This window comes from Lissotriton helveticus, chromosome 2_1, assembly GCF_964261635.1.
Source record: "Lissotriton helveticus chromosome 2_1, aLisHel1.1, whole genome shotgun sequence".
NCBI classification, from domain to species: Eukaryota; Metazoa; Chordata; class Amphibia; order Caudata; family Salamandridae; genus Lissotriton; species Lissotriton helveticus.
This window is the reverse complement of record NC_136059.1, coordinates 1393780555-1393852643: the sequence shown is the minus strand read 5'-3', so window position 1 is coordinate 1393852643 and position 72089 is coordinate 1393780555.

Genomic DNA, 72089 nt, shown 5'->3' with positions numbered 1-72089 from the left:
TGCTCGTCGCACCCACGGGTCCCAGCTGTGCTGTGGGATGTGGGTAGAGGTCAGAGAGGTCTGGAGGTCCGGGTCTTGTCGAGCTGGGTCGTCGGATTCCGGGATGGAAGGACTCTGCAGCAAACCGCACAGGAGCTTGATGGTGCCTGCGAAGCAGGATGGTCACTCCCTGACCATAGGGGAGATTCTTCAGTCTTCTGATGATCAGGAGGTCGAAGGTCAAGAGTTCTTCGTGGAAGTTGTCAAGAGTAATCTAATCTGGAATGGGACCAGCTCCTACCTTTATTCAGCTAAAGGGGGCTGCACTACGACTAGGTCCCTCCCCTGGGTGGGACCAGGAAGGGGGGTGGTTACACCCCCTATCCTTTGTCCAGTTTCCCACCAGAGCTGGGGCTGGAGTGTCCCAGCAACTGGTTGGAACCGGTGTATGCACAGGGCACCTTGTGTGCCCTAGGCATGTCTCACTCCTTTCAGCCTGAGCCTACCTAATACACAAAATCCTGTCTGGGGTGGTGCTAGCACCTCTCAAGGCAGGAAACCCTTTGTCTGAGCCTCCCTCGCTGGAAGGACTCCCAGCAGCAGGAGGTCAGACTTGTGTCTGCAGTGGCAGCATCCATTTTGTGATGCTGAGGCTGGAGTTAACTTTAACCGGGGTTTACAGTTACATACATGTCGTGTCCCTCTAGAAGGGTGGAATGCTAACCCCGTCGCCAGAATTGGCGAGGGGTTAGTATTCCAATTCGTATGACACCTTACTCGACATGTTTTGATAATGCTATGCCAAAGTTAGCATTTAAACGCGAGGATTATAATGCACTCAAGAGTATATGGTATAGCGTTATCATGGAACAGCTATAAGGACTTGGTTCCGCAAGCTGCAAACGGGCTCAGCTCATGCCAGAGCACCATCTCACATAATTCCAAGCACTCTGCCTTCAGGATTGATAAGGCCTGCCATAGGAGTGACTGATAGGAATATATGTGTCCATTTTAGGGTTAGATATAGGAATACTATATCTAAAGCAAAGGGTGATTACACCACCTTGCCCCAGCTGTCGTGCAGCCAGTTGTGTCAGATTTGGGTGGCCAGCCAGGGGTGGCATAATACATGCTGCAGCCCCTGGTAGGCCCTGTGTGCACCTATGCCCTGGGTACCTAAGGTACACTGTACAGGGGCTGATAAGGTGACTCAGTATCCAATTAGGTATGTACCTAGGGTACATGGAATCCATTTTACAGAGAGAGCAGTGGGCCTGGGGTCCTGAATAGCAGGGCCCCAGGTCAACTAAGTCGAAAAACCAGCAAAACACCAGGCAAAAAGTTGGGGGCAACCATAGTCAGATATCCACCTTCCTACATAACCCCCCCCCCCCCAAACGAAAGGAGATAAGGCTATCCTTGACCAGGTAAGCCTATATTGCCTGAGTGGCCATATGACGTGGTATATGCACTGGCATGGTTACCCCCTATCTCATGGTCCACTAAGCAATCCCTCACCCTAAGGGTATCTGAGGGTCTCCACCATAGGGAATCTCTACCTGTGGTGTGTTTTGGCAAGGTAAAAGGCTGGTGTTGGGATGGAGTACTGAAGTGAGGCTCCACTAATGTTGGGCTCAACTTCCTCCAGTCACTATCCACCATGGATGCCTTCCTTTCCAGGACTGAGTTGTTGTATGCTCTCAGGGTCAACCTCTGACTACCTAAAGGTGGAGGCTGGGTCCCTCTGTTTGGCTTACTGGAGGGACAGGTCAGGTTTGGGGCCCTTAGGTCCCAGGTTTGGCTGTGCCCAACAGTGTCCATCTGTGGGAGGTCCCTAACTAATTTTAAGGGGGATCCCTCAGGAGCTTGTTTTATTTTCACTTGGCTAGGACTACTAGCTTCAGTGCCCTTAATCTGCTGATTGGGGAGTTCTTTTGGACAGGGGGCCCTTTGGGGCCCTCCACTGGCCTCCCTGACCTCTACAGCCCTGGGCTGACTGAGGCAGGGTAGAGAGGGGCAGGTTACCTGCTCCAGACTGGGTCCCACCTTGGAAGGATCCACTGATATCAGGGGTTCTGCCAGGCTAGGCCTGACTACCTCTGGGGCAGCTCCTTCACAAGGGGCAAGATCAGTTCCCTGAGGAGGCTGATCCTTTCCTAAAGTCTGGTGGGAGGGAGATTTCTCTTCCTCCTCAATGCTCTCTGTTTGAGTGGAGTGATCCATAGTTTCAGGCTTCACAACACTATTATCTGTCTAAGTTTGAGCTGTGGCCATCACAACTCCACCAACCTTTTCAGGAAGGGACTCAGTTTGGGTATGGGCTGTTACCATCACAGCCTTCAATCAGTAGGTGGAACTCGCACAGCTTGTTCAAACGATAAAGTTGCAAGGTTGTAATGTTCTGTAGTGTGCTGAAAGGTAATCACTGTCTGGCCGAGCAGTGTAAAATCCAAGAGAACTAATACATAGCTCCCCCTCTTGGGAGAGAGCACCTTCGAGCACTACTGAAGGGGGACCACGAGGTCTTATTCTGTAGGTACACAGATCAAAAGAAGTTTTTTTCAACACACGATGGTGTTAATCCAACATTCACAGTTTATTAAACTCTCAATACATTCTTGGTTTAACATATGTCACTGGATAGTTGGTATTCAAAATGTCTTAATGAGCGATGCATTGTTACACACGATAGCAAATCCCGATGCATTTCGGGCCACGCCCTTCCTCAGGGGATTACTCTACAAGCAAAAAACAGAAATACATGGAATCAGCTAAACTTTCTCAAACTAACAGATACTACAAATGAATTCGGTGAAAGAAAATTAGACAATAAGCGACCAATGGACAAAAGACTCAAAAATATAGGGAAGAACACAAACGCGTGTGTAAACTAGGCAAGCCCGTTGAAATTAAGCTTCTAACTCAGAACTTGAAATCCACAGAATCGACACAGTGTTGCTCAGCTGAAATTCCAAGTGTTGGAACAGGTCAAGGTTACCCCGAACAATAAGAACACGTTACTAAAAAGAGAAAATTTCTGGATCCGATTTATGTCCACCATGGTGCCCCATGGGTTAAATGATCGCATGGAATTTCAATGTTACTTATAACCTTCTCACTGACTTATATTTCCTCATTTCTTTGCCTCTATAGACGAGTTTTTGCTGTTTGAATGTATTTTGTTTATGTTTTTTCATTTGCCACTGGCGAGACTTGCACGTTACATCATGGCCCCCACAGTAGCGCTCCCTATCCTAGTCCTTTTACGATGTTGATTCCCTTTGCTTATCAACTGGGTATGTTTAGCCGCGAGTTGGTTTACTGTCTGCTGCACGGAACTCCGCGGAGTTCTTACGTAGTCACGCTATTGTAAGTACCCTCACGGGACCCTGATCATTTTTACATGTTATCCAGTATGCCGACAGCCGCTGCATGTTTGGTATGCGTTGTTTGTTGCAACTACGCGCTTAACGCATGTGTACCCTACTTTCTTGATCTATGTTGCAACTGCCCTGGGGCTAACAGGGGACACTTAGAAGCTTAATTTCAACGGGCTTGCCTAGTTTACACACGCGTTTGTGTTCTTCCCTATATTTTTGAGTCTTTTGTCCATTGGTCGTTTATTGTCTAATTTTCTTTCACCGAATTCATTTGTAGTATCTGTTAGTTTGAGAAAGTTTAGCTGATTCCATGTATTTCTGTTTTTTGCTTGTAGAGTAATCCCCTGAGGAAGGGCGTGGCCCGAAATGCATCGGGATTTGCTATCGTGTGTAACAATGCATCGCTCATTAAGACATTTTGAATACCAACTATCCAGTGACCTATGTTAAACCAAGAACGTATTGAGAGTTTAATAAACTGTGAATGTTGGATTAACACCATCGTGTGTTGAAAAAAACTTCTTTTGAACTGTGTACACCATCACAGCCTTGCCAACCTTTTCAGGGAGGGAATCTACTTGAGATTGGGCTGAGACTGGCACAGCCCTCCTAACCTGTTCAGGAAGATTTACCATTTTAGAATGGGTTTCTTGTTCTACCTCAGCCCAGGCTGAGATCTCTAAATCATTCCCCAGTAGGCAATCTACAGGCAAGTTTGATGACACTGCCACTCTCTTGGGGCCAGTGACACCTCCCCAGCTGAGATTTACCACTGCTATGGGATGACTCTTCTGCACTCCATCAATGTTTGTCACCTGGTATGTGGCACCAGGTATACGTTGCCTTGAGGGAACTAGGCTGTCAGTCACCATGGTGATGCTAGCCCCTGTAGCTCTATAGGCCTCAACTTTCAGACCATTGATGAGGGGCTCCTGTCTGTACTTGCCCAAAGTGTTGGGACAATCAGTGAAATTGGCAAACCCCATGCCATCCTCACAGACAAGAGTATCTAAGGTAGGGGACCTGGTTAGGCCAGAGTCCCCAGGAACTCCCAAAGTAAAGCCACCCAAATTCTTGGGGGCACTCCCACCACCTGGGGGATTACTACTAGTAGTAACAGGAGGGTTGGGAATGTTACTTGGGGGTATGTTCTCCTTATTGTGGTTCTTTGGGCAACTGCTGTCAGTTTTGACCTACCTGTTTGCAGGCATAGCAATAAGGTTTCTACTGGGTATTGGAAGGATTCTGGGACCCACCCCCCTCAGTGGATTTTTTGGGCCCTGGTGTGGTTTGATCTGTAGATTTATTCCCACCCTTCTCTTGAGGCTTGGTTGATTCCTTCTTCTGGTCACCACCTTGGTTCTTAGGCCTAATCCTGGTTCTGACCCATTTGTCTGCCCTCTTACCCAATTTTTGTGGAGAGGTCAGATCAGAGTCTACCAGGTGCTGGTGTAATAACTGGTTCTGACAATTATTTAAGACTTGCTCTCTCATAATTAGATTATACAATCCTGTGTAATCAGTAACTTTACTACCCAGTAACCAGCCTTCCAAAGCCTTAGTGGCACAATCAACAAAGTCAGCCCAATCCTGAGACTGAATTTTCTGGGTGTCCCTGAACAGCAACCTGTACTGCTCAGTTGTTAAACCAAACCCATCAATCAGTGTATTCTTCAGGACTTGGTAATTGGTAGCATCCTCAGCTCTAGTAGTGAGGAGCTTATCTCTACCTTTACCTTCAAAGGAGAGCCACAATATAGCTGCCCACTGACTCTGGGGGATGCACTGGACAGTGCAGGCCCTCTCCAGAGCAGTCATCCATTTGTGGATGTAATCCCCTTGTTTAAAGGGGGGCACTATCTTACTCAGGTGTCTAGTATCAAAACTCCTGTCTTTATCCTTAGGGATATTGCTGCCACCAGTGGGGATTGCCCCACTCAACTGTTGCTCTCTAGCAAAGGCAAGCTTCTCCTTGGCAAGGGCAAGTTCTTCCCTCTGGATCCTTAGATTAGCTTGTTTCATCCTTGCTTCATGTTCTCTCCTCTGAGGGGAAGTCATTCTCCTCTGGGGAGAAGCCATTCTCTTCTGAGAAGAGGCATGAGAGTGCACAGATCTATTGGAGTCCCTAGAATGAGACCTATCTCTTCTAACTCCAAAGTTAGGCCTGCTTAGGGTCAGTACTGGGGGTCCCCCAGATCCTTCCCTATGTAGGTCTAAGTTGGCCCTAGTAAGTCTGCTGACTAGCTCAGGACCATTGTCTGCCTCATCCCCAGAGATACTCTCTTCATCCTCCTCCTCTGCATCTATTGTGTCATGGAGGTCTGGATCACCAAGGGCACCTTCTAAGGCTGGCATGCTCCCATCGGTCTGAGAAGCTTTTCTAGCATTATATGTCTCTAAGAGACCTTACAGAAAAGGAGTGGTAGGGTTGGAACCCTGTTTCAATTTCCTGGAGGTACACAATTGTCTCATCTCCTGGAAACTGAGAGCTGCATATCTTGAAAGGACCTGTGGAGGGTCACTAGCCACTAGGGGAGTCTCTGCAGACTCTCCATGGGTAGACATGCTTCTAGTGTGGTGTAAGTGATGCACCTACCTACACTATGGGTTTTCCTACTGATCCCTTGCTAAGAGTTGTAGTCAGGGTGTGCTAGGCTCTTTCTACTACAACAGCTGGTTCAGTAGACCTCACAGTATTTCTAAGCTTGTTATATGTACCTATGGTACCTATGTGATCTTTCAAACGATATCTCAAGATTATACGTGGTAAAAACAACAGCAAGCTCAAATCCCAACCGCTGCACACCATTGTGAGAAGTTGGCCTGATATATGATGCTCACTAATTCTAGTGATCACCTTGTATCAGTCCAAACAACCCTTATGGTGATTGGTTGTAAAGTCAACCGTATAGACCAGCTATCCTAGTAGCTTGGACAAAAGCAGTCTTTAGGCTAAAATCTTTTGGCATGTGAAGCCAGCTGTTTTACCACAATATAACCCCTTGAATACCGGATGAAAGGACACCACACAGGTTGTTATGAAAATAAACGATATATTTATTAATAACAACACCTCTGAACTCTTTATGAGGTCAGAGGGCTAAGCACATGACAATACTACAAAAGAAATACGAGTTCGCACAATATCTACAAGTGTGCCTGAGGGGCACGGCAAACCATATACTCAAAACAATGGAATGCGAGGAAGGAAAATACTGTAAGGACCAGAGGCTGGAGGATCGCTGGGACTACGCTACAAACTAGGTAAGTAAGGAGCAGGAGGCCCACGGGACTCACGTGCAGAGTGGGAACTCTCACGCGGGATGCGTACCAATGTCTATGGATCTTACAGTTTGGAAAGTAACGGATTCCGGACGAACCCGGCTGGATGGAGGGAAAACAACAGTGGACCTGGACACTAGGATAGTGGACACAGACTTCAGCACCTAGAAGCTTTAGTTACCTAACCCACAGGCTGGGGGTGCATAGGGCTGAAGTTGCGTCGGGTTTGCTGCGTTGATCCCGGTGCTGCCTGAAACAAGAAGTTGCTGGCAGACAGCCAGATGGAGGAGTCCGGTGGTTCCAAGGATGGAACTGGAAGGAAGAAGTCCTGAAAGGGAAGGGGACAGAGTCTTGGTCACTAGCCAGTGACGGTGCTGGAACCAGGAGGGAACCAGATGCTGTCGCCGCAGTCAGGTGATGGAAGGGTCGCTTCTCTCTGTAGCTGCGCGGACCAGGAGCTGCTCTTCACGACCAGGCTGGAGGCACGAGCTGTCCCACGTAGTCTGCTGCTGTCGGCGGTGTCGGATCGTTGATCTGGACAACAGGCCGGGGTGCTTCTCTTTCACAAGGAAGCAAGGGCCAGTCTGGGGGACCAGACTAGCAGTGTCGATTTCTTCGGGTCGTCGTCTCAGAGGTCACTAGCCAGCCGGCAAGTGACCAGACAACAGGAAGGGCAGCAACCAGGCAAAAGGGTCCCATCAGATCACGGGGATGCTGGGGGGCTGGTCTTTGGTGCAGGAGCTGCGTCGGTGTGGGGCTTCTCAGTCCCCAATGCACTCACTCGAGGAACCCTCAGGCGTCGTGCTGGAAGCGCTGTGCAGGTTTCTTCAAGATGGCCGTCTCCACGTTGCTCGTCGCACCCACGGGTCCCAGCTGTGCTGTGGATGTGGTTAGAGGTCAGAGAGGACTGGAGGTCCAGGTCTTGTCGAGCTGGGTCGTCGGATTCCGGGATGGAAGGACTCTGCAGCAAACCGCACAGGAGCTTGATGGTGCCTGCGAAGCAGGATGGTCACTCCCTGACCATAGGGGAGATTCTTCAGTCTTCTGATGATCAGGAGGTCGAAGGTCAAGAGTTCTTCGTGGAAGTTGTCAAGAGTAATCTAATCTGGAATGGAACCAGCTCCTACCTTTATTCAGCTAAAGGGGGCTGCACTACGACTAGGTCCCTCCCCTGGGTGGGACCAGGAAGGGGGGTGGTTACACCCCCTATCCTTTGTCCAGTTTCCCGCCAGAGCTGGGGCTGGAGTGTCCCAGCAACTGGTTGGAACCGGTGTATGCACAGGGCACCTTGTGTGCCCCAGGCATGTCTCATTCCTTTCAGCCTGAGCCTACCTAATACACAAAATCCTGCCTGGGGTGGTGCTAGCACCTCCCAAGGCAGGAAACCCTTTGTCTGAGCCTCCCTCGCTGGAAGGACTCCCTGCAGCAGGAGGTCAGACTTGTGTCTGTGGTGGCAGCATCCATTTTGTGATGCTGAGGCTGGAGTTAACTTTAACCGGGGTTTACAGTTACATACATGTCGTGTCCCTCTAGAAGGGTGGAATGCTAACCCCGTCGCCAGAATTGGCGAGGGGTTAGTATTCCAATTCGTATGACACCTTACTCGACATGTTTTGATAATGCTATGCCAAAGTTAGCATTTAACCGCGAGGATTATAATGCACTTAAGAGTATATGGTATAGCGTTATCATGGAACAGCTATTTGGACTTGGTTCCGCAAGCTGCAAACGGGCTCAGCTCATGCCAGAGCACCATCTCACAATTCCAAGCACTCTGCCTTCAGGATTGATAAGGCCTGCCATAGGAGTGACTGATAGGAATATATGTGTCCATTTTAGGGTTAGATATAGGAATACTATATCTAAAGCAAAGGGTGATTACACCACCTTGCCCCAGCTGTCGTGCAGCCAGTTGTGTCAGATTTGGGTGGCCAGCCAGGGGTGGCATAATACATGCTGCAGCCCCTGGTAGGCCCTGTGTGCACCTATGCCCTGGGTACCTAAGGTACACTGTACAGGGGCTGATAAGGTGACTCAGTATCCAATTAGGTATGTACCTAGGGTACATGGAATCCATTTTACAGAGAGAGCAGTGGGCCTGGGGTCCTGAATAGCAGGGCCCCAGGTCAACTAAGTCGAAAAACCAGCAAAACACCAGGCAAAAAGTTGGGGGCAACCATAGTCAGATATCCACCTTCCTACACCTTTCCACTGGCCGCAGAATACAGTGACTACATCTATGTATGTGGGACATCAGCTTCCGACTGCGAGCCTTCCTACAACGATAAACCACACTGTTAAAAAATTCACTCCACTAGCATACTCCTATCCTATAGGGAAAACAACATGGTGGACTTCATACATACCCCTCAAACACTCATCCAGATTTCAACTGAAAAAACCAGCTCCCAAAAACAGGGCTTCCTTCCCATCCATATACGAGATAATAATTGAGCCCAAGGATATGCACTCTACTGCTCCAGAGTACGAGTTTTGAAAAGAGGTAACAAAAATAATAAACTCAGGGTCCTTTGAAAGAGTGAGTTTTCTCCTTGAATGAGAAGAGGAACAAAAACAATCTGGCGCTTCCTATAGCGCGGGACATAGAAGCACCAACGCTCCTTCAGTGCAAATATCCAAACAGTCACTCCCAAATGGTATAAGGATTGTTTTAAGAAGAAACAATAAATTGTCAATAGAACCGAAAACAGAACAGCACTTCCTTCAGTGGTTCCGTTTTGCCAGGCTAGTCCGGAGTGTTGATGAGAGCTTACCTCAGCGCGAAGAATTCAACACCCACCAAGATTGTTCACCTCCACGGTGGGAAACAAAAGGAAGGCGAGGACTCCTTCCTTCCCAAGAGAGTGTGTGTGTTGGCGCGATGCTGCCATCAGCGCCCGAAGGTCCAGATCCAGAGGGAGTACAGCGCTTCCCAATGCGTGCGCGAAGGTCAGACGAATTATTGCAGCACAACGGGAATTGCAAGACGAGAGAGAGGGCCTCCACGCAACCCGCGTGAGGCTTGATGCAGAAGACCAGGTACAACGGCAGATTACGCGCACAGCAGCCCACGCATTGCCGGGTCAAATAGACTACGCTCCTCCCCTTCAGGCTTTCTGGGAGTTGTAGTCCATAGCGTACATGTTAGTGTTCAAGTAGGCGCTCTGTATCCTAACTGTTCCAAGTCAGCGCCTGACAGTATACATTATAATATTTCCATAGTAGCAGTGCATGCCTCATTACATAAGCAGGCACAAGTGAATCATGAATGTCCAACCATTATCTAAGAATAAATGTGGAAATATCCTCTTCAGATGAACACAAACATTTTCATGTAAAACTAAGAAAAATGATTAAGGATCTCCTTTCATATGACGTCAGCACCCTAATACAAGTGGTATCTAAAACAGACATTTCTCAACGTTATGTTATTGGATTAGTCATGTTTTACTATGGCTTTTATTATAACTCCAGCAATGTCAATCATTGTGATGTTATAAGGGTTAAGGCCATGTGGCATCACTTCGAAGGAAGATTGAGGGTCAAAGATTTTATGATGTCACTTCTTGTGATGTCATTTAGATCAAGGATGTGTGCTGTCATTTCCGCTACCCCTGGTATTTTGGTGAATCGATGTCCATCTGTAACTCTAGGGCTTGTAGTCTGCCTTCAGAATTGTTATAAATTGGGCCCCCATTGGCCCACCCAATTCAATTTAATTCAATTTATCTTTATTCGGTTATTGAATGAGAATAACAACCATAAAAGTACATTTGTTAAAAACTACAGACGGACATATATACACAATCATCATTACCATTCCACATAATAAAATCAATAAATATTTACGGTGGGGCATGAATTGATTTTCGTAGTCTAAAAACTTTTTTTTAAAAGGCAGAGACGGAAGCAATAGTTAAAATGTTATCTAGAGTCGGGGCGTGGCCAAGATGGCGACGGAGTGAGACGCTTTCTCGTGTCCCTCCGGCGCTGAGCCCAGCTACGCATTGTAATAGCACCTGAGGCGGCCTGCTCTTGCACCCGTTTGGAACTGCAGTGATCCCTAGAACTGAAGGGTCCGGCCCGGAGCTTTGGCTGTGGCCGTGGAAGCCCAGGGGCGGACATTGCCGCGACGGCGGCCTGTGGCCCAGCAATCCCCGGCCTTGCGTAAGGAGGAGCACCGGACTTCCGGTCCGCGGTCCGCGGCTGCGTGAAACTAGCACTGCCGGAGCCGCAACGAAGACGGGCGGTCGGCCCTTGGCCCGCAGCGCTTCTCCCCTACACCCCAACGGAGGCAAAGTTTGGAGAGGAGCGTCGCTAGGGAGGACCGGCTGGCCTGGGTGAGTGCGGCGCCCTCGCTGCTTCCCCTCCCCCCCGGCCACGCTTCGACGGACCTGACGCTGCGGCCTGGCCGCGACCTCCCCCCTCTGCACCCACTCCTAGGGGCGCCCTGCATTAGAGTGGGGACATCGAAGATCGCCATCGATCGGAAAGGGCCTAGAGGAGGGCCCCGGAGCACTTGCTGCTGGTGATTCGTGCTCCCGAGCCCTAGGCACTTGGCGGGCACGGGCTCTGGGCTCTGCTGGTGCCGGACGAGATCGTGGTGGTGCAGCTGCGGCATAGAGGGAGCTCCGGCCTGTTGGACTTGCGCTGCCCCCCGTGGCTTTGGAGAGCGGCTCTGAGCGAGAGGTGGAAGAGCACAGCAGGCGGAGCGGGAAGTCCGTGGTGAGGGACCAGCGGCACTGGGGGCCCCGGCAGCGGCGCTATCTTTCACCTGCCCCGTCCCTGAAGAGTGTGGGAGGCTGGGACGGCCTTCCTGAGAGCGGGCCCCCTGAGATTTGAACGCCTGGAAGGAGCCTCCGGGGGGGAACCGGTGCCCCCCTGCTTGTGCCGCGCCTGTGCCTCTGGGGTGCTGAGAGGTCGTGGAGGTGCCCTCCGTTGGGGGCCCGGCTAGAGAGCTACGCGGCCCGAGTGGTGAGTGGAGCACGTTGTGCGGCGGCGGCTGGCCGTGGTGAGGCCAGACAGAGGCCGGGACCGGGAGGCTGGGGAGCCGTGCCCCTGGAACCCTAGCAGCAACATCGACGACGCTACCCCCTGTGGCGGAGTGCTAGAGGCAGACACCTGGATTACGGACTGAGACCTGCACTTTGCGGAGCCCCGACTGTGAGGAGGCCGGTACGCGTCCTGATTCCCCGGAGCAGGTGCTGAGGCGCCCTTGTGAATACCGGAGGGGTGACGGCTACCCTCCCCGGAGGAGTCGCGATGTCCTCCTCGCTGCGCAAGGGGAAGGCCGGAAAGGATGGCGCAGCAAAGACTTCGCAACAACCACGGTCCCCTGGACCAAGCGCCTCGCCCAAGAACTCGGACGATGAGGCCCCTGCAACCAAGGCCTTCATGACGGAGCTCTTTGCCTCCATCAAGGAAGACATCTCTGAACTTCGCGCCTGTAGGAGAGTATGGTCTGCAATCCTATGATCACCCAGATTTTTGCTTTTTGCTGCACTGGTTTACGACTTTCCCTGGCTGTGGGCCTGCTAATCAGACCCACAGCCTAGCTGTTCTCTCTATCCAAATTGTACTCAGGTACTGAATTGGCACTGGGCCCTCTCCAAGTCCCTGTACCCAGGGCTGAGGTGCACCCAGAAGTCTCCCAGGGGCTGAAGCATGTATTGTGCCACCCCTGGATTGACTAACTAAACTGACACAACTGGCTGCACGACAGCTGGGGCAAGGTGGTGTACTCACCCTTTGCTTTAGATATAGTATACCTATATCTAACCCTAACATGGACACACAGATCTCCTATCAGTCACTCCTATGGCAGGCCTTAACAATCCTGAAGGCAGAGTGCTTGGAATCGTGTGAGATGCTGCTCTGGCATGAGCTAAGCCTGTCTGCCGCTTTCGGGATCTATCCCTTAGCCGTTTCCATGATATCGCATACCATATACTCTTAAGTGCATTATAATCCTCGCGGTTAAATGCCAACTCTGGTATCGCTTTATCAAAACATGTCGAGTAAGGTGTCATACGAATTGGAATACTAACCCCTCGCCAATTCTGGCGACGGGGTTAGCATTCCACCCTTCTAGAGGGACACGACATGTATGTAACCCCTAACCCCGGTTAAAGTCAAACAGAGCCTCAGCTCCACAAAATGGATGCTGCCACCGAGACACAAGTCTGCCCTCCTGCTGCTGGGAGTCCTCCCAGAGCAGGAGATAAGGACAAAGGGTTTCCTGCCAGGGGCGGTGCCAGCACCGTCCCAGACAGGGTTTTGTGTATTGTAGGTAGGCAGGGCTACAGAGGAAGGTGACTGCACGTGGCACCCCGGTGCTCACTGTGCATAGGCTGGCTTGAACCAGTTCCAGGGACACTCCAGACCCTGTGCTGGGGAAAAGCCCGCCAAGGAAGTGGGTGTAACCACCCCCCTCCTGGTCCCACCCATAGGGCAGGACCTAGTCGCGTGCCAGCCCCCTTTTCCCAGATAAAGGTAGAGACTGGCCCCCTTCCAAATCAGATCATCTTTGAATCCTGAAACTACTTTCTACGAAAGGAACTCAAGACTTCTTCCTAAGATTTCTCCCTTGTGACTAAGGAGTAGTCACCCTGCATCCGCAGGCACCATCTTAAGAACACTGCGGTCTGCTGCAAGTCCTTCCTCCGGAATCCGACTGCCCAGCTCGACGAGAACCGGCTTCCCTGGCACCTCTGACCTCTACCCACCTCTGCAGCCCAGCTGAGAACCGTGGGTGCGACGAGACCTCGAGGGACCGGCCATCTGCAAGACTGCACGACTTCTGCACAGCAAGCCCGCCGAGTAATTTCCTGGTGAGTGCTTTGGGGTCCGAGAAGCCCCGACCCTGAGCAGCTCCAGCACCGAAGTGCAGCCTCCCAGCATCTCCACGATCTGCGTGGGGCCCTTCTGCTTTTTGCTGCTCACCGCGTTGTTTGGCTACTAGCCCGCTGGCTTGTGGCCTTCTGAACGACGCCCGACGACATTTCTGCTGCTGGTCTGGTTGCTCCAGACTGGCCCTTGCTCCCTTCCAAAAGAGGAGCACCCCGGACCCTCCTGGTCCACTCAAGACGCCATTTTGAGTCCACCGCGTGGGCTTGAATTAGCCAAGGCTTGTTGCCCAATCCTGGGTAACTTCGACGCCGACAGCTTCATCCATCGTGGGACAGCTCGCCTCTCCATCCTGGTCGCCGACAACGCCTCCTGGTCCGTGAGATCTGCAGAGCCAGCGTCGCCCACTCACCTAGTCGAGGTGACTGCCATCCGGTGCCCTCCTGGTGCCCACTGACTACTGGCTAGTAGTCACGAACTTGGTCCCCTCTGCTTTCAGGTGTCATCCCTCTTCGATCCAGGCTTGGATCACTCGAACAATCTTCACTGGTCGCCTGCCAGCAACTCCTTTCTTCCAGGCTCCTGGTCCGGCAACGAGGATTCCCGACGTCTTTTGAGACCTATGCAGCTGCAGCCCCTGGGCTAGGTAACTTCGGCACTTCGGTGTCCCAGCATAGCCTCACTATCCAAGGGTCAGGATCCACTGTCGTTTTCTCCCTACCAGGTCGGGTTCGCCCGTGAACACTAACTTTACCTTTACTAGCTTCCATAGACTTTGTCCCGCATCCCGCGTGAGAGTGCACACTCTGCACCCGAGTCCCCTAGGCCTCCTAGAAGTAATCTAACGATTCCCTAGTCAAGTCCTAGCGATTCCAAAGCCTATTAGTACTGTACTTACCTGCTAGTAATTTCGCATTCCACTTTTAGAGTATATGGTTTTTCGTGCCCCTCGGGCATTTGTATATACTGTGCTAACTTAAGTATTTTCGTAAGAGTTTTGTTGTGTGCCTAGCACCCTGTCCTCATAAAGAGTACAGGGTTGTTGTGATTCTAATAAATACACTGTTTATTTTCATAACACTTGTGTGGTGTCCTTTCACTGGGTGTTCAAGGGGTAATGTGATGGTAAAACAGCTGGCTTAACACGCCCTCTAGAGTCTTAGCCTTAGACTGCTCGTATCCATGCTACTAGGATAGCTGGTCTATAAGGTTGACTTACAACCAATCATCAATAAGGGTTGTTTGGACTGATATATAGTGATCACTAGAATAGTGAGCACTGCACATCAGGCCAACTTCTCACAGCGCCCAACTAGCGTCGGACCTCCGGGAGGTGCGGAGGGACGTGGATGTCCTCGGATAGAGAGTTGCCTCGCTGGAAGACCATGACCTAAACGGGGCAAATGATATCCATCAGCTGCAGCAGGATATAATTAGGCTCACGGAGCAGAACTTGGATCTTCAGGCTCATACGGAGGACCTGGAAAACCGCTCCCGCCGGAACAACATCCGCATTCGGGCGGTACCCTGGGACGGAGAAGCGGGTGATCTGCGGAGTTATGTCCAAGCTCTTTTCTTGCATGTTCTGGAAGACGCTGATGTTCGGGAAATCAAAATGGACAGAGTGCACAGGGTCGGTCTCCCTAGACGGGGTGGAGGGCCGCCCCCGGACATCCTGGCCTGTGTGCACGATTTCCAGCTGAAGGAGAGGATCTTACGGAAGGCGCGGACTCTCTCGCCCTTGCAATTCAGAGAACATCATCCGCAGCTGTACCAGGACTTAGCAGCGACGACCCTTCAGAAGCGGCGGGAGTTCCGCCCGGTGACCACCTTCCTCCGGGAACGCAACATCTCCTACTCGTGGGGTCATCCCTTCCGCATCATCTTCCGTTGGGAGAACAGACTTGCACAGATTCGATCTCTCCAAGCGGCTAAAGACCTGTTGGGACTGGACGATGAGACTCCTTCACAGGGGTCTGGCAGATCACAGCAACGACGGCGCAGACGTTCCTCTTCATGGCAGAGAGTAGGCCCGGCCTCTGATCGTGGGCGGCCTGACCCTGCCGCTCGCCTACAAGAGAGAGGGGATGCAGTGGCTTCGGTGGCCTCGGCGACTTTGGCGTCGTCCCAGCAAAGCTCCGGTGCCGCTTGAACCTTGAGCCGCCTGCGGGCTAGTGCCGGAGGGGCGCTTGCTGCCAGGTACCGTGGGTTTCAGTGTACTTTTTGAGAAGACACCCCGTACCGTGGCCTGTGGGATCCTGCACTGGATACCACACCCCCGGCCCAAGAAGACCACTTCGAACTGTTCCCCGATGCGACTGCTAAGTACATTTTTTCTGTTCTTGTTTGTTTTTGGGTTGGGACGGGGAGGGATGGGTGAGACATGGCGGGGTACTGAGGGGGGGGGGGGGGGCCTGTTGGATTCTGGATGCTCGGACGTGTGGCAGCCGGGGGGGACTGTTGGGGGGAAGGAGGGATGGGGGGTTGGGGCGTTTGGGTGGGTTGTTCGATGGGGTGGTGATGACAGGATTGCGTGGATTGTTCTGAGTGCTGCTGTTGGTGAGTGGGTCGCTGTTAGCTGTAGGAAAGGGGGGAGTGGAACTGATGTACTGACTGGTTCGGGGAGGCGGGTGGGGGTATCGACTTCAGAGCGGGTGACTTTCCCTTACCTCTATGTCACTTAATATTGCTACTTGGAGTGTGAAGGGCTTGAATTCGCCACAGAAACGCCAAAAAATATGGAAATACTTGATAGACCATCAGCTTGACGTGGTGGGTCTGCAGGAAACCCACTTGGCGCGTAAAGATGAGCTCCGCCTTAGGCATAGGCACTTCCCGCTTATCTATAGGTCCTCGGCTTCCACCAAGCATAGGGGGGTAGCCCTTCTATTTCGAGCGGCCCTTCACTTCCAGCCACTAGGGATGCAGAGTGACAGAGAGGGCCGATGGTTGCTGGTCAAGGGGTTGCTGTATGAGAGGATTTGTACTTTTGTGGTGGTGTATGCTCCCAACTCAGGGCAGAATAGTTTTCTCCAAGAGCTGCTACGGAAAATTGAGAACTTTGTGGAGGGTCATCTGATTCTTCTCAGTGACTTTAACATGGTATGGGATAAAACCCTGGATACTTCAGGCACCCTTAGAGCCGATGCCGGCACGTTCTCCTCAGCCACGCAGCGTAAGATAAGTGAAATGGGTTTGATTGATAGTTGGCGCGCACTGCACCCCCACTCCCGAGACTACACTTTCTTTTCTGCTGTCCATCGCTCTTATTCCAGGCTCGATCATGTTTTTCTAAGCCAAGCTCTTCGGGGCGATGTCCGCGACTCCAACATCTTTCCACTCTCTGTCTCAGATCACAGCTTACTGGTCCTTGGGTTACGCTGGTCGGCGAAAGGCGACGGATTGCGCAAATGGTATTTCCCTGCTGCCTTACTCCGAGATGACACTTCTTGCAAAGCGTTACGAACGGCCATTCGCGACTTCTGGGCGCTGAACCCGGTCTCGGACACCTCCATCTTCACGACCTTGGACGCCTGAAAGGCTTCCTTGAGAGGCACGTGCCTCGCTCTCAACGCCAATCTTAACAAGTTGCGGAGAGCGGAACGTGAGAAACTGGAGGCTGAGCTGACCGATCTGGAAGCGGCGCATAAATTGAACCCCTCTCGGCTCACCCTTCGCCCTCTTACTGCGGTGCGGGGGAAATTGAGGGCTCACTACAACAATAGGGCGGAATTTACTCTACTGCGGCTGCGCCACGCTACCTACGCTCAGGGTAACAAGGTGGGGAGGCATTTAGCCTGTCAACTCCGAGATAAACGGGAAAGGGAGTACATTGGAAGCATGCAGGGCGGAGCGGGGGACCCCCTTCACCGTGACGAGGAAAAGGCTGCCCTGTTTGGCCGCTTTTACGCTGATCTCCATAGAGGTGACGCTCACGATCCCGATAAGCAATGGCGATATCTGGCCGACTTGTCGCTGCCTCAAGTCTCTGCTGACTGCAACGAACGCTTAACGGCCCCTTTCTCCCGGGAGGAAATTCTGGACGCCATCAAGGCCCTGAAGCCTCACAAGGCGCCGGGACCTGACGGATATACCGCCCTTTTTTATCAGGCTTTCGCCACCGAGATCTGTGACCATCTTACGGATCTCTTCAATGCAATGGCGGAGTCTGGCGGCATCTCTGGCTCTATGGCTGAGGCGGTGGTCTCGGTCATTCCTAAACCCGGGAAGGATCCCGCTCACTGCTCTTCCTACCGGCCGATCGCCCTTTTGAACATCGACGCGAAATTGTATTCGTCTATTATTGCACGACGCCTCCAGGAGCTGATGCCGGTCCCCATCCACCCGGACCAGTCGGGCTTTATCTCGGGATGCCAGACCCACGATAATTTACGCCGGGTGATCCATTTGATCGAAAAGGCCGATAGATTCCGCATCCCAGCGGTGTTAGTGGGATTGGACGCGGAGAAGGCCTTCGATCGCGTGGATTGGGGGTTTTTGTTTAGTACCCTGGCGGCCTTCGGTTTCTCGGATAAATTCATCACGATGATCCGGGCGAACTACAGTACTCCCCGCTCCAGGGTAACCGTTAATGGCCATTTGTCACCCTTCTTCTCCCACTCCCGCGGTACTAGACAGGGCTGTCCTCTCTCCCCTCTGCTCTTTGCGCTTAGCATTGAACCGCTGGCGTTGGTGGTGCGACAGCATGAGGGGATTCGGGGCCTTCCCTTCACGGGAGAGCAACACAAAATCTCACTCTTCGCTGATGATGTTCTGCTGTCCATAGGAGATCCTGCTCGCTCGCTCCCACACGTCCAGAAGGTCCTGTCCGAATTTGAGGAGGTAGCCGGCTTTAAGGTAAACTTTGGGAAGTCGTACATCCTGAACCTCACGCTATCACCAGCTGAGGAGGAACGGGTACGGCCTTTGACCCCCCTGTCCTGGGCGACCGGCTCCCTCTTGTATCTGGGGGTCCGTTTAACACCCACTGTGGGGGGCCTGTTTGCGGCGAATTTCCCTCCGCTGCTGTCGTCCATCCGGGCTGACTTAGCCCGCTGGCAGCCCAAGTACATCTCTTGGCTAGGTAGGATACACGCCATTAAGATGGTCCTCCTCCCTAAGTTCCTCTACCTTTTCCAGGCTCTTCCGATCCCGCTGGACCTTGCTTTTCTTAGACGCCTCAAAACCCTGATGCTCCGCTTCATCTGGCAGGACGGGCGTGCCCGCTTCTCCTTCTTTACATTGCGCCGATTGCGGTCGGATGGAGGAGTGGGTCTTCCCGATATGCACCTGTATTATAAAGCGGCGCAACTGCGAGTTCTAGTGGAATGGTCCCAGCAGCTCTCGGAGAAACACTGGCTGCATATGGACAGGAGTGTCACCGGTCGGTCCATATGGGATCTCGCTTGGAAGCCCAAGAGTGATAGGCCCAGGAATGCCTATATCAGTACCCCTACCAGCACGGTGCTGAAGGTGTGGGATACAGTCTCCGGCGATGATCATTGGACGACGTTCCCGTCGCCCTTTACCCCCATTCATTTCAACCCGGCCTTCCCCCCCGCGATGCAGGAGGGTCCCTTTCGTTTGTGGCGTGAGGGAGGCTGTCGAGCACTTACTCACCTCTTCCATGGTACCGTTCCGCTCACCTTCACTAATTGCATGAGAGACTACGGGGTTCCCCCGTCTGAAAGGTACCACCATCTCCAGCTCCTCCACTGGGCTACCTCCCCAGGGACGGGTGATGCTGCTAGGAGACCGCCTTCAAGGCCTTCCTTCTGCGCACTACCACCATGAAGGGGGCCATCTCCTTTCTCTATAAATTGCTGCTCACTACGGCGGCATCGCCCCGCCCACGCTATATGGGACATTGGGAGGAAACGATCGGGAGAGACATCTCCGATGCCGAATGGGCAGGTCTCTGGCGGGACGTCTCGGCGCATAATCGCTCGGTAGCGCTGCGAGAAGCCCACCTCAAAACGATAATGGACTGGTACTTATGCCCATCCAAACTGCATCGCATCTTTCCATCCGCTTCCGACCTTTGTTGGAGAGGCTGCGGGTTTTTGGGGGATTTCCGCCATATCTGGTGGGACTGCCCGATCATTCGCCCTTATTGGGAGGAGATCTTGTCCCACCTCAAGGACATCCTGGGCTACCCGATATCTACCTCACTAGAACATGTCCTACTCGGGCTTAGGGACCCAGGCCTTGAGCACCAAACGAGAGCCGATAAGCAAATTCTCTGGCTCTGTCTTGGGGCGGCTAAACTCACCCTTGCAGCGGCGTGGAAGACGCCGGCCGCTCCAGCGATCTCCCTCTGGCACGCGAGGCTGTGGAGACTCCTGAGTGTAGAGAGAGTGTCGGACATCTATCTGGGGAACTTTAAGAACTTCATCTTTCGCTGGGGCCCTCTGGTCCGATTCCTTTCACGAGGATTGCCCTCGGAAGTCTGCCCTTCCTCGGTGCGCGTGCTCCACCTATTTCAACTTTAACTGAGAGTAGTGTGTATGTATGAATGAATGGCTGTCATCACCACGGGGGGAGGGAGGGATGGGAGGGAGGTTTGTTCCTGTTCTGCGACGCTCATGGCACCTTTCAACGGGCTCAGCTCTTAGTGCACGAGACAGCTAGCTCGGCTCCGGCTGGCCTCCTGGATTGGACTTCGACTTTGATCTAACTATGCTGCACTGCCGTTGAAACTCTTTTTCCTAAAGTACGTTGCCCATGTGTAGACTATGATTCAGAGATGTCGCTCGTTGTACTGTTTTATTTTGTGTTTGCACACTGATAATGAAAATAAAAAATTTACAAAAAAAAAAAATGTTATCTAGCTTCTGGATAGCTAAAAAGGCAGGGCGACACTGATTAAAACGCATTGTCTTCAATAACGGCACAATCGATCTTTTCCTCTGCACAACATAGAACTTACAAAATAGCAAGATGTGCATATCCGATTGATTAGACAGTTCATCACAAGGACATTTGCTAGGCTCCTTTGTCCAATCATTCATTTTGGGGAAACTAAGAAATCTAAATAAAATATTCAATCTAAAACGAATCAATAAAAACTTTTCAAATTCTTTCATGTGCAATTTAACATATGGCTGAGTGTCATTGGTAATCATTATAATTTGGTGCGCGACCACTGTACTTTTCCTCATCTCGGTACAAGATCTTTGATCATCCAGGTATGCTATATAAAGTTTTTTTAATTCTCTCCTGGACACATGAGACAGAAGTAGTGGATCATCAAAATAATCTCGACGGCCTATTTCAGTAAGAAACATCTTTACATATGCCAACCATCTTATTTTTCTGGCGTTATCTAGATTAATCGCATCTCTCAATATTAATTGGTTAAAAGCACACTCCTCTGTAGTCCAAACCCTATGCCATAATAATACTGTTTGCACTTTGATAACATCCTCTATGTAAGGTTGGCCCAGTTCCGAGTGACAAATATATGTGAACACACTATCTGGCACTGTTGAGAGATGTCTCAGAAAACAATTTTATGCCATCTGTAAAGATTTGACATTTGCGTACCCCCATATTCCTGCACCATATGTTGCAATTGCAACACAAGTTGCTCTATATACAGTTAAAAGTTCCCTGGTTGGTTTTTTGCCCATTTTTCTGCCAAAATTTGTAAGGGCCATTATGGATTTGCAAAATAACAACCTCTGTGTCTTTATTGTTGTGTTCCATAGGCCAGTTTGGTCAAACAGTATACCTAAGTAAGGGAAAGTTGGAGTAAATTCCAATTGTTTAGAATTAATGTACATTATTTTCTTCTTGTTTTGTGCCCCGGGACCACAATTCATGCAAAACGTTTTCAGACAGTTAACCCTCAAATCTAGATTGGTCATGAAATTTGAAAAGGATGTAATTATCCTTTGCATTGCCAAAGGTGTCCGGGCCATCAATACCGCGTCATCCGCGTATAATAGTGCAGGGACCGATCTTTTAGCTATCAAAGGCATATCCCTGCACTCCTGGATTAATGTTTTTTCCAAATCATTAATGTAGATTGTGAATAGGAAGGGATCGAGTACGCACCCTTGCCGTACTCCTCTTGCAATGTTAATAGCCTTAGTGCATTCACCGTTCCTACCAAATCTAACTATGGTCCGTGCTCCCATATATAATTCACTAAGAAAGGTAATTATATTCTTCTCCACGCCCAAATTATCTAAAATAAGCCATAGCTTACTATGGGTGACACAATCAAAAGCCGACGTTAAATCGACAAAGGTTAAAAAAATGCGATTTCTCCTTACTGTGGTATATTTTTCTAAGAGAATGTGCAGGTTAAGACCCTGTTGAATTGTACCAAGGCGTTTCCTGAAACCGTATTGAAGATCACTTATTATTGAGTGTTCTTCAGCCCATAGTAGTAATCTATTTAAAATTACGCGCCCAAAGATCTTAATGGTAGAGTCTAACAGTGATATTGGGCGATAGCAAGTACAACTAGCTCTATCTCCCTTTTTAAATATAGGTATAATGTTAGACTCAAACCAAGAGGGTAACAATCCTCTCGAACAGGATGCATTAAAAAGTTTCGTAAGGATTGGACCCCATAAGGCCATGTTATGTTTATACAGATCAACTGGCACCCCATCAGAACCGGGAGCCTTCCCTCCAAGGCTAGCTTTTATACCAGAGACGACTTCATTCAGGGTAATACCCAGATCTATTTTATTGCCATTTAGAGTCGCCCCGCCCACCAGATTTACTGGTGAAATCTGATCCAAGGGCGTCGCCACGCTGTATAAGTTTGCGTAATGCTCTAACCATTCTGTATCGGTGATGGCTATCTCAATTCTGGCCTTATCTTCGAAAAAGGGTGCGTTAACTACTTTCCAGAAAGCAATAGTATCTCTGCTCAGGGACGCCTCACACAAGGATTCCCATGCCTCCCGTTTCAGGGTATCCTGTCTCTGTTTCCGCGCGTTTTTGTAAGCCCTTCGCCGTTCTTTGACTAAATTCCGGTCCCGTACTGGGTCATTTGAGGCATATTTAAGGTTGGTATAAGCCTTGGTACAGGCCGTGTCGAACCACCTATCTACATCATCTTTCAGGTTTTTCTTACCAACCCATAAAGTAGTTTTAATGTGAGAAGTTATATTTAAAAAAAAATGTAATAACTGCTGAGTCAGAAGCGTTGTCATCAAGACACACATCAAAACTGGGTTCACATTTCCTGATTAAGTTCTGAAGGAAATCTTCCGGGACCACTTCAGTCCATTTCAGAGCGTATTCATTTTGACGCTTCAGAGCAATGTCATCTACAACCTCTCTGGTTAAGCTGTCTTTATCAAGTTCATAGTCAGAATTTGAGATTTCAATGCTTAGAGGGAAATGATCACTTAGTGCGGTATCTAATATATTAAAATGTAAAACCTGATTGCTATATCTAACCGAGGTTAGAATAAAATCAATTGTTGAGAATACTCCTCTTCCATTAAATGTGGGACAAAAAAGGACCTCGGGTTGGAAAGCTTTGTTTGCAAAGCCCATGTCACATGAAAACATCATTTCATTCAAAAGATTCCCACATACAGAATGATCGAAGTGAGATAAACTTATATCTCTATCCAACAAAATACCGCATACTCCTTGTTCCCCTCTTTTGCATAATGAGCAATTGATATCCCCTCCCCAGACAGCAAAGACTTCCTTACTTTTCCCTTTGACATGTATTTAAAATCTGCACGCAGTCCTTTTAACACATCATTCATTACCTCCGCCGAAACATTATTATAAAAATTTACAATAAGCAGGCACTGCACTTTATTAATATGTATCTTAACCATATGATAATATTCGTTATTAATGGAAAACTCTATTTTAACACATTTAAAAAGGTTCGATACATAAGTGCATAGCCCCCCTTTAGCTCTGCCAGAAGCTGAACCTATAGCCGGGGAAGAGAAAGTTTTAAAACCACACAAATGGTGCGCCTCCTTAGCCCAAGTTTCTTGCAGGCTAACTATATCAAAATCATTGACAAGATTCAACCAGTTTTGATCAGACAGCTTAGATTTTATACCCGCAATGTTCCAAAACATAATTGACCAACTCCCATTTTTTGGGTTGCTGTGGGACTGCTTCATACTACTCTGGTTACAACTAACGTTAATAGGCTTTTCATTTGGGGTATTTATACCTATACCACCGACCTCCGCTGTAGACAACCTATCGGGGTCAGTAGCCCCAGCCCTTACGATAACTGGTATTTCTAAACAAATTTCTCTGTCGGGGGCAATTTCAGTCTCTAATGTCATACTCGATAGGTTAGGTTCTAGGTTAATCGAGCTAGAGTTCCCCAGACACTGTCAATCCACTCCCTCAAGTCCCTCGTGACCATAGAGGATATCAAAGCGATTAAAGGTGGGAATGTTAAAGTGATTGTTAGGTACTTCCCTGCTGCCCCTTCCCTGCATCCCCAGAGGGTAAGAACTTACTGGGACAAATGTAGAAGGAGGATAGAAGTACCTTAGATCTACAGTTTGTATCCCACTCCCTACTCTTTGTTGGCTCCATCCACAAATGTATCTCCCCACCCGTCTGTCCCTGTAGTTGACAATAACACAATCCCCTTGTTGGTCTTTCGGTTTGTGACCCACCCAGCTTATTCTACGAACATGCAAGATTCGCCATGCACGAAGGTCGGGATAGGTCTAAACTTATTCAGCCAGAAGGTTACTTTGTTCTTCAATTCAGGATAGTTTTCTAATTTACCCTCTTCCAGCTCGGGGACCCGCGTCAAAACGACGGTATATGGGAAAGATTCTGGTGGTAGATCAATACGTGGGAGTATATTCTTACATCTTACGGTATCTTGATTTCCCTTAACTGCGCCTTCATCTTTTCTAGGCTGCCCAATATCACTTGATTTCTTTGCCATCCCCCCATTCCCTGTCCCTTGTATCTCCCCTCCTTGCGTGCTTAAAGTCTTATTTTCTATAGATATAATATCCTGACTAATTCCATTCATTGGCTGCATGGATGGATTAACCGCAATTGGATTGGGCAATGGGGCAATTATTTTTGCTGAATCCTCAGTTAAATTCCTCAAACTGAGTGTAGAAGTGGATTCAGCATATTTCCTCTCTATCTCATTATTAGCTAAAGCTGTTTGTTCAAGTTTTGATAGCCTGCCGCATTTCATTTTTATCCTCTCAAGGAGGGGCAACATTAGTGATTTAAGCAAATCCTCCATTTTACCCATAAAATCCTCTGCAGATTGAGGAGGGGCATACAGGATTCTACCAAGTCCGTTGACACAGTTTTTAATGGAGGATTAGGATTATGAATCATTGAAGGTATAGATTCTAGTAAAATTGAGGTCTGTGTTGCAGTACTTATGATTATTTTTTGCTTATTGTTCAATTTCTCACTCTTCAACTTCTGTGACTTCCCTCCCTGTTTCCTTTTTACATTTAATCCAGTAACTGGCATCGGTTTTACATTGATGTTTTGGGGATTGGAAATACTTTTAGACTTTGATCTGGTCTGGGAATGTGGTATAGTCTCAGTGGATATATTAGCAGAGCCTAACTCACCAGAATCATTCATCACCTCAACGGAACTACAAGCATTTGTCATAGGTGAGTTTGTCTTTTCTAATAGCTGACAACCATCACTATGTCTCATGATGTTATCACCAGCGTTTTTCCTAAATTGCTCTGGTGTGCCTGCTGTCGCTATCCCCCCATTGATGATCGTCTAAGATAAAGTGGTTCTATTGAGAGACATCTCTCCGTTAGGGCGATTTCATGCTCTAAAACATTAGTGGCTCTAGTTATAAGATTGTCCAATGTTCCCGTAACACTCCCCCCCCCACCTTTCTCCCTTTTCGGGAACGTGCTGTCATTCTTTCTTCCAGTGCACCCTATTGCGTGCACAAACAGTTGAATAATTATATACCAACGTTGTGCTATTCAGTCCCAATTATGAGTATGCTTGGTCGTTCAAGAGGTGGCCCAGCCCAGCCTCCTCTGGCCTCGGACGGCCGCAGAAGGCCCCGCCCTTGTCCCGGGCTTCTCCCGGCGCGCGCCCGCGCAGCGGGTGCCTCGAGAAGTAATGTAGGCTGGGCGGCTGTGGGCGGGCTCCAACACAGGTGGTGACAATCCTGGGGCTCCTGGGAGACGGAGTCCTTCGGGATTCGACCCGGCCCCTGTAACGGGAAATCCGGCGGTGAGTCAGTTAGCAAAACGGCACCCGCGCAGCGGGTGCCGCGAGAAGTAATGTAGGCTGGGCGGCTGTGGGCGGGCTCCAACACAGGTGGTGACAATCCAGGGGCTGCTGGGAGACGGAGTCCTTCGGGATACGGCCCGGCCCCTGTAGCAGAAATCCGGCGGTGAGTCAGTTAGCGAAGCCAACCCAAACGCCACCTTGGCCCACCCAGATAAAAATTCCTAGAACTGGGCCTGCTCCGACCTCTGCTCCTGAGTGGGTAACAAATCATTATCCCGGTAGTTCTGTGATATACGTGGTTGTTTAGTAGTCCTTCGCCGCATGGTATGCAGGGATGGGAGTCTAAGCTCATCAGGAATTACCAGATCCAGAGAGGTTCCCTCGATCCTTGACCATGCTGTCTCTGGATCATCAAAGAAATTACTGGTATGTTTGTAAATGATTTTGAAACGAGCAGGGTGATCCCATGCTCCTCTAGGAAGTGGTAATGGAGAGGGTAAAGGGTCTGCTGGTTTTCCCTTAGTGTGGCCTATCTTCTGGTGTCCTCTAGGCTTTGCTGATCTCTCCCTTGCAATACATAGAACGCCCTCCCGTGCAGGGGGGGGGGTCCCGAACCTCTCCCACTCTGTCTGCTTCCACCCAACCCAGTAGTAAGGCGCCCAGCTCGGTGATGTGAGCCAGGGTTTGGTTCCAGAGGTGGCCTTATGTGGGAAGATTCGGTGCACAGGCTTCAAGTGAGCGTCTTCGCCTGGTGGGACTGGGACACCCTCCGTTCCCCCTGGAAAGCACAGATCACTTCGGCAACAGGGCTTCTCAGTCACAACCTGCCGCCTGATTTCTTCTCTATTTCTATTTTTTATTCTTTTTTTATTTAAAAAAAAAAAAACTACGAAAGTCTTTATCCTGCCCTTAACCCAGAGATCACCCACTTTACAGATACCAATCATATCCCATTTCTCGAATCCTTTCGTCCTCCACAGGCAGCCTAATCTCGCAGATGCATAAAGCGGAGTCGCACGGGTCAGTCGATCTCTCCAGCCCATGGCCGCAGTCGCACAATGCCACACTCGTACTGCTATTTTAGTGGGTCCCGAAAGCTGCGTTCGAAAAGCTCGAGAATAGAGCGCCCTATTATAATCGCCGCCCGGTAGTAGCCATTTATCCATTTCGAACGCTGGATTCAATGCCGAGCCAAACATCCCATGATTGATCGCTGCAAGCTGGGAAGCCCAATAATATCGCCTGATATCCGGAAGTGCGATACCGCCGTCATACCAGGGAAGTGTTAGCTTTGGAAGAGCGATACGCGAACGCCCGTCACATATCAACTGCCTTTGTAAAGTCTCCACCTCTCGGAAATACCTCGCCGGAATTACGTCAAATGTATTCTGGAGAGCGTATAAAAACCGCGGCAAGAACATCATTTTAAAAAGAGCTGCTCGCCCCAGGGGAGATAACGGCAACTTACGCCAACCCACCACGTCTGATCGTAAACGTTGAAGCGGAGGAAGCAGATTACGCTCGAAGCGAACTGCAGGGTCCAATGTTATAAAGATTCCCAGATATTTAAAGCCCGTCTGCGTCACCTGGATAGGACATCCACGCGGCAGGAGGGGAACGCCACCGGCGAGCACGTATATGTGAGACTTAGTCCAGTTAATGACGAGGCCGAAGTTTCTTCCGAACGAGTTAAGCACATCAAATAATACATTTAACGATTTTTGAGGCGACGTGAGGTACAACAAAATATCGTCCGCATAGAGCGATATGCGGTCCTCAAAGTCTGGAGTACATTGTATGGCTCTCATCGAGGGCTACCATCGTATCCAGGCAGCAAAAGGTTCCAAGGCAAGGGCGAAGAGAAGTGGAGACAGCGGGCAACCCTGCCGCGTACCTCTTCCAGAAACAAAGGACCTGGAGACCCGGCCGTTTATCACAACCTGTGCCAATGGTTCCTCATACAGAAGTTTTACCCAACTAATGAATCCAGGGCCAAAACCAAATTTTGCAAGAGCAGCCCAGAGATATGGCCATTCGATCGTATCAAAGGCCATTGTGGCGTCCAAGGACGCCAAGATGGCCGGTTCACGCAGCGACGTCGCCCTCGCGAGAACACCATGCAAGCGCCGCAAATTCAATGCTGTGTTGCGATGTGGAACGAAACCAGATTGATCCGGATGGATTAGGTCACTGACTACCTTTATCAAGCGGTTTGCAAGCAACTTAGCTAGAATCTTAGGTTCAGCATTAAGGAGCGAGATAGGCCTGTAGGACGCACAGCAGTCCCATGGCTTCCCCTCCTTATGGATCACCACAATGGTCGCAAGACGCTGATCACGAGGAAGGGAGCCAGTTTCTCGCGACGCTAAGAACATATCACGGAGATACGGTGCTAGCGTGTCAGGGCGCAACTTGTAAAGTTCGATGGGAAGACCGTTAGGGCCCATAGCTTTCCCGGAGCGTATAGAGCGGATAGCGAGAGCCACCTCGTCAACCGAGGGCGCAGCATCCATCAAGTCCCTGTCTAACTCCGACAAACGAGGCAACGCAATATCTCGTAGCAACAAATGAGAGTCTTCCTCGGGTCTGTTAGACACTGGGGAATATACATCCCGAAAATATTCAGCAAAGCACTCAACAATGTCAACAGGGTCAGTCACTCGCGTGCCATCAGATCTCTCGATCACTGGAACCACACGACTCGCCCTCTCCTTTCTGTCCAGCCAAGCAATCAGTTTCCCAGCCTTGTCGCCCACATCATACAGTTGTCCCTGCTGCTCTCTACCCATCATTTTAGCTTCATCGGTAACTAGGGTCTTATACTCAATTTGCTTGAGACTGAGAACATGAAGTGCATCTCGGGTAACACTCCGCTCCAAAACACTTTCCAACTCAGTAATTTCAGTCTCAAGGCGGACAACTGCCTCATTCCTGCTTTTCTTAGCGCACCCAATTAACGACAGTGCCTGTCCCCGGATGACCGTCTTAAATGCTTCCCACAGTAAGACAGGAGAGGACACAGACGCCACATTCTCAGCAAAGTACAGATCCAAAGACTTAATCAATTCAGTATGGGTTTTAGGGTTGTGGAGGTACCATGGATTAATCGGGGCCATCCTACCCTCAGCACCCACATTCATATTTATCTGGAACCACAGAGGGGAGTGGTCCGATATGCCTCTAGCCAGATGTCTGATCTCCCCAATTGACGAGGACTGGGCAGCCGGTATGAGAACATAGTCCAATCTAGAAAGACTACCGTGTGCACCCGAGTGGAAAGTGTACTGTGTCTGTCCTGGATGCATTAATCTCCAACAGTCTACGAGTCCCAGTGTTTCCAAGAAACCACCCAACCAAGACTGTGCTCTCGTAAGGTCCCTGGGGGGGTAGCGATCCTCCCTCCCGGAGGCAACTGAGTTGAAGTCTCCACCTAGTATCAGGACACCATTCGGGAGCCCCAAAACTACTCGTCCCAAATCTGCAAAAGTAGTGGTTTGTAAGCCAGGTGGGACGTACACCGAGAGCAACGAAATAATTTCCCCTCCCACCTACCAGTGAGAGCAACATAACGTCCCCTAGTATCCAGAACTATGTCATCGATTTCCTGGGGAAGAGAGTTCCTGACCAATATACCCACCCCTCTAGAACTAGTGGTGAACCCAGAATGTGCAGCGAGACGATATCCCCGCCTGTTCATAGCATAGCAAGCGTTTCCAATCAAGTGAGTCTCCTGCAGTAACACTACATCAGGGGAGAGGCGTCGCAACATTTGCAAGACCACCCCCCTCTTTATCCGGTCTCCCAACCCATTCACATTCCAGCAAAGTAGCCTCAGCCCCCTACCCCCCATCCAGACCTTTGATGATCTCCCACCTCATGACGAACACAACACCCAGGTCCAAAGTTGAAATAGTCCGTTGCCTTGAAAAAGAAAGAAAAAGGAACACTCCCAACATACTTCCCCCCCCCCTCCCCCCAGCAATACCCCAGAAAAACTCCCCCCACCCTGCACCCCTGCGTAGACTCAAAGGCCACCCCAACTTGCAGTGTGCCTGTCGCCCTAACAAAAACTAATCTACACAAAGAAACCCAGAGGAGGAAAGGGTCCCTCTCTCCCCCGCCACCTCCGGGCGTGTACTTCAAAGCATATGATCACAAATATCAGCAAGCCTCAGTTGTCCATTGTACTCATTGACCGGAACACGGGCCCCGTCGCTCATTCTTGTTCCAACAGGCCCCCGTCAGCTCCACCTGAATGTTCCGTACGATCGCGCCGGGCAGGCAACGTATCCAGCCAGTCACTCACCCCCTCGGGGCGATCAAAAAAGAGCGTCCGGTCATCATACTCAACACGCAGACGGGCCGGGAAAAGCATCGCATACTTCAAGTCCATATCTCTAAGTCGCCTCTTCACCCCCTGAAATCCCATCCTTTGCTTCTGGACGGATTGGGAAAAGTCCGGGTAGAAGTTCACCGTGGTGTTTTCAAACTGCGTAGGGCCGCCCATCCACGAAGCCTGCAAAATGGCGTCCCTGTCCCTGAAATTAAAAATTCTGGCGATAATCGGCCGTGGGGGGAATCCAGGCTTCGCCTTCCCTCCCGGCACTCTGTGGGCACGTTCCACCGCAAAGAATTGACTCAGTCCCTTGGGGGTGAGGTGATTGAGGATGAGGTCTTCGACAAGGAGATCAGTGGTCAGTGTTCCAGAGTTTTCAGGGACCCCAATAATACGTACGTTGTTGCGCCTTGCACGACCCTTAAAATCCTCCAGTCGACGGGCAAAGAAATCGTTGGCGGATGTCAAATTGCGAACTTCTGTCTGCAAGTCGGACATATCCGTCGTGAGGCTGGAGGTCTTCAGGTCTAGAGATTTGACCTTCTCATTAGTCTTCGCCAAATCCGTTCTGATGAGATTAACGTCGATGGCCACTGTGTCAAGCTTCAGGGCCAGGGCCTTGTACTGCTGGCCGATGATTGTCTTGATGCTAGCAATGGCGCCCATGACGTCTTCAGTGTTAAATCCGCCGACACAGTAGGATCTTCAGTTGCCTCCTCCCGGACTCTGGGTGTACCACCGGGGGACCCTCTGGGTTGAGTGTAACGATCCATAACATTTGTTTGAGTTGCACCCCCCCCGTATGGCGGTCTTGACTTTCCGTTTCTCACCATCGGGCTTGCCTTTCATGGTGGGCTGTGTGCCCCGGAGGGGCGCCTGAGATCTGGTCCAAATGGCTCCTCAGAATTCACCCACGGGGTCACCAAAGGCAAATTCAAGCCAGTGTACTTCCGCAGCCACGCACTCGTTGTTCCCAGGCCTATGTGGAAGTCACTGGATCTAGTTGCGCCCAGCCTCGGTCCCGGTGAAGAACAATGCCAGTTAGCAAAAACGAAACCGAAAGCCAACTCCGGGCCGTGGCCTGGACCCCCTTAGCCGGTGTTGTTGAATTACTGCCTGGGCACAGTAGCAACTCGAGGCCCGGGTGACTCCACAGGGTAGGCCGCAAAGGTTCAGGATGTCGTAGCTTAGGAACCCGAAGTCCAAATCAATTTCTGAAAGCAGCTATTGTATCAGCTGGGCCGCGTCATCGATAACCCATCTTCGTATTCAGGATATATTTCAGGATAGATGCGGGAGGCAGCGAGGGTCTCGGGAGCCCTGTGCTCACGCGGCCATCTCGGATGCGCGCTAAGCTCCTCCTGATGATTTCTTCTCTGTAGTGCGTAGTTCCTCCGTCAGCAGCCCAGTCAGAATGCAACACCCCTACCTTATATGCCCTCATGGAAGCGCGCTACAAATATTTCGGGCTCGTTCTGCCGACAGAGATGCCACCGCCATCTACAACCCAACCAGATGTTCAGGGAGCTGTTCGCAGCCAAGTATGACACAGACCAGGTGATGCCAGGCCACTATTTAATGTGGCACACTAGTTCCAAGCAGCCGTCAACCCCATCCATTAGCCCAGGGGTAAGGAGATGCAGCTGCCCCAAATAATCTGGCGGCGACACACGTAGGGCCCTCTCACTCTCCGTATCGTGGGCGGCCAGCGTTCTGGCCACATGGATCGTTCCTCCCGCTCAGCCACGCCTGACACTGCAGGGGGCCCGTCTCCTGGCACCGGAGCACTGTTCATTGTGGGGCAAGAGGAGAGCGAGAGCCAAGCACACCCAGCACTGGCAGGCCTCTACAGTCGTTCGCGTCGCGCTCACCTCGTTTCCCTGTAGATTGGATCTCCGGAGCCGCAGGGCAGATCGCAGATTAGTGCACTGTTCCAGTGGTGAGTAATACAGAAACACCGACCTGCAGGCGGCCCTTAGTGTCGCCGGTAGTGTGTGTGCAGTCTTTTGCAGTGTCAGTAGGTTCCAGCATGCGCCGGCCCGCAAGTGGCTCTCTAGTGTTTCACTCTTCCGCTGGCCCCCAGGCGAGAGGCCAGCACCCGCATACCCACGGAGGGATATGTGTGCGGGCGATCACTCGAGGCGTGGCCTCGTTTCTCGGGGGTCGTGTAGTCGTACAACACTGGCCCCTAGATCTGGGTGTCCAGTCGGCCGCCAGTTCGGTTTGCAGCTGAATGAATGAATGAATACACATTTATATAGCGCATGGATACCCGAGGGCATCCCAGCTATCACCCTCTGTGGGTCGTCAGACTGTCATGGTGCCTGTGCGTGTGTTCGGCAGCAGGATCTGCACCCTTCACTGTTCTAGTGTTTCACCTGTTGTACCCCACACTTTACACACACCCACCACAGGTGTCACCGGTCAGGTGACCCTGCAATTAAAGGGTCCGGGCGCACGTACCCTGGACCAGTTCTGCGCCATAGCTAAATGTGTCTGCCTGCTCCATTATTCTAATATGGTGGTCTAGCGCCCGCCAACTTTACATTGGCGACGAGCTGGCTAATCTCACGAGTGCAGCCGGCTTTTTGAAGGTGGTGAAGGGGGAAAGTGTGTTGCCCATGCTGAGGGCACCCCCTGTAGCATCAGAAGAAATTAGCAGAAGAGCAGCGGGGCGTGTGAAGAGCCCTCGGGTGAAGAGGAGGTGTTTGGGAGCCCACCCCGCACCTGACGTGCCTGCATGGAATGCATCCCCTGTGAAGAGGCGCCGGACACGCCTGATAGCCCACGGGGCGTGTGAAGAGCCCTGGGGTTGAAAGAGCCAAGCAGGAGCTCACCCCGCATCGAAGAGCCTGCTGCTGAGCTGTCTGGCATGAAGGAAGCCCCCGTAATGAAGGAAAGGAAAGGCAAGGCGAGCAAGGCCGGACTGCGTAGATCTGGCCGTCGCCGCAGACTACCAGGAGGTGAACGAGGCCTGATTCAACAACGTCGGGCAGAAGGTGAGCCCGGAGTACCGCACAAGGGTCAGCAAAGTGGACCTAAGGCGGGAGGACGGAGAGTGGAGGAGCTACGGAGCTACCCACTCTCCTGCCCCCGCGAGGAAGAGATACCTTGCCCGGGCGAGAGCCAGCAATATCGGGCGCTAGCTCAAGCCCCAGCGAGGGAAGTGAAAGAGGCTGCAGCGACTGCCGCGTGTGCGGCCGTAAATAGAAGTGAGGTCCAGACGGCTTGCTGGTGAGAGGTCCGTCACCGCATGAGGAAGGCGGTGGCAGAGCAACACCTGCATGCAGCCGTCGATGAAGAAGCAGGGTACGGGAGTATCCGTCGTACTGCCGTGACCCCCAAGCAGGCCGGGAGGTGAGAGTGCCTGCTGCGAGGGGCAGGGTACACCAAGGGACAGTGTGCACCCAGCGCCGCCACAAAGGAAAAGAAAGTGAGGAAGAGGTGTCCCTTCCCTAACAACATTGGTGGTGCGTTCGGTGCTACTGCACGGCCCCAAATAAAGGACAGACACTTACCACATTGAAAAGGTAGTGTCCTGCGCCCCGCATGTGTCCCGAGTGGCAGCCAGCGGAAAAGGAGGCCCGCCCACGAGGGCAGAAGATACCCCACCGGCAGAAGGAGGTTCGTGACAGAGCACTGCCAACTGGGGAAAGCAGCGCCATCCCCAATAACGAGGCCATGCAGCATTAAAGTTCGGCAGAGACTGGGACACGAAAATGCAGCAACACTGCCACCTAATGGCTAAATGGAGTTACTGCGCCCGAATTCAAGGCACTGAATGTGGGCATGCAACCCGACACAGGATGGAAATGCCAAAACGGAGACAATGACCGTGTTCTAGAATGAAATGAGGAGTCAGAAAAAAAAAGAATAAGTAAAAGAGAAAGTGCAACAGTAGAAGTTTATTGAGAACTGCGCATTGGTAATGAGAGAGTTCTGAGCTCGACCAATTGATCAAAAGAGGCAGAATGCCCTGCCATGTGAAGGATAGTGCCCAACAAAACTGTCTGCGAGCTCCACTAGTCTTAAAGCCACGGGAAGCGAATGTGAAAGCGAACTGATGTGCCAGAGTTATGCCAAGCCACCACACATCCTTTAAGGATTAAGAGATAATGCACATTAAGGCGCAAGGAGTTCAGGAACACAGCACCAAGCAAGTGCTCAGCAGCACAGGAACAGCTGCTACACTTCCAAGAGTGGAAAACTGAAGAGAATGCGCAGCAAGCGCGTCCAATGAAGCAAACAGAGGGCGGAGCCAGAAGCGCGCCAAAGGGAGGCGACTAGAGAGAGGTCGACAGAGTGGGAGCGCAGACCACCAGAAGCATGAATACACAGAAGTAAAAGAGAAGATAGTCGCAAGGAAGAAGCCGACCTGTCAGACGGCCACAAGGAAGACGCTGACATGCCAGACAGTCGCAAGGAAGAAGCCGACCTGCCAGATGGTCGCAAGGATGAAGCCGACCTGCCAGATGGTCGCAAGGATGAAGCCGACCTGCCAGATGGTCGCAAGAATGAAGCCGACCTGCACGATGGTCGCAAGGAAGCCGACCTGCCAGTGGGTTGCGAAGGAGGCCACCTACCAGAGGTCAGAGAGCGAAATGACCAGTGAAGAGGTCAGAGAGCAGTGACCAGTGAGAGCAATGACTAGTGAAGAGGTCAGAGAGCAATGACCAGTAAAGAGGTCAGAGAGCTGTGACCAGTGAAGAGGTCAGAGAGCAGTGACCAGTGAAGAGGTTAGAGAGCAGTGACCTGTGAAGAGGTCAGAGAGAGAAATGACCAGACACGAGGTCCGAGAAGGTGACATACGAGATGTCAGTGAGATGACCTGCCAGCAGTCGGCAGAATGGACCGGCAAAAGGTCCAAGAAGATGACCAAGGAGGGGTCTGAGAGCATGACCGGAGAGAGGTCTGACAATATTGACCTGAAGTCAGAGTCGATGACAAGAAGGTCGTGACGCCAGGTCTGGTCATCGGAGGAAAAGAAAGCATTGTCCTAGGGGTAGGACAAGACCAAGGAGACACGTGTGGAGTGCACGCCACATGGAGAGGCCTGGGTAGTGAAGACAAGCAAGAAGAGAGGACAGACTGCATCGCAAAGGAAAGAGAGAAGAAGGAAATAGCGTGGCATGAGGCCACTATTAAGAGGAAAGTTCAAAAAGAAGAAAGAAGAGAGGAGTGTGTGACAGAACAACTCACACACCCAGAAGCCCAAGGTGACATGTGCCAGAAGATCGGAACACACTGGAGCTCAAGTCCTGGAGAACAGCGGTGGTACTGGGAGAAACACATACTTCTTTTACGAGTCTTCAGAACACCGAGTGACAGCAGCGGCTAGCAGGCTGTACCATTCGCAACATCTACCTTTGGGGCCGCACGGGTGACTGGACGGTGAGACTGCTCGGACATCTGGAAGAAGAGGATCTGACTACTTCACACCAGACCGTGGCGACTCAGGGGCAAGAGCCCCAGGGACACCAGTGAGAGAGGGTCCCACCACGAGAGATGGGTCCACATCCGCTCTTCTGCAGGTCCCGGGATGATGAAGACATCGTGCGAAAAGACAGGAGACAACAGCTACCCTTCAGGTGGAGCTAAGGACTTGAAGGTGGGACTCGTATCGTCTTCTCCACACACAGACGGTGGTGTTAGAGCGATACCGCAAAGTGCACCCAGTCCAGTGGAAACCTGGAGGAGAGGACCTCCGGGACATCCTGTGAAAAGAAAACACCTGTGAGATTGGCATCCTAGTGAGAGGTATGTCCTGCAACTACTCCACCATTCAGAGAGAAAAGCAATGCTGCCCAGGTGGGAACACCAAGACAACCAGGATGGACTAGTGTGAAAATATTACATCTACCCGCTCCACCATCACTCCACCTGCACCGTCACAGAGAACGGCCTAGCAAGAGAGACGTTGGTGTCCACTTCCCGCCAGGCACCCATATCCTGTGCCAAGAGAACTGGTGGTCCCCACTGCTGATGTAATACAGTTTACAACTGTGCAAGCAGCGTAAGAGACTCAGTGGAAGTGTTGGTCACTGTTTTATTTTGGTTTAATCTCTCCCACAGGTTGGACTTGAATGTTTTGATTTTGAATAAAGTTTGGGAGGGATTTAGTTATCGGCTGATCACTGTTCTAGTGTTTTGCCTGTTGTACCCCACACTTTAGACACACCCACCACAGGCGTCACCGGTCAGGTGACCCTGCAAATAAAAGGGGCCGAGACGACGTGCTCTGGGCCAGGTCTGCACCATAACTACATGTGTCTGCATGGTCCATTATTCTAATATGCGGGCCTAGCGTCCGCCAACTTTACACCACTCAAGCTTGGCACACCATCACCGTTCCCAGTTCCAGCAAGATTCTAGCCACGGTGATGTTGGTATGCCAGTAGCAGGACAGTGGTCTTACTTCATGGGGCCTCAGCTACAATCCGACCTGCATGCTAGGGAAGGATGGCTCAGGAAGGTAAGCGTTTTGGTAGGATTGGCGTGCCCAGGCCCGGGAGCTCTTTCCTCATGTGTCCGCCATCTTGTGCGGCTGGCCACTGCCCCCCCAATCATTATTCCGTAGCATTTGTATAAAAATGCCATTTTATGGATAGAAGAATCTTCATTTTGTTATGTTGTTTATTTTTGTTTGTATTGGAATATTGTTATTTTTTAATGTGTATAAAGAGGAAGGGTGTGTGATATTGCTGCTTGCATGCAGTAGAATGTCTGAGGTAAGCTATCTATGAGGTAGTATGAATTGTGTGACAAGATAAGGTTCTGTGGAAGGAGGCTGGGAGAAGGAGCTTGTTCCAGCTGCTTTGCAGAGGTGAGTTAAAAGATCTTTTATACACCTAGCTTGAGTGTGTGTCTTCTCTACACAGCAAAACAAGTTATTGTTATTATTGGTCTTTGAACAGTTCTTGTAAAACGCACGTACGCAATGACATTTAAAACCACATTTTCTGAGTACACTTAAAGCATTATTGGAGCCGTGCCGGTGTTTTAGTTTTTAATTCCAGGAATTTATTTATTTATTTTACTGTATTAATAACGTTTTATATAGCGCTAGCTAGACCCGTAGGTATCAGAACGCTTTACATACACAAAGGAAAAGAAAGATTGCAAAGCATTGCAGGATATGAGGATGCATAAAGATATAAGCAAAGACATACTACTTATGTATCCAGTGAGGGGAGAGAGATGCAGGGGGTTGACATAGTCAGATAATCACCATCCTTGAAGGTCAAAGTGAGGGGGAAGTCCATTATTTTATTGATATCTAGGATGATTGACTTGGTCGGGAAAGTATTGGTTGAGGAGAAGGAGTTTTAGGTCCTTTTTGAAGCAAGAGAAGGAGGGGTTGCATCTGAGGTCAATCGGGTATGCGTTCCACATCCTGGGTACGTTGCCAGAAAAGGACCGGCGCTGGATCGTTTTCTTTTTCAGTTTCGGAGGGATGAGAAGAAGTGAGGTGGTGCTTCTCATAGTTAAGGATTTTCCTGCTTTTACTAGTTTGCTGTTTAGGTAGTTTGGGGTTGGGTGTGAAGGGCCTTGTGTGTGATGCAGGCCAGTTTGTAAATACATCTACCTTCCATGGGAAGCCAGTTGAGTGTGTTGAGGGCTGGTGAGATGTGCTCAAATCTTTTTACACCAGTTATGAGTCGGGCTGCCATGTTAAGGACTGTCCTTAGTGGGGCTAGGTGAGCTTTTGGTGACCCTGTTAGGATGGCATTTCCATAGTCCAGTTTAGAAAGGACTAGGGATTGTACAATTGTCTTGAGATCATCTTGAGGAATGAAAGGTTTAATTTTCTTGAGGTGTTTTATAGAGTAAAGCACACTTTTTGCAAAGTTCTTGATGTGGTCCTTCATTTACAAGTTCTTGTCCAGGGTAATAACTAATGACTTTACCGAGTCAGATAGGATGAGGGAGCAGTTTAGAACATCAAGCTCCTTGAGCCCTTCTTGAATTGGTTAGTGGTTACTTTTTGGAGAGAACAGTATTAGTTCAATTTTGTCTGGGTTCAGTTTTAAGTGGTTTGAGTTAAACCAGGTTTGGATCTTGGTTAGCATGCCATTGAGGTGTTGGATGTCGCTGGGTGATTTGATTTTGTAGTATATTTGTGTTTCGTCTGCATAAAGGTGGAATTGAACCCCTGCTTGTTTCAGAATAATTGCAAGGGGTTCCATGAAGAGATTGAAGAGGGATGATGAGAGGATCGATCCTTGGGGGACTCCAAGTTTGACTTGTGTTGGTACAGAGTGGCAAGAGTTGATTTTAATCTGTTGCGAACGGTGCTGAAGGAAGTGAACCATTCTATTACTGTGCCATTAATGCCAGATCACCTCTTCGGATACTCATGTGAAGCTTGATGGTTGATTGTGTCATATGCCGCAGATAGGTCAATAAGGATGGAGGGGCGTGGCTAGCTAGCCAACATGGCGGACGGAGTCTGCTAGAGCTCCGGTGCCGCCGGGAGAACACAGATCCTGAGTACCGTGTCTGGGGACCGCCCGCGACTCTGACGGTTGGATCCTGATCCTTGGAGGTCCGGCTCGACTCGACTGCGTTTCTGGGGCTCTGGACGCTACGAGCGCCCGACAAACCGTCGGAGAAAGTCGAGGCCTGAGCCCGTGCTGGGAGCCGGGGACTCGAGTGAGGACAGCGTCCGGTCCGCGGAGGAGCCGCCTGCCGAATCACCGGAGGCTTATCTGGACATCGCTGAATGAGGGGCGGCCCTGCGGCTGGCGAGACTGAGGAGGCGACCACACACCGTCGGTGAGCTCCCCCCCCCCGCCTTGGAGACCCTCTCTGGCGCGCTCAGAGCCTGCGCTACACTGACGACCCGGGCGCCCACACGCAGAGGTCCGTTACCGTGGTGGGCCGAAGTAAGGACACAGGGAACGGAGCTACATTGCACTGTCGGCCCCCTCTCTGGTCTCCCTTTCCCCCCTCTCCCTCTACGATGGCGGACTTGGGACGCCCTGCTGACACTGCTGCGCCGGACCAGGACAACGGTCCGAGTGTGGGGCTGCTGTTGATGCCCTGTGGGGAGCGGGGACTGAGCGGGAAGGCTCTGCAGGCTTTGCAGGCCTGAACCCACACCGAGCTGGTGGGCCGAGACGAGGGCCGACTGGAGCTGGGCCTGGTGAGGGAGATCGCCTACCGGTGCACGGGGGATTACTGCCGACCTTCTGGGCGGAGGCTGGGGTGAAGCACTCCCCGGTGGCTGTGAAGCGTTGGCCCACCTACCCCTGCCGCCCCCCTGAATTTTCGCGCCTGCAGATATTGCGCAGAGGAATGCAGGGACGCTGCCTGACTGTCGCGAGTGGACAGTACCCACGGCCAGTGACTGGACACCGATTATCTGAGACTGAGGAGAGGTTGGGGCGTTTGCCCTACAACGACCAACATGGGGCGTAGAGGAGTGAAGGCGACTGACAATAAGGATGGAACCCCTACCGAAAATATGTCTGATGAGGCCCTGGGCGGCCCCGCGTCTGGGACAGTGATCTCTAACCCCCCCAGAGGGCCACCAGGGTGACAAGCTGGACCTGATCCTTAAGGAAATTAGAGATTCTAGGGCTGCGATGGAGGCGCAAATGGGCACCCTTACCTCAAATCTCTCCCTGCTTAAAGCCGAACATGCCAAGCTGTCGGACAAAGTCAAAGATCAGGGTCTGGCACTGACAGACCTTACCCCGACGGTGGCTGAACACACGGACTCTATCCAGCGAATCCAGCACCAGGTGCAGACTCTTATAGATAGGGTGGAAGATGCGGAAGGACGCAATAGACGCAACAATATCCGCGTCATTGGTCTGCCGGAACACTGTGAGGAGCCTCACGCAGCGGAGTTTATGGAAACCTGGTTCCGAGATCATGTTGCTGCGGAAGGACTGTCCCCGTACTTCTGTGTCGAGAGGGCACACAGGATCCCCACGGGGCAACCGAGCCCGGGCCGCCCGCCTCGGCCTTTGATTGTGAGGATCCTAAATTACCGGGACAGAGACACACTGCTTCGACAGGCCCGGCTGAAATCTGTGATAGAGTACGAAAACAAACGCATCTCACTATACCCAGATTACACCAACCTAGTGCAAAAACAGAGGTCCTCATACTACGAGATCAAAAAGAAACTTCAGAAAGCCAAGCTCCGTTACGCCCTACTGTTTCCGGCACGACTCAAAGTGATCCATGACAACAAGACTCACTTCTTCGACAGCCCTACAGATGCGGAAGAGTGGCTGGAAGTGATGGATATTGAGCGAAACATGGACCCTACTCAGGGCGCAGCGTCAAGTGGAGCCAAGGATGGAGCGGTCCCAACAACTGGCGGATCGGGTCCACGAAGCGTGGAATCGAAAGGACGGGGGCCTCCGGCCCACAAGCAGAAACGGGGACAAGTGGACGCCATTGCACTGGTGGGTTCCTTCAGAGAAGACCGGGAGCAAGTAAATACGGACACCGAAGACAGCACCGTGCATTCAGACTCTGAGAACAGCCTGGTGCTCTTCCCGAATGTGACACCCAGAGCGGCGGATGAAATCTTGGACACTGCCCTGGAATAATGCTTGCTGCAGATGTACTTTGACTCGATGAGTCCAACTGGTATCCTTTTCATTCTTGTAACCTTTACGGGGATCCGTGGTGGGGGTGGGTGGAGGGGTACGGGGGCCCTGTGGGCAGGGGATGTAAGTGCTGTCTTGCAATACCTGAGAGCTCCTGAGGCGATATGGCCTTGTCTGCTGCCCCCTACCGTGTGAACTGGGCAAGGTCCGCACTCTGAACTACCACAGACACATCACATTGATTTTGCGGAGATGTGGAGGTTCCCCCCCCAAGAGACGGACGGTAACAGTGACTGATTTAACAAGCATTTGCAATGCAATAGGTCTCGCATTTACACAAGTTTGAGCTTTTGGCATTGTAAATGGCAATGCCTTTTATTTATGTTTTGGTTTTTAAAACATAAATAAAAGGCATTGTCATTTAAAATGCTAATAGTTTAAACTTTAGCAAAAGTGAGACCTATTGCATTGCAAATGCTTGTTTAAAGGACGCCTCAGACACTACTTCCCCAACCTACCAACCTTCAGCGATAGGAAAAAACTGCAAGATGCCAAAAGTAAGTAAAAAAATGTGATTCAAAAGCATCACAATGTTATATTCGTCTGGACTGTGTAAAACTTAAACCTCAATCAGAAGGTTTCTTAGTCCTTTAAAATTATCAAAATTGGTGAAATACAGACACTGGCAAAATCTCTTAATAATGCAATGCCTTTAACACAGCTCCGATCAACTTGGCTTACAGCACTATTTTTTAGGAAAGACCAACATAGCGCACCAAAAGTGCAATTATCCCAACTCAAAAGTTCTAAGCGTTGGTATTGCTTTCACCTGCTTTGTAGAGAATGTAACTGACCAACACGATAAGATAGCTGGGCCTCGTACTGTCATCAAAAACCGACACCTTCAAATAAACTTATGTAGGGAGGCCTTCGGGAGATCGTAATAGCATTGACTGGAAAAAGTATCACAATAACAGAACAACTATTAGTGTACCCAGTATAATGAAGTACTTGTTACATTTAAGGCTCACATTGACAACGCAGGGTAATGATCCTATTAAGAGCAGTCGTCTTTTCAAAAGCTACCTTTCAAAACAAGGGCTCAGCTGTTGGACCGAATGTTTCATGAATGATGACTGGGCACATAGGTAACATACTGCTAGGACCAGTTCTTCCTGTTACAGCTACAGTTTACAGAACACGTATTCAGCAAATCCTTTCAACATTTAAACCAGCGTGATCTGCGGCTCGCGCACTCGCTCACGAAGGTGATGCGCGCGTTCACAGCCCGTGTCTCCAAAAGTGCGCGAGCAGCCATTGTCTCCTATGTGACGGAAGTCCCGCCTCCTCGAGCACCCAAGAAGGGAGAGGAAAAGTCCTCCCGCGGCCCGGGGCTCCCGTGAGCTGTGGAGAGCCCCGGAGCCGCCTGCGCAGAGGAGTAGCCTTTTGTTCCGCGGCCCCGGAGAAGAGCTGCAGAGCCGAGGAGTCACACCGGGAGCAAAGAGAAGTGCTGCGGAAAGAGCCCCGAGGAGCGGGAGCTCTCGTGTAGCCCCCGCCAGCAGAGCCCGGTGAGTGTCGTGAGGGGGGAGGGGTGGAGGGGGGGGGAAGAAGAGCTCCGGACCTTGCCACAGTGCCACCGAGCAGCCCCACCTGGTCAGCAGTATTGCCCTTGCAGGCCGGTTCTGGCCTGCAAGGCATTATGGGCTGCGCCGCATATTAAATGAGCGGCTCTCCCGCTGCTCCGGGGAGAGCCACGCAGGCGCTTCGCCGCTTCCTGGGCCCTAGGTGGGGGGTCCTGTGATTGACTGAATTAGAGACACGCCGCACATTCAAGACGTGTTGACGCCAGCCCCTTTTAAGAAAAAAAACCAGTCGTGCGCGATGTAAACAGCACTAAATATAGCACATTGTATGGCACAGAATGAAATGACCAACTCGAGAAGACTGAAGATAGAATTCTGAGATGTGTAAAAGGACATACACGTCATGGCGCATGGAGTCCGGTTGTGGAGCCAGAGCGGGAGTGGTGAGAGCGAGCGGGGGGCGGGGGGCTTGTATGGCGGTGGTCTCTGTATGTGTGTGTGCGTGCGTGCGTGTGTGTAGGTGCGCTCCTGTGTGTGTGTGCGGCGGAGGGGGGGAGGGGGGGGTGCCTTCCTGCCTGCATGTGCATGTGTGTATGTCTGTGTTCAGGGAATCTGTGGCAGGGGACGTGCAAGGCGCCGGGCTGGGCGTGCGCGTTCGCGCACCCAAATCCAAACTCGTAACACCCTTTTGTCCCTCATTCCCCCGAGTCAGGTAATTAAAAGGCTCCCAGCTGGACGCATCCTTCGGATGCAGTACCAGCGAGCCCTAAAAACGACCCTCCCGGCGGTGCCGTTGAGCAGGCGGCACAGAGTGGCATGGACCAATGGTTATGGCTCAAGCCTGGCAGACCCCCCAAGAGCGTATGCACGGTTCATTGTTTGACTTTGTTGTACTGTTTCATGTTCGGCACAGCTGGGTTCCGAGGCTGCGCCTCCAGAGTTGGGGTTTGGGGTTGGGAGGGAACCGTCTTCTGGCCACCATGGTCAATACGCACATTGTACTGTATATTGTTGTCTACTCGAGCATCGGTAACTGGTTATGGCTGAAGAGAGAGGGAAGTATAGGCTGGTTACGTGGAATGTGAGAGGGTTAGGGGCGATACAGAAACGACATAGGGTACACGCCTTTCTGATTCGTCAAAATGCACATATTGTATTACTCCAAGAATCCCACCTGACACAGCCTGAAGTGCACACTCTAGGGAGAAAATGGAGGGGAACTGTTTTTTCCACAACATATTCTGCCCTCTCCAGAGGGGCCACGATTTGGGTGCGTTATGGGGTCCCGTTCGTAGAGATGGGCAGGAAAACAGACGACCAAGGGCGGTACCGCTTAGTCAAAGGCACACTAGACGGGATATTGGTAGTCCTGGGCTGTATTTATGCCCCAAATTACGACCAGGACAGGTTCCTCCCAAACGTGAGTAGGGCCCTGGCAGACTGGGCGGACATACCATGGATCCTGGGAGGGGACTGGAATATGATATTAGACACGGGGCTGGACAGATCGCACCCTCCACTTCAGGGGACAGGGGTTCATAAACTGTCTGACTCCTTTCGTACATGGCTTCAGGGGTGGGGGCTGACAGACATGTGGCGCACACTATATCCGACACATAAAGAATACTCATACTATTCCCCACTACATAACTTGCATACCCGTCTGGACAGATTTGTTTGCACCAAGTCCCTGATGACGCACTGTACGTCCTCGGCCTACCTCGCCAAAACGTTCTCGGACCATAGGCCGCTGACGCTAGACTTGCATTGGGGTAGGATTCCCTCTCCGGTGCCCACCTGGAGGCTCAACCCTTCCTTACTCGAGGACGGCCCGTTCCGTGCTCACCTGGAGGACACATTAACTGGCTACTTCAGGGAAAACTGGGACTCCTCGTCCTCGAACCTGATAGTGTGGGACGCCATGAAGGCGGTGGTGCGAGGCGCTGCGATTGGCCGGTTAGTGGGTGCCAGACAGGAGGTGCATGACAGACTTCGTACGGTAGAGGGCCGACTGAAAGAGCTTGAGACCGCAGTGGGAACGGACCCAGAACGCAGGGGGGATCTCCAACTGTGTAATATTGAACATGCAGAGCTGCTAGAATCCCTAAGGGTTATGGATTACAGAGAATACTTGCGACGACAGCAGGCGGAAGCGGATAGGTCAGGAGCACTACTGGTTCGTTTGATCAGAGATACCCCTGAGACCCGATAATTACGAGTATCAGAGATGGCACGGGCAGGCAGGTCAACACGCAGATGGAGATTAATAATGTGTTCAAGAGCCACCTGGAGAGATTGTACGCTCCCCCCCCTGCTGATAATAGGGATGCCATGAGGGACTTCCTAGACGAGCTGCCAATCCCGGCGCTGCCCCGAGAGATCCAGATGGTCCTAGACAGACCCATTACGCAGCAAGAAATTAAAATAGCCATCCACAGCCTAAACCGGGGCAAGACCCCTGGTATGGACGGCCTACCGGGTGAGTTTTACCAAACTTACTGTGATACGCTGGCTCCTATTCTGGAAAAAATCTACAAGACTGCGTATGAGGTTGGCCATTTACCGGCCTCGACTATGCAGGCTTTGGTCATCTCTATCCCGAAGCCCGGCAGGGACGCACTGGATGTGGGTAACTATAGGCCTCTGTCTATGCTCCCCTCGGAGTATAAAATCCTTAGCAAGGCTATCGCCCTGCGATTACAAGCCCACCTCCCTGGTCTGATCCACACGGATCAATGTGGCTTCCTCCCGGAGAGAAGCACTTCTCAAAATACGAGACGTCTGCATGCCCTCATGTCGACTATCCCCCCCGGAATTGCCGCATGCTGGATGCATAACCCTTGACCTACGATAAGCATTTGACTCCCTGACTTGGGACTTCATGTTTGAAGCCTTACGTCGCTTTGGAATCCCGGACGAACTGATCAAATGGATTCGTCTGCTATACACGAATCCAACGGCTAGAGCACGCACTGGCGGGCACACCTCAGACAGCTATGAAGTACATAGGGGCACCCGGCAGGGCTGCCCGCTGTCACCACTGTTATTTGTACTTACGCTGGAGCCCCTGGCGATTGCACTCCGGACTAGGGCGGCAGAGGCGGGCATTCGGGTTGGGGAAACGCATAACCTGGTCTCCATCTACGCCGACGACATAATGCTGTTTCTGCGTGACCTACAGGGTGACCATACCCACCTGGCAAATGTTTTTGCGCGGTTTGAAGGTATATCGGGCCTGGCGGTAAACCCCGGGAAATCACTGGGGTTCTTTTTCCGTGACGGACGACAGCCCACCCACATACAATTTGGAGGGCACGAGATCCAGGTGGCCCCGACTACATTTAAGTACCTTGGTATTAATGTATATCGGAACCCTGAAGACCAGATTGAGGGCAATGTGCGGAGAGCAATCGCTGGACTCCGCAGTAGTGTGACCTTCTGGACATCCCTGCCCCTGTCTGTCATGGGCCGGGTGGCAATTTCGAAGATGGTCCTGCTCCCCCGATTACTGTACTATTTTGTGAATCTGCCGGTTCTCCTCCCACAATACATATTTACCACGCTGAACTCGTTATTGACTACCTTGATTTGGGGATCGGGTAGAAGACGGATAAGCCTCCAGAAACTACAGCTGTCTACCAGACAGGGGGGTCTGGGAGTGCCTGACCTACGAGGCTACTACTACGCTAGCCAGCTTCAGTGGTTGACAAGATGGGTGGCGGGTAGAAATCTCCATGAGATTGCTTTTACGACAAACGAGCTGGTGCGTGGAGATCTCCATTCCCTTCTGCTGCCTGCGGCTAGGACTCCTAGGGATTGCCATCCCTTATTGCTCGTGGCTTTGAAATGCTGGCGGAATGCGCTTAAGTACACGGCGGGGACCCCTCCCTATGCAGACAGCATCCCCCTACTGGGCCTCCCGACTCCACAGGGACCCCTAGCGAGACGCAGACTACAACCCTGGATAGATGCCGGGGTAGACAGAGTTGGAGACCTATTTGGGGACGATAATCTGCTAGACCATGCCACCTTTACACAATCCACGGGTGCCCCGCAACGGCTGTATCTTCTACACGCCTCGGTATCCCACTATATAAGACCCGGGCTCCACAACGCACTAAACCGGCACAACACGAACTGGTCCATCTCCTCCACTACATGGGGTCGGGTGGACATTTAGTGAAATGGCTATACGTGGGCATTAGAGAACACGCAGCTGGGTCCCTCACCGCACTTAGGGAGGCTTGGAGTACGGACACAGGGGAGGCAGTTACAGATGGGGACTGGAAGACCATACTCGGACACCCTAGGAGAGTGTCCAGGAATGTTAAATTCAAATTCATACAGGCCATGGTGCTACATAGGGCTTACCTCGCTCCACAAAGATTGCATAGGATATTTCCCAACACCCCCCATTGCTGCCCTAGGTGTCGTGGTGATGACGCTGATATTGTCCACATGCTGTGGGCGTGCCCGAGACTGCGCACCTACTGGGAGACGATCCGACATACACTACACGCTATAACTGGTCTACAGATCCCGGAGGGAGTTTTACCCTGCCTGATAGGTAATAGGAAGAGATCCAAGGCCTGTAAGGCACAATTGAAGTTTATAGACCTAGCTCTCTTGTTAGCACTCCGGACCCTCACTATGAGATGGAAGTCCCTTAGGCCCCCGGATATAGGGGTGTGGAGATCCGACTTGTTGAAATGGGGAAAGGTGGAGGCAGCGGAACTGCGGAGGGAGGAGGAGAGGGGCCACCGGAAATACCCTGTTGCACAAGAATGGGACCGCATGCTATTGGAATTGGAGGATGAAGACCCGGACTTACCCCGGGATGGGGGTACTTGAATATACACCAGATATGGGGAGGAGCTGTAGACAAGCCCGACTAGCCTAGACACACAGGTGACCACGCCTCTAAATTGCAACATCCATTCATACAGCCACAAAACTGTCAGGCACGCGTTCTAGACGATGTACATAGGAATGGCCGGAAGACGGGAGTAGGGTGGAGGGAGGTGGGAGGGAACGGGGAAAGGTTGGGCGATACGGTATCATACTGAAATGTCTTAAGTATTAACCTGATTTGCTATGTGACATTATGCGAAATGTAACGGACGGATTGATGTATGGAATACTGCGCCAAAGTTGCGTTTTAGAAAACGGAAAAGACTGGGATTATGTTAAAAGATAATATGCATGATGTAATAATTGTTCCAGTCATGAATAAAGAGTTTAAAAAAAAATAAAAAAATAGGTCAATAAGGATTAGGAGACAAAGGCTCTTTGGATATCGTATGCAATATTGAGCATTGCTGTTTCAGTGCTACAACCTTTCCTGAATCCCGACTGAAAGGTGTCAAGGAGGTTGAAGTAGTCAATATATTTGTTAAGTTGTTGGAGAATGCACTTCTCCAATGTTTTAGCTAGGAACGGAAGGTTGGAGATAGGTCTGAGGTTGTTGAGCTTGTTGGGGTCGGCCCCTGGTTTCTTGAGTATAGGTGTCATTTGTCCTAGGTGAAGGGAGTCTGAGACACAACCTGATTTGAGAGAGGAGTTGATGATTTTTGTCCAGAAAAGGGAATTGACGTGGTTGAGGTTTTTTTTACGATTGTGGATGGGAGGGAGTCCATAGTGTGGGAAGTAGGCTTTAAGCTTGCAATTATATTGAAGATTTTGATTTCCGACGTGGGTTCGAAGTTCGACCAATGAGGTTTGGATAAAGGTTTGCTCAATTTTTGTGACTTTATCTGTGAAGAAGCTGGTGATTTCTTTGCATCGATCTTTAGTGGCTTTTATTTCTTGTGGGGATGTGCCGTTTGTTTGACTGTTGATCATGTTGAAGAGTTCTCTAGGTCTCTTTTTCACCTGGTCTAGTTGGCTGAGGAAGAAAGTGGACTTTTCTCTAAAAATGTGTTTTTTATATGCTGACCAGGTTAATCTAAGTTGTGCTAGGTGAAGAGTCGACAGGTTAAGTCTCCAAGTCCGTTCTGATTGTCTGAGTTGTCTTCTTTTGTTATTAAGATCCACGTTTACCCACAATTTTGATTTGGTAGATCTCACATGTTTGAGTTTGAGTGGTGCTACTTGATCTAACACCTCTGTCATTGTGGAATTAAAGTGGGCTGTGAGATCAGCTCCCGTCATATTGGAAGGCTGGGGTTGTAAATGGGCATGAATCTTGGATTCCAGTTCAGTTATGGGGACTCCGTTGATGTTCCTGGTCCAATGCTTAGGTTTTTCAGGCTGCCTTGGTTGGTTTCTGACATGTGAGTCAATATTAAACAGTATGAGGTGGTGGTCAGACCAGTCAATGGGAGAAATCGATCTCAAAGAGACCAGCTCATTTTTGGTGATGATCGTATCCAGAGTTGCTCCTTTGATGCGTGTTGGTTCATTGCAGAGTTGTTTGAGGTTGGTAATTTCAAGCTGGTTGGAGAGATTCTGGGTTGTAGTGTCTTCTGGGTTGTTCCAGTAGATATTGAAGTCACCCAGGAATATGTCTTCCGTGTCTGTTAGGGAGAAACGAGTTATTAGGTCTGTTAGTTCTTCAGTGAAGAGGGTACATTCCAAGGAGGATGGTAGATTGTGTGAAATTTGATGGGCGTGGTGCCTTTGACTGTGAGTTTAACACCTAGGTACTCAAGAGTCAGGTATTCTGTGGATTGTAATCTGGTAAGCTGTATTCCTTCTTTATGAATGATAGCTAGGCCGCCACCTGTTTTGATCGGTCTGTCGTGTCTGATGATGTTGTAGCCTGGGGGGGTGAGAAGGTCTAGGATGGGGGTAGAGTGGTCATTGGCCAGGATTTTGTGAAGCATGCGATGTCTATTTATTCCGTGAGTATAACTTCAGCAATGTCAGTGGCGTGTTGTACTGCTGATCTACAGTTGAGGAGCATGCACAATAGAGGCCGGGTCGCCTCAGTGTTGGTGTGTGCTGTATGTATAGAGTGTATTGAGCAGGGGTTCTGGGCGAGAGGAAAGGTCTAGGGATTCTATTAGTGCTCACTAAAACTGGGATTGAAAACCGGGCTGTGTTCAGGCTAATTTTGAGGTAAGAGTTGTTGATATCCTCTGCATCTCGTTCTGAAGTGGGTCGGAGAGCTCAGCTAGGTCGATGTGCCTGATTCCTCATAGGATTGGTGAGCCATGGAGTGCCAAGTGGGGGCATGGAAAATGCTGTATGGGGAGAAGGTGTGTAGTTACCCGGAGTGTTTGAGCAGGGGGGCTTAATCTGGTTGGGAAGGTTTTGTTGTAGGTGTGGGATATCTGCCGCTAGGGAGTCTATTTTCTATTCCAATCGAGTCAGTAGCTGGGCAAGTGTGCTGAAAGGGCATGTTGCCTTCGTCGGGAGCAGTGTATGACTAGAGTCGGTGGAAGGAGAGGCTACTAGGTTGTGGGATTGAATGGCATCATTGGGGGTAGGAGTGGGGATGGATTGGACGTGAGGAATCCGGTTGTTGTTGCTTCCGGTCAAGAGGTTAGGAGGGGTGTTGTGGGTTTTGGGTCCAAGGGAGGGGAGTGAGCAGTGGTAAGGAGGAAGTCCGTGTCTAGGGGATTGCCAGTGTAATTTGAAGTGGGGGGGGGGTTTGAGCATGTGGCGGTGGGACGAGGGGGGCTGTGAGCAGTGGCATGAGAGAGGTCGGTGTCCGAGTGATTATCGGTGACATTGGGTATGGAGATGGTTTGGGCAGGAGGAGTAGGGATAGTTGTGGAGTTGAGGATAATTCGCGAGGGTAGAGTAGGGTCTCCTGAAGTCGAGAGGGGGTACCTGTAGTGGGTTCAGTCACGGAAAGAATGTCGTTTGAGTCCGATCTGCCTAGCTCAGGATCAGCCTTGTGGTGTTTATTAGCTGTGTGTCGCTGTACCTGGTGGTATTGGTTGAAACTATTGTAGAGGGTGTTTGCTGGCAGAGTGTGATGATAAGGGCAGTAAGATTATAATTAGTGATGGTGGATGTCCAAGAGTTGTTGCGAGGGTCGTCTGGGGTGGGAGAATGGGTCGGACTGGGTTTTCTGTCTGGGTGGGGGGGGGGGGGGGGGGATTGGGTTTGATGGTCCGGATGAGTTAGAGAGAAGAGTAATGTTGGGAAATGCTGATCAAAAATGGTGAGGTGCGGGTCAGTGGACTGTATGAGAATGTTTTCTGTTCTGAAGATAGAAATTGTGAGTTCCCCTTTAAAGGTAGGAGTGACTGTTGTGGAGAATATTTCGCCATAGGGAATATTTATTGATTTGGTGACTTGAAAGTGAAGAAGGAAGGTGTTCTTCCACTTAGTCGGGCGATTTGTGTAAAAGATTAAGTTAGTTTCGTTTGCCGTTAGTCGCGGTGTGGTAGTTGTCTACCATAAGAGTTTCCGGGTGCTGTTTTAAGGTACTGTGCTGTAGGTTCTTTTTAGCATTACTGGTCAGATTTTCTGGGTACTTTATGGACCATGAGTTGGGTCCGTAATGCACGAGTTTGGAGTTCCGCGAGGGGTTTGGCGGGTGCATGGTTAAAGACTGAGAGATCAGGCTCTATCTGAATCTATCCGAGGAAAGGTTTGTTGCGCATTTGCGTATTATTGCTGTGAATGGTTGGACTAAATAATGAGGGAAGTGCTACTTATTGATCAATCCAAGATGGTTGCTATCTTTTTTGTCCATTGGTTGTCCCCTTTTTAGGTCTCGCCTAGCGACACAGCGCATGCACTGCTCGCCTTGGCAAGATCTATTGTTGTCGGGTACAGCGTAGGAATACAAAACATTACATAGATCCCATTATCACGGTCAGTGGGGAGTGGGTCTGTTCATCAGGTCAGAAAGCTCCCCTTGGCCCAGACATGAAGGTCCCTAAATGTATAACACTGTGCAACAAGTTTGCATCACAAACGTGACACAGCCCAAGCAAAGTGTTTAATGCACAAGTTACTTACCTTCGTTAACAATATATCTGTAAGAAACAGTAGTTAGTGTTAGATTCCTTAGCTTAGAATATCCCCAGGCGTCAGACTGGATCCGGAAAGTTTTGCGTAGCAGTACCCCTGCGCGTCGGTAGGCGTCGTCTGCAGCTCCGCGTCCGTTGTCGGCGTAGTGATCGCCGGGATGACGTCGTCGGAGAACTTAGATGCCGCCCTCGCGTGCTGACGTCTGTTCTTGTACATAGCTTTCCACGCCAGGAACGCAGAGCCATGCCAGAGACCGACATTGGTGCCATGAAACTAGAGCCCTCAAAAAGAATACCGCAACCCTAGATATCGGTTCGCAGAACAGGGAGGATGGGTGGGGCGGTAAGACATCTAACACTAACTACTGTTTCTTACAGATATATCGTTACCGAAGGTAAGTAACTTGTGCATCTGAAAGAAACAGGTTAGTGTTAGATTCCTTACCTTAGAATAGATACCCCAGCAATACCAACCCCGGTGGTGGGTCTGCAAACCAAGATCACACCAGAAAGTCCTGGAGAACGGAACGGCCGAAAAAGCCATGTCTCAAGACTTGGCTGTCCAGGCAGTAGTGCTTAGCCAACGTGTGCAGCGAGGCCCACGTAGCCGCCTGACAGATGTCCTGCAAGGGGACTCCCCGACCCAGGGCAGTAGTAGCCGCCGTGGCCCGAGTGGAATGGGCTCGCAGCCCCACAGGAGGCTCCTTTTTCGCCAAAGAGTAACAGACCTTAATGCACAAGACAACCCATCTAGAAATGGTCCGTTTGTGCACTGCCTGTCCCTTCTTAGCGCCCACGTAACCAACAAAGAGCTTGTTGTCCACCCGGAACTGGCGTGTGCGATCTAGATAGGAGAGTGCACGTTTTGGCTCCAGACAGTGGAGCCTCTCTTCCTCTTTCGAGGGATGCGGAGGCGGAAAGAAGGTGGGCAAGGTAATGGACTGCCCGATATGAAAGGCTGTAACCACCTTGGGCAGGAAATAAGGACGAGTCCTCAGAACAACCTTGTCCGGATGAACAGAGAGGAAAGGAGGCTTAGAGGAAAGAGCTTGGAGCTCACTCACTCTTCGGGCAGAGGTGATGGCAACCAGGAAAGCTGTCTTTAGAGTCAGAAGACGTAAAGGGCAGTTCTGGAGCGGCTCGAAAGGAGCACACATCAGATAGGTTAACATGAGATTCAAGCCCCACTGAGGCAATACAAAGGGAACAGGAGGAAACATGTGAGTAATGCCTTTCAAGAATCTATTTACAACAGGGGACTTGAAAAGAGAAGGCTGATCAGGCAGCCTCAAGAAGGCTGAAACGGCCGAAAGATATCCCATGATAGTGCCCAGAGCAGAGCCCTGCTGGGCCAGGGAAAGAATGAACAGGAGAACATCCGAAAGAGGGGCAGAGAGAGGATCCACAGCCTTTGCTGTGCACCATGCCACAAATGTATTCCACCTGCAGGCGTATACCGTTTTTGTGGAGGGACGCCTGGCTGCCAGACTGACATCACAGACTTCCGGAGGCAAGTCAAATGGCATCAACTGTCGCCGCTCAATCTCCACGCATGTAGGTGGAGGCTGGACAGGTTTGGGTGGAGGACCGTCCCCTGTTGCTGCGACAGCAGGTACTCCCGAAGAGGCAGACGAATCGGGGGATCGATTGACATGCTGAGTAGCTCGGGATACTAGTATCTTCATGCCCAAACCGGAGCCACAAGGATGACTTGGGCCCGGTCGCACCTGATCTTCTTCAGCACTCTGGGCAGAAGTGGTATAGGGGGAAAGGCGTACAACAGACCGCAACTCCACTCGCGACGAAAAGCGTGTGAGAAGTTGGCCTGGTATATGATGTTCACTATTCTAGTGAGCACCTTGCACCAGTCCAAACAACCCTTATGGTGATGGTTGTAAAGTCAACCTTATAGACCAGCTATCCTAGTGGTAGCATGGACAAAAGCAGTCTTAGGCTAAACTCAAGAGGGCATGAGAAGCCAGCTGTTTTACCATATGCAATCCCTTTAATACCAAATGAAAGGACACCACACAGGTTATATATTAAAAATATATATGTATTTATTTCTAAAACAACCCTCTGTACTCTTTATGAGCACAAACGCACAAGCGCATAACAAGTTACTTAATATAGCATACAATAAGTTGCACAAATAGGGATAGGCCCTGGTGACCCGCTAAACCATATACTAAAATAGTGGTATAAGAACCACGTCACGAACAATGGTAAGGCCTAGGGCCTTGGGAATCGCTGGGGCTACACTGTACTAACAATAGTTAGGGAGCAGGAGGCCCACGGGATGCGGGTGCAGTGTCTAAATGCACAAGCGTGCACACATAGAAGTCAATGGGTGCATAAAAGTTAGAAAGGTAAAGGTTTAGGAGTCTTCCGACTGGACTAGAAGACAACCACTTGAAACTAGGACACTAGGAGAGTTACTCTTTACAGGAGCACCACAGTACTCGGGTTACCTCACCCACAGGAAGCGGGTGCATAGGTGTCAAAGTGTGTCGGGTTTCGTCGTGGAGTTCTATGGAGCCTTGGAGAAAAGATGCTACAGGCAACCAGGAGAGAAGAGTCCGGTTGGATCCAAGGGTGGATCGAGGATGAAGAGTACCTGAAAGCAGAGGGGACAGAGTCTGGGTCACTAGCCAGTGACCAGGAAGGAACCAGGCGATGTCGGGAAGCAATCAGGTGATGTCGGGAAGCAATCAGGTGATGTCATGAAGCTTGTCTCTGCAGCCACGTGGACCAGGAGGTGTCGACGACCAGGAGCTGGATACGGACTGTCCCACAAAGGCTCTCGGTGTTGGCAGTATCGGATCTCGATTCGGAGTCAACATGCCTTGGCAAATGCAACCCACGCAGGAATCAAAGATGGCTTCTTACTCAGGCCAGAAAGGACTGAGGGGCTTCTCTTTTGCAGGGAGGCAAGGGCCAGTCTTGAGCAACCAGACCAGCAGTGTAGATTTCAGATTTTGTCGTCACAGAGGCCACTAGCCAACGGGCATGTGACCGGACAGATGCATTGAGCAGGAAAATGCAAAAGGGCCCCACGCAGCACTCGGTGAGTGTGGAGAGGTGATCTTCTGTGCAGTTGTATGTATGTATGTATGTATAAACCATTTTATAGCGCGCTCCGTTACTTGAGAGTATCCTGGCGCGATGTTGGTGCTCGGGGCTGGGGCTTCTCAATCCCCAATGCACAACTTCGAGGGTGCCTCAGAAGTTGCACGGAAAGCAATTTGCTGGCTTTCCAAGATGGCCGGTACCACGTCTCTCGTCGCCTCCACGGGTCTCAGCTTTGCTGTGGATCGGGCTGTTGGATGTCTGGAAGTCTGGGTCTTGTCAGGCTCTGTGTGACGAAGCAAACCGTTGAGCGCTTGATGGTGCCTGCTTGCACAGGGTGGTCACTCCTTGACCACAAGAGAGATTCTTCAGTCTTCTACGTCGAGTAGGATGTCGAAGGTCCAGAGTTTCATATCAGAGTTTCAGTCAGGATATATCTAAAGTCTAAGGACACAGCTCCTACCTATATACCAAATCTAGGGGCTGGATTACCTGCTAGGTCCTTCCTATGGGTGGGACCCAGGAAGGGGGTGGTTACACCCCTTTCCCTTTGTCCAGTTTCGCGCCAGAGCTGGGGCTGGAGGGCCCCAGCACCGGTTTGAACTGGACTATGCATGGGACACCTTGTGTGCCCCAGGCAGTGTCTCATTTCATTCAGCCCTCCCTGCCCCTATACACTATAGCCTGTCTGGGGTGGTGCTAGCACCTCCCTGTGACAGGAAACCTATTGTCCAAGCCTCCCTCGCTGGAAGGACTCCCAGCAGCAGGAGGTCAGACTTGTGTCTGTGGCAGCAGCATCCATTTTGTAATGCTGAGGCTCTGGTTAACTTTAACCGGGATTAATGGAAGTAACATGTCTTCTTACTCTAGAAGGGTGGAATGCTACCCCGTTGCCAGGACTGGCGAGGGGGTAGTATTCCAAAGCGTATGACACCATACACGACATGTTTTGATAAAGCCAAACCAAAGATAGCATTTAACCGCGAGGTTCATAATGCACTGAAGAGTATATGGTATGGCATTATCCTAGAACAGCTATAAGAACATGGTTCCGAAAGCTGCAGACAGGCTCGGGTCATGCTTGAGCACCATCTCACATAAAAAAAAGCATTCTGCCTTCAGGATTGTTAAGACCTGCCATAGGAGTGACTTATAGATGCATATGTGTCCAGAGATAAGGTTAGACATAGGAATGCTATATCTAAGCAAGGGGTGATTACACGACCTTGCCCCAGCTGAGTGATCAGCCAGTTGTGTCAGTTTGGATGGCCAGCCAGGGGTGGCAAAAGATATGCTCCAGCCCCTGGTAGGCCTCGGGTGCACCTATGCCCTGGGTACCTATGGTACACTGTACAGGGACTCATAAGAGTGACCCCAATCCCAATTGGTGATGTACCTAAAGTACATGGTGTGAATTTAGAGAGAGAACAGCAGGGCTGTGGGTCTGATTAGCAGGCCCACAGCCACATTAAGTCGAAAACCAGTGAAGCAAAAAGCAAAAAATGGGACCATAGGAAAGCAGACCCTACTCTCCTACAAAGCGTCTCTGAGCAAGTGCCGCCTTGGAAATTCCAACGAGCAGAACTGATGACATTGCGCGTTCTCTTCTGTGGCGAATATATCTAACCAAGGCTCTCCCCACTGTTGAAAGAGACCTTGCGCCACATTCGAGTTCAGACGCCACTCGTGATCCATCATGCACCGACGGCTGAGTTTGTCCGCCCTGACGTTCAGGGAACCTGCCAGGTGTTGAACCATCAGGGTGATGCCCTGATGTTCCATCCATGTCCAGAGGCTCAGAGCCTCCTGACATAGGTTCCATGACCCCACCCCGCCCTGTTTGTTGCAATACCACATGGCGGTGGTGTTGTCCGTGAACACCTGCACTACACTTCCCCGGACAGAGGTAAGGAATGCCATCAGTCCCAGAAGCCGTAGGGTCATCCTGACCGAAACTCGGGATCAAGGCTGAAAGATCGTAATCAGACCCTGAATATCTCGAACCTGTTGCTCGGGAGGATAAACCCGAAACTGCTCTGAGTCCAGAACCGCTCAAATGAAGAGGAGCTTCTGAAAGGGAATCAGGTGCGACTTCGGCACGCTGATGAAGAACCCCAGCAAATGCAAGAGGTCGGCCGTAGTCTGGAGGTGGGGGACGACTGTCTGGGGTGAGCCCGCCTTCAACAACCAGTCGTCGAGATAGGGGAAGACTGGAACCCCTGATCTGCGTAGATGAGCTGCGACCACCGCCATCACTTTTGTGAACACCCGAGGGGCACTGGTGAGGCCGAAGGGGAGCACGGTAAATTGAAAGTGCTCGTGGCCTACCGTGACCCGCAGGTAGCGCCGGTGGGCCGGTGGGCCGGCAGGACGGGAATATGGAAATAAGCGTCCTGCAAGTCCAACGCTACCAACCAGTCTCCAGGGTCTAGGGCAGCCAGAACCTGAGCTAAAGTCAGCATCTTGAACTTCTTCCGGAGGAAGACGTTGATGCTCCTGAGGTCCAAGATAGGGTGCAGGTCCCCTTTGCCCTTCTTGGGAACCAGAAGGTATTGGGAATAACAACCATGCCCTACTTCTGGTCCAGGAATGCGCTCGATGGTCCCCTTGGCCAAGAGGGCCGTAACTTCCTCCTGCAGAAGTTGCAAGGGATCCCCCGACATGCAGTAGTATTGCGGTGGCATGGCTGGAGGGGTCGCCTCGAAGGGGAGGTAGTAGCCCCTTCGGACGGTTTGCAGTACCCACCTATCTGAAGTGATTGTACCCCAGTGGAGCAGGTGATGGCGAACCCTGCCTCCCACTGGCATGGAATGGGCCTGAAAGCTCGGACTAGGAAGGCTTTGAGGCAGATGCTGCGGGAGCGGATGTGGACTGACCGGATCTCTGTCCCCCTGCTCCGCCATGGCGGAATGCACCCCCACGACCGCGTTGAGGGTTCTGCAGCCTGTGGCTGGACGAACATGCGGGTCGCCCCTTCCTTGGCCATGAAAGGGACGAAAAGCAGAAGTTTGCTGGCGCTGGGCCGAAAGTCCCAAGGACTTGGCCGTAGCCCTGGAGTCCTTAAAGCGCTCCAGCGCGCTATCTGCCTTGTCGCCAAAAAGTCGACGGCCATCAAAAGGCATGTCCATGAGAGTGTTCTGGACATACCCCGAAAAGTTGGTGGACCTCAGCCAGGCATGACGACGAATCACCACCATCCTTGCAATCGCTCTGCCCAGCGAGTCCGTGGTGTCAAGTCCACATCGAATGGAGTATCGTGCTGCATCCCGCCCCTCAGCAAGAGCTTGGGCGAGCCGCGTCTTGGCCTCCCCCTGACACTGGGGCAGCATGTTCGTCACCGTATCCCACAGAGAGTGGGTGTAACGGCCCAAAAGGCATGCAGTAATAATGGACCGCAATCCTAGACTGACAGAGGAAAACAGTTTCTTGCCAAACTGTTCCAGCCTTTTGGATTCCCGGTCTGGGGGTGCGGTAGGTAATGCGGTTTGGGACGTGGAGGCCTGGATAACCAGGCTCTCACTGGTGGAATGGGTGGGCAGAAAGTAGGGGTCGCCCGGAGCTGGGCGGTGGCGCCGGGCCACGTTCCGAACCACGGGGGAACTGTGGTGGGCTTGGACCAAGTGCCCATCAGAACGTCAGTGAGGGCCGCATTAAACTGCAGCAGAGGCTACGAAGAGCTTACTGGCGGTTGAAGCACCTCGGTGAGGAGGTTAGTCCTCATGGCCGCTGCAGGGAGCTCAAGGCCCAGGGCCGTGGCCGCCTTGCGCAGTACCACAGCATAAGTTGCCTCTCCTCCGTAGCCACGGAAGGAAGAGAGAGAAAACCAGTGTCAGGCGAAGTGTCTAGACCACTGGCCTCCCCCAGCTCATCTGCCCAGTCCTGACTTAACTGGCACTGCTGTGCCAGAGGGTCCTCAGACCCCTCCCAGTCCTCCCCTTCATCCGTGTCCTGATAGGAAGGCAAAAATGACGGAGCCTGGGCATAGGTGAAAAGCTCACCAGTCCGTGTCGGAGACAGCGCCGAGCGGTGCCGCTCCGACGCCAAGCCCGGGCTGAAACCGGGGACGGCGTCGTCCGAGGACGGCACCGGAGGTGGCACTGTGGGGGTCGGCACCAGCAGAGGAGTCGTAAGGTCAACTGGCGTCGACCGGGATCCAGGCCTGGATCCCATGGGGTCCTGCGGTGCTGGGACCGAAGTCGCCGGCGGCACCAAGGCCGAAGCGGCCGGCAACACAGGGCAAGGACCCTCAGTCGGACCCGTGGGGCCCGAAGGCGCGCCGGCAGGTCTCGACGGCAGAAAGAGAGTCCTCATGGCCACGAGGAAGTCTCTGATCTGCTCCGGAGTCGCATTGAGTCCAGGGACCGGATGGTGTGGGATGGGATGCGACGGCGTGGGCCCCGCTGGAGGCGCCACCTGAACCCTCGGCCGAGTCGCACGAGGGGAAGTCGAAGAGCGATGCTTCTTCGACTTCTTTTTGCCATGCCTCGACTTACCCGAGTGTGAGGGCTTGTATCCAGACGATCGATGATGACTGCGGCTCCACGACTGGTCCCTCGATCTCCTCCTCGACCGGGACCTCGAGCAGCCCGGAGCCGACTGCCAGAGCTCGAGGAGATTATGGGAACGCTCCCGCCTAAGCTTCGACATCAAGGCCCGGTTTTCGGGACACAACTTATCATCGTGGTCAGCCCCCAAGCAGTAGAGACACCGGCAGTAGGGGTTGGTAACCGACATCAGTCGGTGACAGGCGTCACACGGCTTGAAACCGGGCATCCCTACTGGCACCAGGAGTCGAGTCGACTCAAAAAAGATAGACAAAAATGTCCAAAAAGTTAGTCAAAAAATGACTAAGGGTACGTGCTCTTCCCAGATCTGCGTTTGTTGGCACGGAAAAAATAAGAACTGACATCAGCGCGCGAGGGCGGCGTCTAAGTACTCCAGCAACGTCATTCCGGTGATCACGACGCCCACGACGGACGCGGAGACGCAAGACGACGCCTACCGACGCACAGGGAACATCCTTTACCACAAAACTTTTACAGCGTGGTACCATTACCACGCAACTTTTACAACGCAATTCGTTACAACGAATTGCGCTGGGGGGCGCTCTAGGATAGGGAATAGTTTAATTTACTATCCAACACCTTCCCTACTATCCACGGGGACTGGAGTTGGAATAGTAAATTAAACTATTCACTATCCAGCGGCCCCCAACGCAAGTCGTTGTAACGACTTGTGTTGTAAAACCTGCGTTGTAACGGTACGCGTGGTAATACCACGCGTTGTACCATCATACATCCCCGACGCGCAGGGGTACTGCTGACCAAACTTTCCGGATCCAGTCTGACACCTGGGGATATTCTATGGTAAGGAATCGAACACTAACGTGTTTCTTTCAGATAACCATCTACAGTCAACCAGAAAAAAAGGTTGATTAACTGACTTTCGGGAGGTGCGGATAAAATAGTTGAGTAAATTAAAAGCTATCTGCTGACCTCCACGGTGGCCTTGGGTTCACAAGTTCGATTCTCAGCAAGAGCAATTCTGTCTTCCATCATGGTCTATACATTGAATACTGTTAATTTGTTTAATACTGACTATGTTATTTACAGTTCTTGAGGCACTGTATCAAAAACAAGTCATTATTATGAAATCTTCCATGACTTAGATATCAGGACTATGGAAATTCCCTATATCTAGGAAGTCCCAAGGCTGTTATCAAAAGAGGACAGACTAGCCAGAATGCAGCTGCCCAAATACTTTTCAAAATCCCCAAATATTTATTTCATGTTTATTATACAGTCAATTAAAACCGTAACGTACAAACTTCATAGTGATACTTAATACAATTTCAAAGATTAAAAATTGTATAAACATTTATAAAACCTGGCAATACGAAAAATGTCAATTCCAAAAGCAGCATTTCAGGTTCTTGGCACTATATCCCAATTACCTGATTAGTCCAAAAGGGAGAGTATATAGTGTGAAAGACAATAACAAAATGTCACAATGCTTATTACTGATAGTTAACTTTCATTAACGTTCGTTTGTGGAATAAGGATAGAACGTGTCTTCTCTTAGTACTGGGCATTATGAGGAGCAGTTAAAATAATGTTAAACTTCCCAGCCCTTGCTAGAACTTGGGATGAATTATTACTGAAGCACAAATCGGATGCTTCCCTGCAATGTCTCAGTAATTTTTCCTGATAGACTGGGACCAGTAGACGTCGACGTTTGTTGGTAAGATGGGGGCAACAACATAGCAGATGTAACCAGGACTCATGTAGACAACTGCAGAGCCTACAAGTTAACTGACCATTCCTCCGAGCCCACAGCGGGTTAAAATCATAAATTAGAAGGGTTAGCAGCCTCTTATAAATAATTTTATTGCAAGTCTGTGATTGGAGAGAGTAATTAAAATATGGCTGAGGTTTCCCCTTAATATACGAGGCATCAAGAGCTGTGAGGAATATTTTTTTGGGAAGCCGAGCAATGTCTCTCTCGAATGACACTAAAGTGATTTGGCTTTTTATCGTTTTTATACACATTGACAAGGGAATGATTGAATTAGAAAGGCTTATGATTTCAATTTTCAATGTGGAAGTGGCCAAGTGCAGCTGTATGCACCAGGGAGAGAGTTCGTCGTAAACACTGATTGCAATTGTTCTTTCATGGATGGAGCTGGTGCACGCAAAGTGTAGATATAGAATTTAATTAGGTCACCTAGACAGTGAAGGTCTGCACTTGCCAGGCCCAGCTCATGTCTCTGCCTCACCCTTCTTGCATGCTGGAGAGCCAAAAATATTGTATTTGATAATTCACAAAAATGAGTCAATTTTACCAGGGAAAGCTAGGGGACCATAGGACACTGCCGGAAGTAGTTTGGCTCGTAGGACCGCTCAGGATTGATTCGGCTGTGGGACTGTGTAAATGCCGATTCAAGCACCTCAGACTATGTATGACCCCTGCTCCCTTGGGCCGAAGGTATTTGAGATGGGCTACTTGATAACTCCTAGATAATTATAGCTAGTGCAGGTCGCTATATGTAGACCTCCTGCTCGCCAAGACAACATTTTCTTTTTTTGATGTTTCCCAAAAATCACGACTTTAGTTTTTGACTCATTCATCAGAAGATTGTTTTTTATATTGTATGTATTAAGGACAATGAGCGCTGTTTGTAGACCTATTTTTGTATGGTCCATAATTATGATGTCGTCAGCATATTGCATAATCTGTAGTCGTATACCACCCAATTGTGGAGCAACCAGAGTTGCGCCTGCCAGTTATTTAGACAAGTTGGCGGTATAAAGATTAAATAGTAGAGGGGCTGGTACACAGCCTTGCTTCAGACCATTTTTTGTTGTAATTTTTGCAAGTACTGTTGTGGCGCTTGTTTTAATCCTCACCCAAGTTTTCTGATGCAGTGATATTAGTGCAGAGAGGAGTGTGGATAGTATCCCCCAGGAGTTTAATTTGTTCCATAACGTCCCTCGATTGACTCTATGGAATGCTGCACTTTAGTCCACAAAACAGCAGAATAGAGGTAGATGATTGGCCAGAGTGGCTCTCCACGACAGGTAGGACAGTGCTATTAAATTATCTGTTGCGGAACAGCCTGATCTGACGCCTGACTGAGTGCGTTGGAGGATGCTGTTTCTGTAACCCAGTTTTCGAGTTATGCCAACAAGACGTGAGCATAAGCCTTAGCTTCGATGTCCAATAAAGCTAATAGCCTATAATTGGCCAGATCTGAGCGGTTACCCTTTTAGTAAAGTGGATGTAATATTGAGCCCTGCCAGGTAGATGGAATTGTAGCTGTAACAAAGGCTTGTTTAAAGAGCGGTGTGAGGTTCTGTGGTTTTCGACTTCGCTTCATTACATATTTAGCCGCCATTTTGTGTCCAGCCGCGCCATTTTGTGTTGCCTTTACTCAGGCAGCACGGCGAACGTAGTGTTTTTGCTTTTTCAGCTGCTATGCGTCTCTTCTGTTAAAAAGTAACCCCTTGTCCTTGTTTACGAAACCGAAGTCAGGGTCTGGCCGAGTTTGTTAATCCGTGTCTAGACTGATTGATCCTTGTCTTAGTTGACTGTTTGTGTCCCACCATTCTTCCCTTACTTTCTTATTTGACTGGCCTTCGCTATTCTCTTCTTGTATTCTCCTATTACACAACTATCCTTTGAGGCATACGAACACGTCCTACCACCTGCAAATTGGATTACAGGCACTAGCATTGATTAACTTGAGGGGAGGAGAGATACGGGGTCTGAAAGAAGGGCGTATTCAAGATACTTGCTAGCTTGTTTTCAAACTTTCCCTATTTGTCAGTTTTGTATGTTTTGGGAGTTGCCATTGTAAATATGTGTACTATAAGAGATTGTGAACCACGGAGTTAAGTGGCAGTCTCCTGAGAATATACTAATAGGGTACTTCTTGGACAACTGTGCTTAGCTGCAGCTAATAAACTCGATTTTCTACGCCTAACATAGTGTCTCGTGTCTCTGTCTGACAAGGCAGGTGAACCCGGAGATATTAGGCGTGCCCTGCGCCGCTCGGCCCATAAGGCCCGGTTCTCCAACTGGCGCCCAACGTGGGGCGGCTTCAGTGGTAGCGGTTCAGCCCGAGGGTCATGAGGAGCCTCGCAAGAAAATTCTGGAGGATTCGCGAACCACGTCAAGCGACCCCTGTATGTCGAAGTGGACCGAAAGTCTTTGCAGCGCAGCTACTCCTTTCCAACGGCTGCTGACGACTGCTGCCCTGACTGCTGCCCTGCCTTGGCCCTCTGGTGATGATTGGTATCGCTAGACGTTAGACGGACATCTGTTGGCGTGAGAAAACATTTAGTTAAGTATTCGTGGGTAGCGCCCACCCTTTTGTCTTGTTTTTGTTATTCGACTTTTGCATTAGTCGAAGCCAAGGGGTAAGTACGTTTGTGCTGTAATTATTGCTTTAACCCCTTGAGGTTTGTGAACAGTCCAGTTCGTTACGAAATGCCTGGGCTTAGTAAGTTTAGGAAGTTTTGCTGTTTTGACTGTAATAGGGATTCCCGGCTAGAGGATTCTTGTCCAATTCCTCCGATTGGAACTCCCACTTATGAGCTCTATTCGAAACATGGTCTTGGCCCCATTATTTGTAATGAAACAAGGATTAGATATACGAAGAAAGATGGTGTTCTGCATTGGCCACAAAATGGTAGCTTTGAGCCTGACATATTAGATAACCTAGAAGCCATTTTGTTTAAGAGAAAAGCCCGGCCGGCAATGTTTGACTCTTTCCGCCTATGGCGTAAGGAAGCCAAACAGAAAGAAATTAAACAGGCAAAAAGAGATAAGAAAGCGCAAGATATGGCGATTTTACAGGCTGCTCAACAGCTTAAGAATAATGAGACTGATCAGATGATTGAAGTCTCAGAAAGACAGCATCGTATGGCAATAGATAGATGTTATCCTGTATTGCCTACTCCCCCACAGAGTAAGGATCTTGACGAAGATCCCTTAATGTCTCATTTGTTGAGATTACCTCCGCCTCATGTACTAGGTGCTAATGCACCCCCATTACAACCTGTTGTTCAGCAACCTGTTGTTCAACCAGTTGTTCCGGTTCTTCCACAATTGCCTCTTCCAGTAATCCCACCTCCACCTCCTTTGCCACCGACTTCTGTACCTCAGTCTCCTTCACCGTCAGTTCCTCTTACAACTGTTGGTTCTTCTCCTGCTGTGCTTAATACATTGTCTCCCATTTTATTGTCAGATTCTCCTACGGCTCGTCAACGATTAGTCGATACTGTTTCTGATCTTTTCTCACTTTTCTTTGGGTCCCTTAACTTGACTCCTGCTTTGTCTCGAAGGCAATCCCGTAGTCAATTTCCAGGTTCTGACGAGCGAGTTAAGTTGGACTCTCTTGCTCACAATTGGATAATGAGTGGTCCACAGTGTAGTGTGCGCGATATCCTGGATACTTTTCTTCAGTGGAATGCGCCCACGCAGAGATATGTTTTTGATGTTATGTTTAATACTCTTCTTAAAAGATGGGAAGATATGAATTTGGATTTACCTCCTCAGGGTTTGTGTGACATACAGGCTAAATTTGATAAAGGACTTATTGTGGGTCCCGATGTCGAGGATGCCGTCCAGACACTTGCTACTTTTAGGTCTTCCTTTTCCTCTCAAGCTTCTCTTGAATATGATCCTGCGGCTCGGCATAGAGTGAAACACTATCCTATGCGAGAAGTTCCCCCGATATGGAGGGATGCGGTTCCACAGGCAGGCGCTATTGCAGGTATCCCTGCTCATTTCCAGTGTATATGGGTACATGGCCCTTGGAAAAGATCGGAAGTTTTGGCGCTTAAACAGTCTTTACCGGACCCTCGTAAGAATCCTACTGGGTATTTATAAAGAGCTGTCCCAGACTGTTGATGCGTGTATTATGAATTTGGCAGATATTGATTTGCTGATGGGAAATGTAGTCCCTCAGGCATTGTGGGCTCGGATCCGTAGGGAAGACCACGACCAAGCTTTAGGTGGTAATCGGGCTGCTATAACTGCTGCGGATACAGCACAAGTAGGTGGTGCTAAACCCGATGATTTTATCACAGAATTGCCTGGTAGAATAATTACTCTAATGAAAACGATGATGCCTGCCCTATGTGTTAATTGGAATAAGTTAGCTGTGTGTAAACAGAAGAAAGATGAGAGTGTCTCCGATTTCTTTACCCGTTTCGAGGAGACGTTCATCGACCTCAGTGGTCAAGATATGAGTACTGAGGGTGGACAGCGATTATTTGTGGATAAATTTGTATTTAATTTACTTCCAGAATTATCGCATAAATTGAAAGATTCCGAGAGTTCGTGGGCCGTTTCTTCATCTGCCCAGATATTAGCTACTGCTCAGTACTACGAGAATAGGGATAAGGAAGAAAAGGATAAAATTGAGAAAAAGACTAAAGAATTAAAAACGAAGGTTCTTTTGCAACAGGCTTATCCCCCTCGTTCTGCTCAGCGCCAATTGTAATTGCCTTCACAGTTTCAAAGATTGTTACAGAAACCTGAACCTTTTGTTCCGCGACCTTTGCTGGGTCCTAATCAATGTGCCTATTGTAAAGAGGAAGGTCATTTTAAGAGTAGTTGTCCGGTTTTATTGCAACGTAATGGTGGACTGCCAGGGCCACGAGGCCGTGGTGGTTTTCAGTCAGCACCTAGGGTTAGAGGGCGAGGTGCATTGTCTCAGGGACAGCGTTCTTTTCCCCTCCGAATACTATGAATTATTTTGATCAGCAGAATTCTCAGTCTGCACAATATTACAATGATGATTATTGTACTGAAAGCGAAAATCAGGATTTTCATACTAGCTAGGACAGCCATGGACAAAGCAAGGGAGTTGTAACAGTTCCAGTGGATCAGAATGGGCCTTATGTTGATGTTGTTGCCATGGGTGTTTCAGAGCCATTTCTTTTGGATACTGGTGCAATGAGAAGTTCTATCATTCACTCCAAACTCCCTGGGGCACCTTTGTCTAGCTTAATGAATGTTTCTGTAGGATTCTCTGGCACCCCAGTACGCAACCCGGTTTCTTGTCCTTTGCCTATTTCCATTGGTCCTTATGATTTGGAAGCCCCGCTCATTTTAACGACTGGTTGCGGTGAGAATTTGTTGGGTTTGGATTTGTTGAAACATCTTCATGCAACATTGTATTGTTCCCCCTCTGGTGTACATCTTACTTTGGGTGACAAACTGGTTTATCCTGTGTATTTGTCTAAGGATCAACTGCCACTTGAATTGCGTTCCCTTCCTGCTATGCTTTGGGCCACGGGTCCGAATGATGTTGGTTTGCTCGAAATTCCACCTTACATGATTACTGTCAAGCCTGATGTTAAATTACCACGCATTCCTCAGTATAAGATTTCTAACGATGGCTAAAGAGCTCTGTTGGCTATTGTTTATGATTTAGTTCAGAAGGGTGTTGTTGAAGAAACGAGAGGAAATGTTTGCAATAGTCCTTTTCTGCCTGTTCTTAAACGTACTGATCCTTCTAAGCCTCCTGTATACCGTTTTGTGATTGATCTTCGAGAGGTCAACAAAATTGTTGTCCCTCAGTTTCCTGTTGTCCCGGACATTACTGCTTTGCTCACAATGATTCCTGCTTCGGCTGTTTGGTTCTCAGTTATTGATCTTAAAAATGCTTTCTTTAGCATTCCTATTGCTGAGGAGAGTAGGGATCTCTTTGGTTTCTCTCTTGGAGGCCGAAGTTTTCGATTTAAACGGGCACCTCAAGGTTATTGTGAGAGCCCCTCCATTTATAGTCAGGCTTTGAAATCCCAGCTTGACGCTTTTTCCTTGCCTCCAGGTGCTACTCTTATTCAGTATGTGGATGATCTGTTAGTGGCTGCCAATTCAGAGGATGTTTGTAAAAATGGGACTGTTTCGCTTTTGCGTCATTTGTCTGATTTACATCATAAGGTGTCACCTTCTAAATTACAATATTGCCGCCAAGAGGTTACCTATTTAGGTCATCTCTTGTCGAATGAGGGAAGGCGATTGACCCCAGAACGTATTCATGCTATCGCACGAATGTCTGTACCATCCACACAAAGGGAGGTGCGTGCCTTTCTGGGCATTACCTCTTATTGTAGACAGTGGATTCCGAATTTTTCGTTGTTGGCTAAACCCTTGTTGGCACTTACTGTGAAAGATACACCCCAACCTCTTCCTTGGACTGATGAATGTCAGAAGAGTTTTTCTGATTTACGTACTGCTTTGTGTTCTGCTCCTGTGTTGGGTACTCCAGATTATAGTAAGCCTTTCACACTCTATGTGCATGAAAGAGAAGGTTGTGCATTGTCAGTTTTAACGCAACAATTTGGAGACAAACAAATGCCATGTGCCTATTTTTCTGCTACATTGGATCCAGTAGCCAAGGCATTACCTAGTTGTCTTAGAGCAACAGCAGCAGCAGCGATTTCCATTCGTCAATCTGCTGGATTGGTATTGGATCACACTCTTGTTGTCATGGTACCACATGCAGTGGATACTCTCTTGAACAGAACGAAAACGCAACATCTCACGAGTGCTCGCTTGTCTGGGTATGAGTTGACGCTTTTGGCTAGTCACATACATATCAAGCGATGTAATGTTTTAAATCCAGCAACATTGTTACCCATTCCAGACGAGAAAGATACACAAGAACAACATGATTGTTTTCTTCGTACAGAAGAGGAAACTAAAGGCAGAATAGATTTAAAAGATACACCACTCGTGGACCCGGATGGGATCCTATGGGTAGATGGGTCTTGTTTCAAGCTTCCTAATGGTGAGACGACTGCAGCTTATGCTGTTACCACCTTGCATACAATAGTAGAGACAGCACGCATTACACAGAATGCCGCACAAGCAGCTGAGTTGATTGCACTGACGAGAGCGTGTGTGTTGGCAAAAGGAAAAAGAGTGACTGTTTACACCGATAGCCAATACCCCTTTGGCGTGGTTCATAGCTTCGGTTGTTTGTGGAAGGAAAGAGGATTCTTTACTTCCCATGGGACTAAAATACAGCATGGTCAGTTGGTAACTGATCTTCTTGAATCACTTGCCTTGCCTATTCAGATAGCAATTGTAAAGTGCAGTGCACATAAAAGGATCACTGATGATGTGGGTCGTGGGAATGCTTTTGCAGATGAGGTAGCAAAAGAGACAGCAAAAGATGTTAAGAGTCGCATGTATGTTGCAGGTCCTGCAAGATGGGTCAGAGAAGTAGGTATGTGTGAGGACACAGTAGAAAGTGTGAAAATGATTCAAGAAGAAGCGACCGAGAAGGAATTGAGTAAGTGGAGAGAAAGTACGGGAATGTTGGACGCGACAGGGTGTTGGACGGAATTGTCAGAACACCAACGTTGGCTGTAACCAGATGCCTATGTACTGCCTGTAGTTACTATGGCACATGGTCCAGCTCATATCAGTGCGAAAGGAATATGCAAGCTTCTGGCTCCAGTATGGCAGAATGAAGGTATCCCTAAATGTGCGGAAAATGTGGTAAAGCATTGTATTGTTTGTTTGATGCATAATCCAGGAAAGGGAACCCCAACTGCGGCAGGTCATTTTGCTCCTCCTTGTGAGAAGTTGGCCTGATATGCAGTGCTCACTATTCTAGTGATCACTATGTATCAGTCCAGACAACCCTTATTGATGATTGGTTGTAAGTCAACCTTATAGACCAGCTATCCTAGTAGCATGGATACGAGCAGTCGAAGGCTAAGACTCTAGAGGGCGTGTTAAGCCAGCTGTTTTACCATCACATATACCCCTTGAACACCAAGTGAAAGGACACCACACAAGTTGTTATGAAAATAAACGTATATTTATTTCTAACAAGACTACCCTGGCTCTTTATGAGACAGGGAGCTAAGCACACAACAAAACTCTTACAAAAATACTTAAAGTCGCACAATTTACACAAATGCCCGAGGGGCACGAAAAACCATATACACAAGAAGTGGAATGCGAAATTACTAGCAGGTAAGTACTATTCTCATAGGCTTTAGAATCGCTAGGACTGGACTACTGAACCTTTATATTACAAGCAGGAGGCCTAGGGACGTCGTGTGCAGAGTGGGAACTCTCACGCGTAAGGCGGGAAAAAGTCTATGGAGGCTAGTAAAGACAAAGTTACTGTTCTCGGGCGAACCCGACTAGGTAGGTCAAAAACGAAAGTGGATCCGGACACTTAGAGTGTTGGACTACGCTGGAGCACCGGAGTACTCGGTTTACCTAGCCCAGGGGCTGCGGCTGCATAGGGTTCAAGTGGCGTCGGAAATCCTCGTTGACGAACCAGGAGCCTGAAGAAAGAAGTTGCTGGCAGGCGGCCAGTGAAGAAGTTCGTGGTGATCCAAGCCTGGATCAGGGAAGAAGAAGACCTGTAAGCAGAGGTGACCAAGTTCTGAATCACTAGCCAGTGATTTAGGGGGGCACCAGGATGGCACCGGACGAAGTCACCTCGACCAGGTGAGTGGGCGCTGCTGGGCTCTGCAGTCTCTCGGACCAGGAGGCGTTGTCGGCGACCAGGATGGAGGTGCGAGCTGTCCCACGAAGGTGTCTGCTGTCGACGTCGCTGGACTCAGGATTGGGGCAACAAGTCTTTGCAAATGCAAGCCCACGCGGTGGACTTAAAATGGAGTCTGGAGTGGACCAGGAGGGTCCAGGGTGCTCCTCTGTTGGAGGGGAGCAGGGGCTAGTCTGGAGCAACCAGACCAGCGGTGTTTATCGTCGTGAAGCGTCGTAAAAGGGCCACTAGCCAACGGGCAAGTGACCTGGACAACGCGGTGAGCAGCAAAGAGCAGAAGGGCCCCACGCAGATCTCGTGGATGCAGGGGGGCTGAACTTCGGTGCTGGAGCTGCTCAGGGTCGGGGCTTCTCTTACCTCAAAGCACTCAGTCGAGGGTCACTCGGTGGTCGTGCTGGACAAGCGTCGGGCAGTCTTGATGATGGCCGGTCCCTCGAGGTCTCGTCGCACCCACGGGTCTCAGCTGGGCTGAAGATGTAGGTTGAGGTCAGAGGTGCCAGGGAAGCCGCTTCTCGTCGAGCCTGGCAGTCTTGATCCGGAGGAGAGACTTACAGCAGACCGCGGTGCTTGGTTGGTGCCTGCTGCTGCAGGGTGACTACTCCTTAGTCACAAGGGAGAAATCTTAGGAAGAGTCTTGAGTTCCTCTCGTAGAAAGTTGGTTCAGGATTCAAAGATTGATCTAATTTGGAAGGGGGCCTGCTCCTACCTTTATCCTGCAAAAGGGGGCTGGCACGCGACTAAGTCCTGCCCTATGGGTGGGACTAGGAAGGGGGGTGGTTACACCCCTCTCCCATGCCGGGCTTTCCCCAGCTCAGGGGCTGGTGTGCCCCTGGAACTGGTTCTAGCCGGCATATGCACAGTGAGCACCGGGGTGCCACTTGCAGTCACCTTCCTCTAAAGCCCTGCCTACCTAGAATACACAAAATCCTGTCTGGGACGGTGCTGGCACAGCCCCTGGCAGGAAACCCTTTGTCCTTGCCTCCCGCGCTGGGAGGACTCCCAGCAGCAGGAGGGCAGACTTGTGTCTCGGTGGCAGCATCCATCTTGTGGAGCTGAGGCTATGTCTGACTTTAACCGGGGTTACAGGTTACCAACATGTCGTGTCCCTCTAGAAGGGTGGAATGCTAACCCCGTCGCCAGAATTGGCGAGGGGTTAGTATTCCAATTCGTATGACACCTTACTCGACATGTTTTGATAAAGCGATACCAGAGTTGGCATATAACCGCGAGGATTATAATGCACTTAAGAGTATATGGTATGCGTTATCATGGAACAGCTATTAGGACTTGGTTCCGCAAGCTGCAAACGGGCTCAGCTCATGCCAGAGCACCATCTCACATTATTCCAAGCACTCTGCCTTCAGGATTGTTAAGGCCTGCCATAGGAGTGACTGATAGGAATATATGTGTCCATTTTGGGGTTAGACATAGGAATACTATATCTAAAGCAAAAGGGTGAGTACACCACCTTGCCCCAGCTGTCAAGCAGCCAGTTGTGTCTGTTTAGTTAGTCAGCCCTTGGGTGGCATAATACATGCTGCAGCCCCTGGGAGACTTCTGGGTGCACCTCAGCCCTGGGTACAGGGACTTAGAGAGGGCCCAGTGCCAATTCAGTACCTGGGTACAATTTGGAGTAGAGAGAACAGCTAGGCTGTGGGTCTGATTAGCAGGCCCACAGCCAGGAAAGTCGTAAACCAGTGAAGCAAAAAGCAAAAATCTGGGTGATCATAGGATTGCAGACCCTACTCTCCTACACTCCTACGTACCCTTTTGAGGTATTACAAATAGATTACATTCATATGGAGCGTTGCAATAACCTCAAGTATGTTCTGGTGGTGGTTTGTGCCTTTTCCAGATGGATAGAGGCCTACCCCCTAAAGGATAATACTGCTTTGTCCACTGCCAAAGTCCTCTTGAAGGAATTCTTCCCAAGGTTTGGTTTGCCGTGCATTGTCTGGAGTGACAATGGAAGTGAATTCGTAGGCCAAATTATGCACAAGGTGTGTGCGGGTCTTGGTATTAGGCAAAGATTCCATGCGGCAAAACACCTTCAGTCAGCGGGTTTGGTAGAGTGCTATAATGGCACACTCAAGCTCAAATTAGCAAAGATTCAGGCCAGCACGGGTCTTGCTTGGCCCGATGCTTTACCTTTGGCACTTCTCTGTACGAGAACAACTGTACATTCTCATTTAGGACTTAGTCCTTATGAGGTCATTTTTGCGCACCCAGCCAATGTCTGGGGAGTCCCTCGACCTAAAAAGTATTTGGATATTCCATACCCATTGTTGGTTGATTACTTGCATGACCTCACCACTAAATTAAGTGTTATTCATCAACATGTTCAAAACGCTTTGCCGGAGGCTTCCTCAGGTCCAGGTCATTCCATCCAACCTGGAGATTTTGTTTGTCTGAAGAATTTTCAGAGGAAGAAGAATTTGGAACCTCGTTGGGGGCCGCCGCGACAGGTGCTCTTGGTGACACGTACAGCAGTGAAGGTCGTCGGAAAGAAAAATTGGGTCCATGGTGTGCACTGTAAGAGGGTACCTCTGCCTTTGCCCTACGACCAGTGGGTCCGAGAAGGCGTAGGTGATAGTGAGAGTGAAAAAGTACCCGATTTGTACCTTTCAGTAGTGCACGCCTGGACTGGACAAGTTCTGAGAAAGAAGATGACGACGTGTTGCAAGAAGCTGTACCATCACATTTGCGATTGAATACAACGAACCCAGAGACTTTGTTTCGAGATCAAACGATACCTGGCAAGATACGGTACAACCTAAGACCTAGATTGACAAAAGACAATTGAACTTTTTTTCTTTTCTGGTTATACCCTTTTATTGAAAGACATTTCTTTTTCACTATCCATCAA